Raw genomic sequence first — 63,574 nt, forward strand, 5'->3', positions numbered from 1 at the left:
GTGCTCAATGTCTTAGGGAGTCTGATGCATTTATGGTGAGGACTCAGCCTGTGGAAAACTCTTGTTTTGTCTTAGTTTTGGGTTGTGTCTAGAGTAGGAAAGGAGAGAAGAAAGGAAGTCGAAGAGCAAGGAGGCAGGGAAGCGGGAGAGGAGCATGTTCCTCACTTAATGTGTTGCTTTATCACACTAGCAAGTGAAGGACTAAATGATTTGCTTCTCAGGGGTGTTAGGAACTGTACAGCGCTTCCTTAGAGAAGGATGAGCTCTCAATCAATCACTTAATCAGTAAACAGCAGAGCAATGTTCTAAAAGACTCCTAAGGCAGGACTCCTAATGCACCTGAGGGGTTGCTAGTTCTGTGCAAAGGTGTGAAGGGGGGAAACTTAAAGCAGGAGAGAGAAGGGTAATTCATAGAATCCACAAAGAGTTTTCTAGAATAAGAAAAAAACAATATACTGAACACTTACCATGCACAATCCTCACGCAGTGAAATGTGCAGACTTCTGTTCATAACCTGCACCCCACTGCGTAACTCTAAATGGTTGCTTGGGGTTGGAGTTAGGGATGTTTGTCATGTATCAAAGATGTCAGGACACACATGAGTAACTTTCTGCTCGGGCTGATGCTGGAATCATGTCAGCCTGATCACTCCATCCCAAGCAAAACCTCATCAGTTGGTGGCAATTTTACCTACCCCTGAAAGATGTAAATAGACTCCACTGCAGTTTCCACTGAGGTCAATGGGACCTTCGGACTCCCTGCATTTGAATCCCCCAGGTATTTCATTGAGAAATCTTGCTTTTTTGTTTTCCTATTTCTTCTTTCTTATATGTTAAGCTGAAGTTTTGCAATGAAGTTTCATCTTTAGAAGTGCTGGCTGAAGTGGCAGATTAACACTGAGTGTCCTGGTTTTCACTATAGGTGAGTTGTGGACTCATTGTTGTTGCCTATAAGAACGGCTCCCCGGCACATCCACATTTCATGGATCCAGATCTGTGCTCTCAGTACTGGAATAAGTGGCTTCTGCGCCTTGAGGAATACATGGAAAGAAACTGATCCAAACTAAGCTGCACAGAAGCAAGCAGGTTGAGGACAGAGCCAAAGAACTTTGCTCTGATTTTATCTTTCATTTTAATACACATTATTTTTTTTGAACAACCTGGGCTAATTTATCGTATTTTTTCTCCTTTAAAAATATTTGGAACAGTGAATATTTATTTACCTGCTGTAAGTGACTTAGGCAGACCTGCAGGGCAACGTGGACTATACCAGCAATAGGAAACTTTCTATAAACTAAAGTCAAATTTAAATAAAACTGTTTAATAAAATCATCTGTCTTTGGTCATTTTTGAAGGAAAAAAAAAAAGATATCGCAGAACTGAGACTCTGGAAATTAAATTGCTGATGAACTAAAGCTAAAGAACATTTGTGGTGTCTGAGCTGAAAGATGAGAGAAATGAAAACATGAGACTGGGTTGTCTGGTTGGCTATTAAGCCAGTCTTGCTAACCTCAGAGGTACCTATTAACAGATCTTTACTGTTTGTGATTTTCTTTCAGCATGAACTGGAAAAACTGTGCTAAGAGCCATAACCAAAGCTCTTGTGAGTAACTGCTGAAAATACTAAGGCAGATTAGCCTTTGAGCAAAAGCAACTCAGCAAGAGACGGACGGGATCGTAGCGGATGTGGGAGAAACTGGCCGTGCGAGTGCGCGTGGGCCTTGGCACCTCGGCCTGGGTGTCACAGCCAGCTCTGGGCGGGCCAGTTCTGTGACCCTCTCGAGCGCCGCCGGCTTTGCTGGGCTCTGTGCAGAGCTTAGTGCCTAAAAACCAGCGGGCAGGCTTGCTGCCGAGAGACTTAGACCTTTGTAATGTTTAATCTTCAGCTTTTCTAGGGCTCTAAGTGGAAATCTGTGTGGTAAAACTCTGTTAGATGCAGCAGTATGTGCTTATTCAAACCCCGCTCTGGTGACGGTGTGATTATGCATAATTAAATAAGCCTTCTAACTAAAAGAACGACTCACATGCAAACTATGCAGCTATGCTGGGAGAGGACTAACCAGAATCAGGACCTTTGAGCACTCGGGCGTCCTACCTGTTTTGTGAGTAGGTCCCCACTACACCAGCTTTTAATAAGTGGGTTGTTCAAAGCCACCGAACGCTGTTGAAAGGTAACTCCATAGATAAATAAAGACAGCAGGCAGAAGCAGGAGATGGATGCCCTGAGCAGAAGCAGGAGGTGACAACATGTGATGAACGTGGGGCTCCTTGGCAGCTGGGTGCCCTCCAGACACTTTGTTCACAACAGGAACATGCCCAGCTCCATGCTGAGCTCCACAACCAGCGTCGTGCCTACAACCTCACTGCAAGGTGTTAGGGGATTCTCATGGGTAACACTTGTCCTTAGCCAATTCCATCCCAGCACGAGCAACCTTCACTTTACACCGGTTACAACAGCGCAGCCTCAGAAAACCTGAGTACTTGGATCTTCTCATTTACCTCAGACACCTTCTTTGCCCCATGGATTTGATATTTATTAAAGTATTCTGCAAACCCTCCTGTTACATAGGATGACAAGTTAAGTCTTTACCCAGTAGTATCACTTTATTATGAAGGTTTTCAAGGTCCCAAGCACCCACAGTTCCTTTGAATAAAATAGTAGTATCATTAGAAATGTTTTTTTTTAAAAAAACCCTAAAAGCTATTCCCCACCAGAGCCCAAGCAGATGGCTGTATAAGACAGAGGCAAATTGAAAAGATTTTTGATTCGGACAGACACCCCAAATCGATCGTTTTAAGGATGATTATGAAGACAGTGGCCATGGCTCTGAATGTCACACTGAGTTACTTTGCAACTTTGGTTTTACCATACACACAATGCAGCACATCTTCCCCAAATATACGGCTTTGTTTTGAGCACAAAATGCATCTGAGGGAATCTGTAAGTAAATCTATTCATTATTATGTACTTAAGTTAATTAGAAACCTGTGTAGCAGCTGTGTCCATTAAGAGACAGACAGACAACCTGCGCTTGGACTGGCATCACTTGGGCTTGTTGAGGACGTTGCCACCCTACCCTGTCTGTCCTGATGCAGCCAAGTGCCCAGGCAGGACTGCAGCAGCTCAGCAGCGCCTAAAGCACCCTCAAGTGCATCAGGAGGTCTCGGCCTCCCCCATTTTTAGTTTTTAATCAGTAAATCTGCTCTTCGTGATCCCCATCTCGGTGCTCCGCAGGAGCTGCAGCAGGATGCAGGCGAATCCTAAAAGCACAGAGCCATAGGACCACTCATCATCATCATCATCACCATCATCATCATCATCGCTGCCTTGTGGCACTGCTTGCACCGAAAGCTTCTGCCACCACGAGGCAATGAAACTTGGAGGCCAGAGTCACACATGCAGTGCTCACACACACACAGAGGCAGCCCAAAGCTCCCTCCACGCTGCTTTGTCATTTTGGTCAACAGGCACTTAACAGTTCATTAAAAAAGGGAAAAAAATCCCAAAACACACACACGCACACACACAAACACACTATAAAATACACTTAAAATTGCAAGTTGTCACGACAGGTGAAACATATATTCAAGTCATCAGACGTGTTTTCTTTGGGTTTCTGGCTTGATGTAGACTGAAAGAATGTGTCAGGAATTCCCAGAGCAAGTGTGACAAGCCCAGGAGAGTCAGAGTTAAGGTCACGTTTAAATCTAAACATGATAAAATATGTTCACAGCTTAAAATCCCTAAGAATATGACCAAAACTCTGCCCTCGAATAATGTCATTACCTGGAAGAGAAAGTGTAAGAGAAAAACTCTGCATCCTTAATTAAAAAACAAATCTGTTTCAGCTCACCTTGGGTTACATAAATCAAAACTTTACTGCCCAGGAGGATAGAGTTAGGATTCACTGTGCATTTAAACTTCATTTACTGATACTCTGTACTCCTCTCCCAGAGACCATTTTAGCAATTTTCTCATCCAAGAACAACATAGAAATAGTTGCTCCTACGTGGCACCTTCTACACAGAGCTCTGGGGTGATGCGTTGGGAAAAGGTGAAATTATTTGCCATGCAGCTGAGTGGTAGAGCTGAAACCAAAAAAAGTTTTCCTGAAGGCCAGTCCAACAAATTCTCCATGAAGTAGGTGACATGACCTCTTCCAAGCTTTCTGTTTCTTGATCAAAAAAAAAAGATGTTTGCATCACACGTGGGAATAGTTCTTTCAAGTGGAGGTTCTGTCAGCATCAACAGAGTTCTGTTAACAAAAAGCATCCCTGCTACTTCAGGGATTTCTGGCAAAAGTGTTTTTAAAAAAATAATATATAGATATATAGATATATATAGTTCCTACGTGTAAACTTCATTCCCTTGGACCATTATAATTCACTGCATTATTCATCTTTGTCGTCTTCTTTGGAGTTCCTCTGGAGGACCGGGCTCAGTTTGTTTTGCAAAACTGCCGCGAGTTTTTTGGAGGTTTTCTTCAGGAAAGCGCTGCCGGGGTGAACGTTACTAACGTGCAGATATAGGTCCTCCTGCGTGGGGCCCGTGTAGCCGCAGTCTTCGCACACGTACAGTTTGTCTCGCCTCTGTTTGTAGGCGTATTGCTGCTGCACGCCGTGGATCTTCTTGAGGTGGGACTCGAGGGAGCAGCGCTGGGTGAACGCTTTGTTGCAGACCTCGCATTTGTAAGGGCGAATTCCTGCAGGATGGAAAGGCAGAGATCGGCATTTGGGTTTAAACTCATTAAACTCGTTACAGCCCGCTAGGGAATCACCGGAGGACAAGGCTAAGTCAGAGCAGATATTGAACAAATGCCCAGCAGCAGGTGCTACAGCTTCCCCAAGGAACTGCCTGTCTACATAAAATAAATGGGTTCACATATTTAGGAACCTGGAAATATTGCAAACAGACTGCAGTAGATGCTGAATATAACAGATGCCCATTGAAGCATCAGTCCTGAACCAGTAGCAGCTCTTGCAAAACGGGATGCTCTAAAATCCTCGTGGAGTTCCCTGGTTGGGTCCATCCCAGCTCACCTTCCATCTGTCCTCTCCTAGTGACTGAACTCTGCTCTCTCTTCAACTTACCCTTGAGGTTACGTCTTCGAGAAGGGAATTGAGATGTAAAAAATACGTGTGTGTGTCTTCCAGGGGGCAGAAAGGGCTGGCTGCTGATTTGAAAGCCTGAGCTATTTCCTAGAGCAGAGCCAGCCAGCGCTATCAAACACACCAAGGAACAAGCAGCATCTGTTTCACCAGAAATCAGCACTGCATTAACAACAACAACAACCAACACCACCTCCTGGTACTTTGCTGGTAAATAGGTGAGGGGTTATTGCAATAGGAAGATTTTTGCCTGCATTTTGCAGGTCTTAAAAATAAATAAATAGATAGATAGATAAATAAATAAATAAATAAAAAGGAGTTCAATCCACTGCACCAGCTTAAACAATCACGCCGAAAAAAAATATTTTCCTTGAATTCTCTACTGTCAGACTGCTTCAGTGACTTAAATTAGCTGCAACTGTAATTTGGGAGCAATTCCAGAGCTCTGTTACAATTTGCACACAAAACTTGATCTTTTACCTGTAATATTTGGAGGAGGGCAGTTTTTTAAGTAAGTCCACTGAAATTGTCACCACCACAGGTTCACGCTGCCTGTTGTGCTTCCCCAGCACCGGGGCTGGCACAGGAGAGGGCTCTCCCATCACGTCAGGAAAGCTGCGTCTCCCCCTTTCCAAGGCTTGGATCCACATCAGCAATCCATGCCTTCCCATTACTTTGGGACCTTCCCATTACTTTGGGATTATCTAAAACTTTGATTTTGCTGCCTATATTACTTTCAAACACTTAACTCCGCTCACACCACGAAACGCATTGGGTATATTTGGCTTTCGCATTCTCTGATGGCTCCAACTACTCATCCCAGCTAACTGTTCCCTCCGGAATACCAAGAAGAACGTGGATGTACATGCGGATGCTTTCACAGGTTCCTTGTATCAGCCTGGAGAAGACACGTGCCCAAGCCAGAAGACTGTGCCCTGTGCATCTCTGCACCAAGGAAGATGCTCCCTGGATAACCTGTATCCGTCTGAACTACCCTGACCAGGAAAAGCACCGGACTGTCTCCAAAGGCGGTGAAAGCAGCGTGGAGTGAGGTCGGGCAGAGTGCTGTGGAACCATATCCGATGTGAAAGACAAAAGTGAGAAGGAAAAGCCAAGGCTTCGCTCAGGAAAACACGGCTGTATTACAGAGGAGGAAGAGGGAACTCCAATTTCTTTCAGTCAATTTTGGGCCTATTTAACCACAGAAGTCACATCTCCAAGGCCTCATTTCCACCCCTGTCCAGTATCTACAGCCAGAGCAGCTGAACCCTCTCTGGGAAGCTGGTTGATGCCATAAGCAGCGAGGGGAATACTGCAGAGCAAACCCAGTTCTTTCACAGGTTTTATAGGAAGCTGGAAATCTGGGAAGCTGGAGAACACCCTGCCTGGGTAATGGAGAACACCCGCACACAGGTCCAGAAACAGCCTCAGTGCCCCCTGCTCCTTCCCCAGGGGATTCAGCGTGAGGCGAATGGAAGCCGCACGGGATGTCTCGAGGCTCAGAAGAGACCACGCTCCGATGCCTTCAGAGGGGGCCAAAATGCAGCCCCAGATGAGCCCACAGCGAAGGGTTACCAAAAAAAAAATTTAAAAAAGGAAAGAAAACACCCTGCTCCTCATTTCCTCTAGAGGGCAAAGCATTTTCATCGCAGGACTCCCTGGTACACACTAAACCCTCGCTAATCCGTGGTGGATTATCCCCACGCCACGAGAGCTCCACCAGCCATCCCAGCTCTCCAGCCAGGCTGGCCAAGGCAGCACCCAGGCACGACTACACCGGATCTGGGCATAAGCTCCTATGGCTCCACATGGATTTCATTAGCTCTCCCCAGACTTCATTAATTCCGGGACTTTACCAGCTCGCAGGCTCACGACTCTTCCCCGTTGCCTCCTCATCACTTCTTGCAAACATTTCCCCACGTTGTCATTGCACTGGGTCACCCTCACCCCCCTGCCTTGGTCCCATCTCGCCCCTTCTCCCCGGTTAACTCCAAATAGCCCAAGGCCGTCAGCAAAACGCTTTGGCAAAGCATTCTCACCAGTATGGGTCCGGACATGCCTCTTCAGATCAAAGGTGTCGTTGAAGCCCTTGCCGCAGAAGGTGCACAAGTGTCTCTTCACCTGGCTGTGGCACTTGACGTGGCGGTTGAGCATGCGCTGCAGGCGGAAGCCCTTGCCGCACAGCTCGCAGCTGTGCACGGCCGCGTCGCTGCACGTGCCCGTGGTGAACTGGGAGACACAACGGCACCGCGTAAGGAGGCGGCTACGCGGCCCCAAGACCCGACGCCCCTGCCCTCCCGAGAAGAAATAGAGAGGAGGGCGGCTTGCTCTCTGCTTCCCGGGAAAAAATCCTTGGGATGAATTCAAAAGGAGAAGTGGAAATATTCAGGAGAGGATACTCTTCACACGCTCGTTGCAATGAGGCCATGGGGACGGACTTCAGCCCGACGCAGGGAGCCTCAAGGAGCAAGAGGCTGCGATGCCCAAGGAGCACCACCGGCAGCACGGTGTGCGCACAAGGCAGCCCAGCTAGGGAGTCTGTCTGCTACCCGTGTGGCCTTCCTGGGATGCCAGGGCTTGGCTGGTGGCATCGGGGGCACCTGTGCTCCAGACGCCTTCCAGAGACACGGACCCTAGTCTTGCTGCCTACCCAAGCACACGTGCTGAGGCTACGGTGAGCTGTCCTTAGGGCCACATCTGCTCCGCATGATGCATTCGGATCCTGCCTGGCTTGTGAAGGTTGCTCCAAGGCCAGGAAAAAAAATGGGAAAGTTCCCCTCGCAGTCAAAAAGCATTGGTGGCCACTGCCACCGCTGCTGCGGGGACCTCCATGAACACCAACAGCCCAACTGCAGAGGGTGACAACCGCAGCGTGGGCAGACAGCCCCTGCCACCCACCACCAGGGACACAAGCCCCACGGAAGGGAGGGCACCGTGACGGAGGGAGCCCGTGCAGAGCCGCAGTTTGCCCAGTGCCGGTGAGTCAGAGCCCGCAGCTCCGTGCCCAAAGCCCTCCCACGCGTGACCGCGTGCCGGGCCAGCTTCCCTCCAGGTTGGGGTAGCGTTTCCATGCGTCTAACTTCATGGTTTCCCAATGTTTGGAGGGAAAACACTGCTCTGCCTTCTTCCTCGTGCATGGAAAAGGACCTTTTTCCTACCTGCGTCCCTGATAAGTCAGGAAAGTGTAGAGATTAGGAGAAAAACCCACTGCAGCCCTCTCGCGCCAAGGCTTGGCCGAGCATTAGAAGGCTCTCCAAGGAGGCGTCGTGTCACGCAGGACTTGCCTCCTCGCTGCCCAAACGGGTCCGTCCTGCCTGGGCCGAGCTCTCCCGCAGGAGCTAAAGCAGCTCAGGGACAGCGCGGCTCCAGGCTCCGGAAGGGCAGCGGCTTTGGGCCCCGTCTCCGCCAGGACGCTCACCTTAATCTTGGAGCGGACCGCGGGGCGCTTGGTGGCCAAGTCCAGCAGCATCGCTCCGGCGGCGGCTGCAGGCTGGGCTCCCGGGGGGCCGCCGGGCTCCCCGTCCCTGGCGCTGCCGCCGCTCTCCCGGCCGTCTTGGTAGCCCAGCAGCACGCAGCCCAGGGCGCCTGCGGAGCGGGAGGAGGAGGAGGTGAGGGCAAGGGGGGAGGAAGAGCGGAGCGAGCGGGACAAGCCGCGGCTCGGCGCTGTTTGAGCTGCGGGCGGGCCCGGGGGCGGCTCCGCGGCTCCCGCCGCCGTCGGAAACTCAAACACGAGCCGGTCCCAAAGTTCAAACAGCTCCAGCGCCGCCGCCTTCCCGTTATACCCGGGGCAAGGGCAGGCCGGGAGGCGGGAGGGGGCAGCAAGAGGACCCCCCCCCCGCCGCTTTCTCGTCGCAAATCTTTTCCTTCTCCCCCCGCCCCCCGGCTTTTCTCATGCAAACGACGTTTCCCACCTTTGCGGCCCGGGGGGGACGGGGCTCGGGCGAGGGGGGGTGGCAGCGATCCCGCTAGGCGGGGGGTGCTGCGTGTGTCCCCAGCAGGACCCCGCCGTTGGGTGTCCCCCCCTCCGCCCCGCTTAGCACAAGCGCCGCGGCCGCGTGCGCTCCCTCGGGGCCGCCCCAAATTCCGGGGGGAAGGGGTGAGGGGAAAGGGCTGAGGAAAAAGGGCTTGGGATTGGGGGATTGCGGGGCTATGGGGGGTGCAGATCACCCCCCGTCCCGTCCCGTCCCGGGAGCCTCACCTGGGATGTAGGTGTCGGCTCGCTCCTCGTCGGGCAGCGCGTCCCAGCGGCGCTCGGCGGGCTGCGGGCTGCGGCGCTTCACGAGGAAGGCGCGGGGCATGGCGAGAGGCGCGGGGCGGCCGCTCGCCCGGGCACCGGCGCGGGGAGGCGGCGCGGAGGGGAGGCCGCGCGGGGGGTAGCGGTGCCTGGCGGGGCGGCCGGGCTGCCGTTGGGGGGGGAAGAGAGGAAAGTTTCCCTAGGTGGAATAGCGAAGCGCGGCGGGCGCGCGGGCGGAGCATGCGTGCTGCAAACATAACGGTGTCAACAAGGCTGCTACCTGTCCGACCGGTTGGAGCGGCTGCGCGCCGGCCCGGCCCTCCCCGCGCCAGGAGCGGTTGCGAAAGAATTTCACGTCTGAACATTAATATATATGTGTGTGTGTGTGTGTGCGCACATACGCACACGTATATTGCACATTGAGGGGGGTTATGCCCTGCTGCTGCCTGCGGGGTCCCCGCGTGCCCGGCATCGGGGCCGCGCGCCCTGGGGGCAGCCTGGGCCCTCCGGAGGGGCAGGCGCTTTCCTGACCCTCAGCCGAGCAGCCCGGGGCCCCCCAGCAACGCGAGTGACACTGGGCACCCCTGAGAGCAGCCGGCGGGAGGCAAAACTCCCCTCTGGCCCGTGCTCCAAGGGGGAAAAAATAAAGAACAAAAAAGTTTAGCAAAAACTTCTTCCTTTTTTTTTATTTCATTTTAGTCCTTCATTCAAAAAGAATGGCCTCAGAAGGGACTCTGAGGGCTCAGAGCGCAGCGAAGGCTGCGGACGGGGTGGCCTTGAGCATTTAACAACACTCGGGGGCTCTCGCTCCTGCTGCGCGTCTGTTCTTGCCTCCCCCAGGAGCCAGGCGCAGGTCGTGGGCTTCCCTATGCATCTTGTCAGGGTGAAGGTCTGTCTTGGGGTTCCCACTGGAGCTTGTGCCATGGGTGCATCTTCGACTCTCTTCATCTGCGTGCAAGAGGAATGCAGGCCCTCGGCTCCTGCAGCTGGGCTCTTTGGGGCAGGAGGGTTGGTTTAGGGTTGTTGGAGACTTTATCTGGAACAAATAGGTGATCATGAGAGGTGAGAGATCATCGCATGCAGCCTTGAGACCTTGGGCCATCAAAGGGGTGCTCAGGATGGCTGATCACCCAGTGCAGTGAGGCTGAAGGATGTGGCACATGCAGAAGGAGCCTGGGCCAAGCTCCTCGTCGGTGCTCTGCACTCCTGGGTGCCTCCTCTAGGCACAGGGTCTGTGCGTGGTTGGTATCTCCAGCCAGAAAGTCCTCGCTGGGACACCCAGCACTATTTAGCCTACGTGTTCTGAGGGGCTGCCAGAGGGGGGCACAGGCGCGGATGGCTGTGCTGGGACCTTCTTGGCACAAGACTTCCAGCTGCTCCTCCCCAGCCAGGCACCAGCGCCTAGAAGCCAAGAGGCTTTTGAGGAACTGGGCCTGGCTTTGCTCCCATCAGCGCTAAGGAGAAAACCAACCCAAGGGGCAGCGGAGCGCGCCTGGCGCTTGGGGAAAGGTCAGGAGGACTTCTACAACCTGGAGCTCTGGCTCCTTGGAGCAACCACGACAGCAGAGGGGGGTGACCTGTTCTGGTGAACGAGGCTCCCTCCACTCTCCCGGAGGGTTTGGGGGAGATGCAGGTAGTGGAGCCTCATGGAGCGTCTCACCGGTACCACACATGCAGCCTTCTGCCTGCCTTCCCTGCCTTCCTTCCTCTTTAAGGCTATGTAATTGCTCCGTCTGAGACTTTGCTCCAGGTCAAACTATAACTACCTGGGTTTTAATTGATTTCTATGAGGCTTTTCAACCTGAGTTTGCTTTCGTTTTAACCACTCCTCACCTTTTACGCCAAAAGAGGCAGCAAATGCCGTTCACCGCACAGCTCTTGGAGCAAGGGTTTCCCTGGATGGCTTTAATAGCGCACCCTTAGCTCTCTTGGCTCCTGTTTTGAGATTCCCGTTTGGCGAGGGCCGCTCCAAGGCAGACATGTGCGCGACTGCACTGGGGACACAACCTGCTCATGCCAAAGCAGCACCCTTGGGTGGGCTGCTCCGTCCTCGGCGAGGCCACCAGCCCATGGCCACATCCTTCTCCACGCGCCGCCGGAGGAGCATTGCACACGCGCTCCGCACGCTGTAATTACTCAGTAGGTAACGAGGTTAATGAGCTAATGGCACACAAGCCTTTCCGTAGACTCTTGCTTCACCGTGAGTCTCTCCTGGGCGTGGAAGAAAACCCAGTAGGTTAAATTACCGTTTTGGGCGTAAGTCAAATTAAACGTTCCAAACACCCCTTAGGGTCAAATGGGGCCCACCCTTACTTATTTGACGACCAAAATGTTCTTCATTCGACTCAAAATTGTTTGCGAGGGAGAGAGATGGGATCAAGACAACTGACTGGAGTTAAAAAGGGACGTTTCTCCCTCCTGCGTGGGTTATTTTTGCCCTCAGTGAGCAGGGTGGTGAGAGGAACACACCAGCACGGCAAGAGGCCACAGCCCGCGTGGCGATGAGGCGGTCGCGGGGCCGCCCAGCCGCGCGGCTCCCGCTACGTGCGGCGCGGACCTTCCTCAGGCAGCGCCGCGGTGACTCGGCGCGGGGCGAGGCGCTCGGCCGCGCCGCGGGGACGCGGCCCTCGCGAGGAGGGCGCCGCTGCCCTCGCGCGAGGAGGCGCCGCCCCGCCGCGAGCTCCGGCCTGGCGTGGCCCGCGTGTCCCGGACCTTTGCCTGGGGCCGCGCTGGCGCCGCGCGGCTCCTCCAAGGCGACGCGCCGGGACGCCCGCAGCTCCGGGCGCTCCTCGGCGTGAGGTGCTGCGGGCGGACGCAGCGGTGGGGTGAGGGCCCCGCGGAGCAGCTTCTCCTGCGGGCTCGTGAACGTGGAGAGAGACCAGGGAGCGAGCTCCACTGCCACGCGGGTTCCCATCGCCTCCGAGGGCGCCTTCTCCAGGGGCTGCCCGCTCCACCACTGCCTCGGTGTCCATGAGCTGCTCTCTGCCCCCGGCTCTCCGGTCTCAAGGTGGTGGCTCCATAAGTCTCCCCGCTTGGGACCTGCTCTCCTTAGCTGGACAGCAAGGAAGGGCTGGAGACAGTGCCAGTTGGGGGAAAAAGGCTCCTGGGGCGGCAGCAGAACCTGAACAGCGGCGTGCGCTTCCCCAGCGGGTTTCAAAGCACCCACCGCGCTGACTCACCGGGCGCCCGTCTCCTGCCTCCCACATCCCCTGCCACTCCCAGCGTCTCCCTGTCTTTCCTCACTGATACCTCCAGTTCCTTCCCACTCCCCGTCCCGGCTTGGCGCTGTCTCCCGGGCCGCCCACTCGCTGCGGCTCCGCTCCCTGGGGCTCCCCTGCAGCTCCTCCGAGCCCCGCTTTCCCATCGCCTGGTGGGAACAACCGCCTCCGGGTTGTCCCCGAGACGCCGCCACCGCGGCCGATGCGTGAGCCCCGCTCAGCACCGAGCGAGAAGCAGCCCGGTCCTGCCGTGGGAGACCCGCCGTTGGCCGCGTTTCTAAGCAGGAGACGAGCTCTGCGCCGGAGCGGCTGCATGTGACGGCAGGCTCCTGTTGTAACAGGGATCTGTGCCGAGGAAGGACGGGGTGAACCGGTTCACAAAGCTGTCTCGAGCCGGGTCTGCAGCGGGGGCTGCTCTGTAAGGGCTGCAGTGTCCGGAGAGACAGGACTCACTCAGCATGGAAACCGCAGGAGCTTAATGCGGATTGGTAGCTACAGAAAGCTCCTCCACATTAATGTTGCCACCGTGCTTAAAAATGCATCACGCACACAACCTTTTCCAGGCATCAGCCGCCCCATGTGCTGCCTGAGCCTTGAAAGCCAAACACCCGTGAGGGCCTCAGCAGCTCCTCGAGCGACCGCTTTGGGTTCTCCTCCTGGCCAACGACTGGCCGCTCTGCAAAGACGTGACCTTCGTCATGCTCCATCCATGTGGCTCTCTGGGTAACTTGGGGTGGGATCCTGGCTCTTCCCTCATCTTATTTGGCTGACAGTTGCACTGTTTGAGCCTATGGACTGGTGGCAGAGCTGGTCTCATTGGCAACCTGTTTCAAAGGGGGATAATCCAAGGGAAAAGGCGATGTGCTGGAACACGACACGCTTCCTTCACCGTTAGCATGTGCCGCTCCAAGCTCTTGTGCAGGCTGTGGGGCCAAGCACGAAGTGCAAATCAGTGCCGCAGAACAGGCTGGCGATGCATCACTCCCGCCTGTCCCAACAGCCGACTGCGGCCGCACTATTTTATCCAGGATTGGGAAACTAACTCGCCAGGGGGCTGGCAGCTCCCCCGCCTGCTTGGGAAACATCTTTCTGAAAAGGCTGGTGTTGGCTGCATGAGCTGGAGCTGGGATCTGACCCAGCCAGTCCCATCCTATGTTCCTAAAAATCTAATTTCCAAAATGCATTTAGTAGCCCCATTTCCTGCAGCTTGCATGCACTAGGGGCCATGTGAGACTGATCTTTCTTAAACAGCAGCTTTTAACCTCTCCTGCAAGCTCAGGCATCCCCCTTCGAACTCCGACTTTGTCTGATAGAAAATCCTCCCCTCCGAAGGACAAACAGCATCTCTGCAGCTCCGAGGAGACTTCCTCATTCCTCCTAGAGGACCTATGGCCATAAAAGCTATTGTGTGCATATGGGCCGGCCACGTTTCCTCACCGCTCCAGATAGCTAGGAGTCAGCTTCCAAAAGCAGGGCAAATGGGTGGTGGGCGCTGCCTATGCCACTTGTTTCATGTGGGGTAGGCGTGAAGCTAATAGTGGCCGAGCGGTGGCAGAGGCTGAGGGATGGTGCTGAGCTGCAGCTCAGCTCCCTGCTGACGTCTCCATCGCTTCCAGATGGAGACCCCTCTGCTCCTCAGCCTGGTCTGCAGGGAAGGGGACGAGTGTCAGGGCCAGGAGAGCCTCCGTGGTCAGTCACATCGTCAACCACCCGGCGAGACGTGGAGCTGCAGCCTGCGTGGGGGATGGCTCCAAGTGGCCCCGCGGCCCCAAAGCAGCTTGTCCTCCTTGTGACGGGCGCAGCGTTACCTCTGGCGAGCAGGGCAAAGCTGGCTAATTGCTCTCAGAATGACTTCACCACCGTTTTGGCACCGGGGGTTTTTATCGCCGTTGCCTTTTACGATGTTTACCAGATAAAAGGCGCCTTTCAGTGGCTCTGGCTGCGATTCCCAACAATACAGCTGCGATATCTACCCCGATTTCTGTCCTGGACAAGGTTCTGTGGAATTGCCACCAATATAATTATAAAGCGCTGTTTTTACATCCTCCTCTCGCTACTCTACTGCTAGACTTTGGCCGGAGCGGCGTTTCCAGCTCCAGGGGAGTACGTTCAGGCAAGAGCCAAGTGGTAGCTCCCAGAGCTCAAATCCAGACTTTGGCATGGGATAGGGAAGAGCGAGGAGCAAAGTGGGGCGAGACGGAAAAAAAAAGCAGAGCACCCCCCTTGCTGGAGCCATCCCTGGGGGCAGCCAAGCGGGCGCCAGGATGGGAACGTCCTGTGGGATGGGACGGGACAGGACCGGATGGGAGGGCCGCTGGGTGCTCCCAGAGGTGAGCCTGCTCCTCAGTTTTCCCCGGAGGTGATGGGCTGGCCCAGGCAGCCGCGGGACTCGCTGGCTAACGTGTAACCAGACGTGGCCGGGCCGCGACGCTGGCGAGGATTTGGCAGCTGCTGCCCAGGGTTTCCGCCCTCCCCGTGACGGAGGGGCTGCGCGGGCAAAGGGAAATGCAAAGGAACTGTTTTACAAGCCGCTCTGCCCTGGAGGGGAACGGCTCGGGAACCGCGCGCTCCCTGCTCTTTCAGGAGCCGGGGTTTCCGCAGCCTCAGCCTTGCTTCCCTCAGGTTTCCTTGGGACAACTGCCAGAGGTCTCGTGGCTCACCCACCTGGGACAGGCGGCAAAATTCACCCGGGGTTTGATTGTGAGAGCGAGCGAGAGGCTCACGAAGCCCCGCATGCAACTGCTAGGGCAGCTGCAGGGGGAGAAACGAGCCGTCCTTTTTACATGGAAAAAGCCCTGTTGTGAGGGGGGGAAAAAAAAAACACATAGACAGCAATTACTGTTTTTCTCCTCTTATTTGTGCTCACACTCCAATAAGACAAAAAAAAAAAAAAAACAGTGATGATAACAGCAGGAACGGCAAGCTCCTCTCCTCAATAGTTGCTATTTTTTTTTCCCTGATTTGGTCCACAGCTCAGTTGCCTATTGGAACTGCCCAATGCCAGAGGAGAGGGAAGAGGTTAACACCTTAGGCCAGAACCGCTGCTGGTGAAACCCCAGCCTGACCCAGTGCTGCCCACCTGGGATGTTGGCCCCTCGGGTTCCTAATCCCAGGCTCCGGAAAAGGCGCCCAGCTCCCAGCTGGGGCAAACCGTGTCCTTGCCGGCTGCCACGGGAACTCGGCTGGCTCCGGGCGCACGGCCCCATTAGCGTTGTCCATGCTCCTGCATCCCTGCCTTTCCTAAGCAGTATCCGGAGGCATTCCCAAAGACCTTCTACCTGGGAACAGCTCGTTTTAGAGATAGGGGCTGCGATGCCCATGAGGCTTCAGCCCTTCTCACCAGCCAGCAACCAGCAGCACATGCTTGGAGGGAAAGCAGATGGTACCTCTCAGACAAGACCTCCCTCCTTCCTGTTAATTTGTGGCTTAGAGAATTCACGAGGTGCCTCTCGCTTCCTTACTTGAGTCACCAAGGGACCGCCCAAATGTCCCCAGCTTGGGGGATCCAGGCCTGAACCTCTGCCAGCTCCGCCATGCCCGGTGGGAGCTTTTAAGCATCTGGAGGATAAAAACACCCTGAAAAGCACAAGACCAGGTCTCCCAGACCGATTACCCAACACGGTGCAGCAAAGTCCTTCCCAATACCCATCTGCTGCTCTTGCATGGGAACAATGGGAACATAAATTCCTCCAATGCTCCGGCAAGGAGCCTCTGGGGAGAGGGATGAGGCGGCTCCGGGAGCGCACAGAGCTGCCAAGCACGAGGCCGACGGCCCCGCACGGAACAGTGAGGACCAGGGAGCCGGGAGCTGCTGTCTGCAGCATCTGCCCCGCGCTCTCCGCACAGGGGAAGCGCCCAGCTGGAGGCCTTCCTGCCAGAAGAGCCAGGGATCCTTCTGGAATGCTGGAGAGATCTCCTTTTGTTGGCTTCCCGCTTTGGAAACATAAGGCCCCTTAGAACGTCGCCTCCTAGGGACAGAGGCACCAGGCTCTCCACGTTGGCAGCGTTAATGGAGCAAATGCCCAAATTCATCACGGAGTGACCGGCCGAGGCGTCTGCCGCAGCCTGGGTGGCACCTGGGCACCTCCCGGCCTCGCACCTCGCGCCATTCCCGGCGTTCCCGGGGGAGAGGCGGCCCCGGGGACTGGAGGAGGGAGGCGGGACGGAGCCGCCGCACGGCGCCTCCCCGCGCCGCTCCCCCGTCGGCCGTCCGCTGCTCTCGCCTGGGGCGGCGGCTCGATGCGCTCTGCGCGCGGCTGGCGGAGCCTGCCCGCGCCGCGCCGTGCTCTCAGCGGCGCGCAGGGCGGGCGGGCAGGAGGCTGCGGCGGGCGCTGCCGGCGGCCGCCCGCGACCGGCGCGAGGGGCGGCCATGTCGAGGGCCTCCCGCGCGGCGCTGGCTGCCTCCCTGCTGCTCTCGGCCGCCACCGTGGCCGCCGTGCACGTCCAGCAGCGGCTGGAGCGCGAGGTGAGTGCGGCCCGCGCGGCGGCGTGGGGGGAGGGGGCTCCGCCCCGCCCAACGGCCGCCAACGGCCCCGTCTCTCGGGCCACGCCCCCTGTCAGTGGCGGCGAGCTCCGCCCCCACCCTGGAGCCCCGCCCCTCTCCCGTTGCCCTGACCCGCTATCTCAGGCCAGGCTGCCCTATAGCCCCGCCCCCGTGCCCGGTAGCCCCGCCCCTCTGCTGGAGCCCCGCCCCCCGTGCTCCCGTGCAGGCTGCCCAGGTCCCGCTTTGGCCTCGCGTCTTTCCTTGGCCTTAGTCTCCTGGCCTGTTTGGTCCCTTTCCACGCGCAAAACGTAACCTGTCCGTTCCTGTCCGCCCTAGCGCAGCCTTTGAGAAGGACTAAGGCGCTGCAGGAAAACCACCCTGTGCAAGCAAGGATGCAGGCATCTATCTTCCCTCCTGGCAACCCCTTCTGCTCTTAAAATGTGTATCCAGCACAGGGGTTCAGACCATGGCAGTGACCAGTCCATATGGGGCTTAGCAAAATGCTTCTTTAGATTATGAAAGATACCTCCAAAAGATGAGCTTGACATAGGTTTTATATGTTGATGTAATGTCAACTTATCCTAATACCCCGGTAACATAAACAGAATCTGAAATTTTAGCTTTATAATTCTTGATGTTCGAGGGGGAATAAGAACTTCAGGTCCAAGAGACCCAATTACTTAGAAAGAGAAATGAAAATAAGTAATGTGTACACCTTCGGACCTGGTGTAGGGATTATTTCACCTTCAGCTTCATTCAGATTAGCAATGTTTTTTGACTCTTATAATTTGATATTCCAGGTGTTAATTGATTTGAGCTTGCATAAATTTATTTAAATTGATTCAGAAGACAAACACTCCTAACATTTGAGAATAGAAGGAGAGAATGACTTTTTTGTAGCTTTTTGTCATGCTTGAGGCAAAAACAATGAAGGTGTCTTTTACAAACTCTGCCTTTGAGGAGGAAATGTATTTTTTCAGCATCTGGAGGATTGCCAAAGAGCTGTATTTTATGAATGAAAAAGATGAACATACTTGATGCCCTGATTGTTCAGTGACACAGTATCTTTTTGTATGTTTATTGTTATTAAAGAGCACTAATGAAGTAATTAGTTCATGACCTGTGTTTTTAGTGATTTGTAATTTGTAACCGGAATTCAGCGTTTTGAAGCCGACAGGAAGGAACTCCTTTTATTAATTTCCAGTGAGGCTTTTGATTGCAGGCTGACATACGTGTCTGTACTCTTTGAGCAAGATAAAGTATTTCTTGAGCAAAACATTCCTACCTTGAATCTTAATCAGAGCAAATTGTGCACTTACTGGTATTCTAGATGAAAGCCAAAAATCCTGTGAGAACTTGTCAAATAATAATCACAGGCATCTTTGAAAATAACTTTAGGGTCAGTTTTCAAATAAATTACTCACAGGTGCGTTTTGGCAGCATGAAAATAGATCAAATCCATCCTTCAAATTTTGTCATTAGGCTTTTTATTGGCATCATCATTAGGCAACGTGTTGCCATGTTCTGCTTTGTGCTGGTGCTTACCTGCTGGTGAGCTGGTCCAGGGAGGGAAATCAGCAAAGTGTGACAGTGTGTGACTTCTTTATGGCAGGGAAAAAAAGAAAAAAAAAAAGAAAAGATGAGCTGCTTTCTGCTGTTTTCTCTGCCTGGATTGAGATGAGGTGAGCACTACTGCGAGTGCAGAGGAGAGGATGGGAATGGAGGGACAACATCCCTTTGCTCTTCCATGGCCGCCCCTCTGTTTTCCCCAGCCAGATCTAAATCAGTGCCTTTGGTGTCACTTGTTTTTAAATTCCCTGTTCCTGTGGGTAAGAAATTAAGGTTAAGCATTTCTCTTGATTATCAGAGTGAAGAAAACTTCTGAGTAGCTTGGGGGAGGGAAAAAAAAAGGGGGAAGGAAGAAACAAAATAGCTGGGATTTCCTTGGGCCTGCAGATTTGCTTTCCCTCCTGAGCACTGTCGGAGGGACTGATTCATAGCATTTCTTTGTCCTCTAGCTTTCCCCCACAGTGAGGGCACCCAACTGAAGGAAACACAAAGGAAGTATTTTTGCCCTGCTGCTATCAGCTTATGGACATCAGATGTCAATTATTATAGTCTTTTAAATTCAATCAGGAAAGTGGCTATGGCTAAAGGCAGCAGAGAACTGAAGATCTGCAAAGGTAACACGATTAACAGCGCTGCCGGAGGGATTAGAGCCCAGGTGGAGATCAGTCGTATTCGATATCAAATAGGCTGTGATGAACCCGTCTCTTGTATTTCCAGAGGCTGCACAAAGGAGTTCTCAGAGACCTGGAGCGACTCAGTCAGAAAGAGGAAAATATTCGTCGTTTAGAAGAGCAGATCTCTTTGACAAAGCAGCTCAAAGAAGACAGAGACAAGATGCTGCTGGAGAAAGGCTCCCAGCACTCCTAGGCACAGTCCTGACCCCTCCCCGTTTGGAGGTTGGCATTTGGCAAGGTTTGCTCTCTTGCAGCTCCCAAGTAAGCGGAGATAATCCGTGAAAGACAATTTCTTTCAGATACATTATAACACTGTACAAAAAACTGTAGAGCCTCTATCTTCAGCACTTCCCCGTGTGGAGACCCGACCAGCGCGTGCAGTGGGTTGTGTGAGCGGCCGTGTCCTGCCGACGCTGCGTTCCTTCCCGAGCTGGAGGATGGCTAATAACGTTCACATGAGCGGGCTGCTGAGTCGCCACGATGACGAAGCGACACGGACATCGACCTCGGAAGGTCTGGAGGAGGGCGAGGTGGAAGGGGAGACCCTCTTGATCGTCGAGTCCGAGGATCAGGCCTCCGTGGATTTATCGCACGATCAGAGCGGAGACTCTCTGAACAGTGACGAAGGAGATGCATCCTGGATGGAGGAGATGTCCTATTACTGTGAGAAGTGTCAGAAGTGGATACCAGCCAGTAAGGATGCTGTTTTTCTTGTTTCTTGTAGTGCTTCCCGTTTCCAGTTTGCTCTGGGTACCCTCAAAATAGCATGTGTGGGGCTCACATGGCTTCAAAATGAGGCAAGCTGGTTTTGCTCTCCATTTTAAAGGATAGCTCTATTTAGCCTTATTTTGTTATAGGGAAGAAATGCTCTTTGGGCACCATGCAGAGCCTGGTAACCTAAGGCCCCTTGTTGTGTTTGTGCACATTAGGGGCCTACACCCATCAGCCATATGGGTGTCCAGACCTGGCATTCCCCAAGGATAAAATGGGACCATGTGTAAACTGAAAGCCAGCAAGTTAGTAAACTGGAAGCCAGGGCAGGGCTTGGGGAGCATGAGCACACGCTTCCCAGTCCTGCTCTTGGCACGTTGGGTGACTTCAGCCAAGGGACTTTGCATCTCACTCATCAGTGACTTCAAGGTAATGGCTGTTTCTGTAAAGGTCTGCAGGTGAAAATGGTTCTGTAGGTGGTGTTACTTCTTCTTTCTGTCTTTCTGTCACTTCTTTGGAATATATGACTAAACCTCAACCTTAATGGCTTCCCGATAATATGAACTTAATTTAGGTTTCACAGGAGCATGTCAAGCCATTAGCAGCTTTTGGAGGCATTTGGGGTGGTTTGGATCACTTGATCTCTGCTACTGCTATTTGATGCAAAATACATGTTCTTCACTAGGTAACAGACTAGACGTGCTTTTCTCTAATCTAAATGATTGAATTTATTATTAGGTCTAAAACTTACATATTATTAAGTGCTGCCTTTGGCTGGAAACGGTGAGCTCTTCAGGTGGCACCTACCTTGCAGAGACCCATTTTGCCTTTGTCAAATTCACCAAAAGTTACAGGGTGGAAATCTCTCAAAGCCAGGTCAGCAAGTGTAATCGAGCTACCATAGTACTAATGAGATACAGTAAGAATCTGCTAAAGAGACACATCTACTTGAAAATTAGGAATTTCTCTTTCTCAAAAAAAGGCAACCGAGTCCAAGTAGCATGAGATATTGCATTGGAGAACACTTAATTTTACACTCAATTTGTCCTGTTTTACCGCGATGTTCCTCTCTTGTTGCTGCGTAACAAATCCAAAGAGCAGAGAAAGCTGATCAGGGAGCAACAGTAACTAGATACAAATGTGTAAAGTAAACAAAGTGGGAAAAAAAAAAAAGGAAATCCAGTTCTCTTTACTATTGTTCAGTTAAACTGATCTCAGTTGTTGCTTGTGGAAGTTGCCAGCAGCCTCAGACAAATAGCCTCTTTCTGTGTTGAATTGCCCTCTAGAAATTCTGCAGTTCTAACAACTGTGGGTTTTCGCACCAAAGACCCAGGTGCAGCTTTAATAGCCACATTTTGCAGTTCTCTACAGAAGTGGAGCAGCCTCCTAGCATTGGGAGAGGCTTGATCTGGTGACACAGCCTACTAAGAGAGGTGAAATGCTGTCAAGAAACAGCCTTTCGTAGGTGCAGTTTCAGAAAGGCTGCAGTCATAAGTGTTCCTGTGGTTTGTGATTTTTTTGTTTCTTTTTATATATATATATACTCATTTGTGTAAATTAACCCTGGTGAATTTAGAATTTCAGATTCATCTGCTTCTTCTTTTCATTTTGCTTCATTTCTTTTTTTCTTTCTTTTTTTTTCCACCCCATGCTCTGCAAGTGAACCAAGGAATTAAAACATTTAACTTTTGGATGCATGGGCATTTACAGTTGGCTCCGTCCCAGCAGACCACTCTTGTTCAGATAAACTTGCATTCAGGGCTGGCTTTCTGCTGCAAAGCACACACTGAAATGCTTTGCTGATTTGGGACCTAATGCATGAACAGTAGACAAAAAACCAACCTGTTTCGTGATAATATTGTTCCCTATTGTCCACTGAGGCCATTCCTTTGGCTCGCAGTCTCAAGGAAAGAAGATTAACCACTGAAAGGAGTCATAAATACCTTAAAGCTCCACACGATGTCTAACACGCATGATGCTGTAAGCAGGGATTGACAGCCCTGGTAGGTTAGTGATACGTGTACAGGGAAATGGAAAAAGCAAGCTGTAAAATCACATAATTAGTGGAAAGGTGGCAAGAAAGAGAAAGCCTGTATATTCTAATGGCCTTTGCAGCTACATATCTTTTTTACAGGTTGGCTTTTCTTTAAATAGAATGCAAAACTAGTTATTTACTGAGGTATATTTTTTAGCCTAGGGAGGCAAGAGGGAGTGAAAAATGCAGAACAAACAAGCAACCCCTTTGTCTTTTCACCTGTCCAGATGTTAAGCAGGGCGCCTCTTCTGAACAGCTGTGTATTTCAGTTGGTCACCACTGATCTCTGCAGCAGGAAAATTGCTCTGTACCTTAGTCATCACTGTGAAGTAGGAAATTTGTTTAGGAGCTGTCTCGATCACTACTCCAAGAAAAGTCAAAATTACTTTTCTGCCTGATCTTGTGGGGAATCTAAATATACTTAACATACTTTGCATCTTTTTTTTTTTTTCCTACCAAACACATATAACTTGCTTTTTTGCCTATTTGTTGCAGGTCAACTGAGAGAACAGCTCAGCTACCTCAAAGGTGATAACTTTTTTAGGTTTACTTGCTCCGATTGCTCAGAAGATGGGAAGGAGCAATATGAACGGCTGAGATTAACATGGCAACAAGTAAGTAGAAATAATTGTGCCAGCTGGGTAACCACAATAGTTTATAAAATTGTTGTTTATTGTGCATATGTTACCTGAAAAATGAGGATTGGGTATAGATAACAAAGACGGACATCCATGAACTTCAGAAATGAATTAGCTAAGGATTGCCTGCACATTAGAACTTGAGCACTTGGCAAGTAGATTGGGAGGTAATCATACAAACCACGTTCCTCTCTTTTTTGTTGTTGTTGTTTTGTTTGATTTTATTTTTTCATTCATGTTGCTGCTGAATTCATGGCCTCAGGCAAGTTCAGAAAAAGCAAAGTGCATGCAGTTTGGCTGCTAGGCATGAGCAGTTGTTTGTATGCGAGCAAATGCAAAGCTAGTGAGGTGGCAATATATAAACAGAAGTTTGCCAGCTGCCTAAACAGAAAGCTGTTTCTGCTCTCTGTGATCTGAATAAGTTATCTTTTGGCAGCCTCCTTGTTCGCAGTAGTCCTTGCTGGTATTTACTGCTGAAGCTTCCTAATGCAACGTGCTTCCTTCGTCCCAAGGAAGCTGGTAATGTTACTGAGAGCACTGGGACCTGGGAATCTTCAGGTGCAAGGGCTATTTCGTAGTGCTCTTGTTATCTGGACCCACCATTAGCATGGCACTCTGTGGCTAGCAGAACAGAAGAATTTATTGGCCAAGTTACAAAGCAAAGGCCATTAGCATCACACTCCAATTTTTCCACTAGAGTGGGAGGAGAATGATACGAGGAACAGAAAGACAAATTCAAAAGAATGTCTGAAGAGGAAGCTGGCAAGTGATTAATTTATCTTCCTATGCTTCCAGCAGCCAGAGATGCTACTGCTGGGGTAAGCCAATTTGGTGGAAGTGGTCGAATCACTTTATTTTGAAACAGTTGTTATTTCTAGACTTCTCAGGATATGTGGCCCCAACAACCCCCACCCTTTTTTTTTTTTTTTTTAGCCTATTGAAAATACAAGTGTTTGTGACATTCTGAGACACTGTTTCACCTGGGTTTAAAGGTATATATTATGTAGAGAAATAGTTTTCAAACCAAGGAGAAGGCAGGAAGAGGATAGATGGAACATTTAAGATGCCTGTATTTCTTCATTTTGGCGTCTTCAGAGATATATTCTATGAAGCTACCGCCCATTGCGAGGAGAACATCTCCCCAAAACTGTATTTGAAACCTCTAGGAAAGGGAAGAACATGTCCGCCCGGGAAGTGGTATCCAGCTGAGGCTGTGTGATTACTGGGAGGTGATTTAAGCCCAGCTGCACTATTTTAACTGTATTGAGTGAACTGATTAAATGTAATTAACAGTTTCTGCTCTTGGATTTACTCATAATGAGGTGTGATTTTTTTTTTGTCCAATTTGTCTTTTTGTTTAGGCATATAGTAGCTCCAGCTGAATTTGGTTGTGGATGAGCATGTGAATAAGCTGTAAATGGCTTCTGTTTAATGAAGAGCATGGGGAGGAAGGTGTAATTCGTGGGTGCTCAGAACTATAGATAGATAGTATGTATTTTTTCAAAAAGTTTAACTTGTATCATGTTTGAAATGTAGCAGTGAGTATGTAGAAAGATTTCTGTCCCTACATTTCTGGTGAATTACCAAGTAGGATGACTTACAGCCCTTTTATTATTATTATTTTTGGATAGGCTTTTCCCTGCCTTCACACTAGTCATATCCCAGCCACGATATAGTTCTTCTATATTGCTCTCATGCAAAGGCTTGTATCTCATTATAAATCTATGTAACTAAGCAGCTTATTACCTCCACGATGAATTGGAAAATGTGTGGCTAACAAGAGAGAAGAGTATGAAAGCAGAAAGATGGATGACAGAAATTGCCTACGAGATTATGCCAAAACAAAACAAAGGACATTTAAGAGGATGGAAAGGTTTTCTTTTTTTTTTTTTTCTCCACCATGAGATGATATAAATGGGTATTTTTTTAACCTCTAGCATTTCTTTTCCAGGTCGTCATGCTGGCAATGTACAATTTGTCCCTGGAAGGAACTGGCCGCCAAGGGTACTTTAGGTGGAAAGAAGATATTTGTGCTTTTATTGAGAAACACTGGACTTTCTTGTTAGGGAACAGGTAAAGATATTAATGACATCTCTTAACTATGCTTTGCTCTTCAGAAAATGAGAGAAATTATTATTAAGAACCTGAATTTAGATGTTAGGGGTCATTTTGGAAACTAATAAATATTTTTCAACAAGAGAAAAAAACAAGAATGTTGCACAAAAGCAACACAGATGCATGTATTTTTGGCATATTACCTACCATAGGTAGTATATGGACCTGCAAAGTTGGAGCATTTTGGTCTTTTATACATTGTTACGAGTTCTGCTACCGTATATATATACATGTATATGTATATATATGCTGTATAAGACAGTACCACAGGAAGCACAGTGAAGCTGTCAAAAAACAGAACTCGCTTTTTAATGCATTTGCATGAAAAGGAATGGAGCAAACAAACTGTGGGTTAGATTGATTTCCCCGGCCTCTCCCCCATCTCTGGAATTTCTGTGTTGTAAGATCTATTTTGCCTCCCTAGGTGTGTCCTTTAGCATCTCTCATTGCTTCTCTGGCCCTGCTTGCTCTGTTCTGGGTAACATTAGTGGTTGTCTCCCCTGCAAGCAGCAGGATCCCGACTGAAGGTGGCTGATGGCCCATTCTGCCTCACGCAGGGAGCTGTCACCGCCCCGTGTTCCCTGCTGCCTTTGAGACCTGCCCCATGGGGCTGAGCCTCCTCCTGGCCCTGGTGAAATCCAGGTGAAGCAATGACTGCCTGGGCTGTGAGCTCCCCTCCTTGCCTGCATCTGTCCAGTGCTGGAGCACAGGGAGCTGAACCGTGTGTGTAGCAATTGTAGAACTGCTTCTCTCTCCTCCTTAACATATTAAACTGCCACTGATCTAGACTTACACTCCATGCTGCAAACTGGGGTATTCGTCTTTAATCCTAGCCCACTGGAGAGTCGATGCCCTCAGATGTCCAATTGCAGTATTCAGGCAGCAGCAAATACCTGCTCAGCTCTGCCTAGCCCCTGAATAATTGCGTCTTTGGCAGTGGAGACGTGCAAAAGTGAGGAGAAATCCCAACAGTTTGTGCAAAAGGAGGCTTTAAACCTGATTATCCGTTGTCCAGGGGTGTATCTCGGTTACTGGCTATAGGATCCGTTTTTTGACACTTTCTCACTCATTCTCCCCTAAGGGACCTTTAAATTAGCCCTGTGGCCAGATCTAAGAGGAAGGAGCTGTGCCTCCAGTGTGTAACCGATACGCTGCCCCACAAAGCAAACGGCTTCAGTGCTCCCGAGGCTTCAGAAACAGTTCAGTGAGTGCACCCGGCTCACGTTTGTTGGCCACTACAGATCCTGTTCCCCATGGAGCAGGAGAAGCTCTGTAACAGAGCACCCTGAGCAGAGACAGGGCTGCAGAGCTGAGCTCCTGACACGCGTGTGCTGTCCTCTTACCTTGCTGTTCCCTGCTGCTCACTCGTTGTCCTCAGTGTTTTGTTTCTCCTACTGCTGCCTCTCCTCTGCAGTGTCCGATGTTGCTGCAGCTATGGATTCAAGCAAGTAAAGACCAGTTAAAAGTGAAGTCACCTGATCCCAACCCTCTTTGTGAACTCAACCCTTGGGTCCCATCCTACAGCTTTGGGGACATGTTTTGCTAACTGGACTGAAATCACAAAATTGTTAGGGCAGGTGTTTACATTATAATTCTCGTTTCCTTCTGCGTGAAGTGACCCCTTCATCCCTCTATCTTCCCCTTGCCTCTCCCATCCTGTACAGCCTGAGTCCTGTTTGCCGTCTTCAGGAATGGAATATGTAACACTGAGTCAACACAGCTATCTCTGGGCTCCTGCTCTTTTGTCTTTGTAGAGCTGTTAGGTGAGTGAGTTAAACGAATATGTGAGTACTTGAAATAGCAGGGCTCCAGTGGCAAGGCAGACCTGTCCTTTGTAGGCTCAGCGTGTCCTGACTCAGTGACAACAAGGACAAATTGGGTCCCGCACTGCTGTAGTTGCAGGGCAGTGGCAGGACTTGGCTTCACAGCGCTCCGTAGATCAGAGCCCATGGATATGTTGCAGAGTGGCCTTCAGAGCGGTGCTCTGAGAGGGAATTCATGAGTCCCTCATCTCTCTGAGCCTGGGGGATACGTGAGGACATGAGCAAACACTGGTGTCAATGGCAAAAGCGCCCGGCCCTCGCAATCTGCATCAGGAGGCTCCGTGATAAAAACACAGCTAGCAAAGGGTGACTTAACATTCTTTTTTTCTTTTTTTTTTCCTCTGTTCCTCTATAGGAAAAAGACCTCGACGTGGTGGAGCACAGTGGCTGGCTGCCTTTCTGTAGGAAGCCCCTTGTTCTTCCGCTCAGGAGCACAGGAATTTGGAGAACCAGGGTGGTGGAAGCTTGTTCATAATAAACCCCCAACAATGAAACCTGAAGGAGAGAAGCTGCCTTCATCTGCGCTGAAGGCAAAAGGTAACTATTTCCAGGATGACAGTTAGATTCCTGCCTGGGCCTGGTGCTGGAAGACATGAAAAAAGGTTTCTTTAAAACAATGCAGTTGTGTGTGTGGATAACAACAAAGCACAGTGCTTTTTTCTTAGTTCTGCTCTTCTGGCATGGGTGATTTTAGAGGACTATACTGCATTATGAGAAGGAGCAGTCAATTTTATATTAGTCTGTCTTTGCATTTGTATGAACTGTGATTTGAAGCCTTCTGAGCTTTGTGCACCTGAATCTATAATTTCTGTGCTATTCTTTATCCTGGGATTTTTTTTTTTTTTTGTCCAAACTAGATGCAAATTCCCTTCTGTGTAGAGGAGCAAGACTGGGGCTTAAAAGGAGATTTTAGTGGTGCACAGACTTTGTTACAAGCCTCAGAGTGAATTTCTTCTATATTTTCAGAATATGTTCTTTAAGGTTTTTAGCTGACCAGTTCTTACGACTGTATGGTGTGTATATAGTGACTGCAGGGACTCGGTGTCCTTTAGAATAACCGAACTATTTTTCAGCAGCTTCCAAGCCGCCTCTGGATCCCATCATTACTGTGGAAGGGCTCCGGAAACGGGTGAGCCGCAATCCAGTTGAGTCGGCCATGGAGCTGAAGGAGAAGAGGTCTCGCACTCAGGAAGCCAAGGATATTCGGAGAGCCCAGAAGGAGGCAGCCAGCTTCCTGGACCGCAGCACTTCCTCCACGCCTGTGAAATTCAGCAGCCGAGGCCGTCGCCCTGACATGGTCCTTGAGAAAGGAGAGGTGATTGATTTTTCCTCCTTGAGTTCCTCGGATCGCACCCCTCTGACAAGCCCATCTCCTTCTCCGTCTCTGGACTTCTCTGCTCCTGGAACTCCAGCCTCGCACTCAGCTACTCCCAGCCTTCTCTCAGAAGCAGATCTCATCCCAGATGTCATGCCACCACAGGCCCTGTTTCATGGTGAGAGATGCTGTGTTTTCCTTTTGTTTGTTGTTTGTTTAACAGGAAGCTTAGGTTTCAAGCAAGACGTTTTAAAAAATGGAAGCTCCCAATGACCTGCAAGATTTTTTCAAGACTGCGTGGAAACTAACTGAGAAAATTCTGTTTTGTCTTAATGCATATAAATCTTAAATTAGATTTTCATAGTTGTAATCACAACTTCTATCCTCTTCTTGAGCATCCTGGATGCCTCAGAAGAACAGTGGGCAGAGGGTTTCACCTAGCAATTGCGGCAGCATTCAACACAAGTGTTTTATTGCAGCCTGAAATATACTGCTAAATAACTCTTAATTTTGCCTTCCTTGCTTCTAAAATGACTGGACTTTTATTTTCACAGCAGTGTTTCTGCAGTTCGGTAAGTTTAAACATGGACAATTAACAAGCCCATCTAATAGGCGTTAAATTTGTGTCAAGTCACAATACCCTTGTTCAGGCTGAAAGCTGATAGTTCCTTGAGGGGCCAGATCTCATTGTAATGGAGAAAGGAGAGAATAAAGCTCTTCTTGTTGCAAGGAAAGAAAAAAATAATGTCGTTCTGTAGGCGGATCGATCCTGTGCCTATGTAACTCCTAATTATTCCCTCAGATTAAACAGAATTTATCCTGGGTACACTAGCTGAAGACTTAATTTACCACCTTGGTCATTTGATCCCAAGTCTTCAGGAATTTCCAACCAACAATTACATGAAAACACATTTTAAAATTTGTCAAGGAATGTGAGCCTTACAACTCAGGTGCAGGAAGTTTTTGGATACCAAACTGGAAGACAGCTTAAGAGGGGCGTTGATTCCGTGTCCTGAAATTGGATCCCTAAGGTATGTCCTTTCCAGCATCCAAAATCAGGAGGACCAAACGTTAAATAGAAAATGGAGTATTGGGGTAAATCCACTTTATTTTCCTTTAGCAGAAAAGTCTTGTGAAAACCTTTTTTGAAATGGGGCTCTGATACTTACATTTTCTTCCTGGATTATTTTGATCTATTGAACAGATGATGAAGAGATGGAAGGAGACGGAGTCATAGACCCAGGAATAGAGTATGTGCCCCCTCCAAGTGGAACAGCTGGGCCTGGGATAACAGGTAGAAAAAAGGTGAAGACAGCTGAGCAGATCAAGCAAGAGGTGGAGAGTGAAGAAGAAAAAGCAGAGAGGATGGAAGGTGACAGTGAAGATCCCGAGGAGTCCAATGCATCCCTACAGGCAAGGGGGCGAGACAAAAGGAAAGCCCAGCTGGAGAAGGATGCTAAAGCCAGAGCCCCCAAGCATGCCTCCGTGAGTATCTATGAGGAAAAGCTGCTGCTGAAGAGACTGGAAGCCTGTCCCAATGCCATAAGCATGACCCCAGAGGCACGGAGACTGAGGCGCAAGCTGCTTGTCAGGCAGGCCAAGAGGGAAAGAGGGCTGCCCCTCTTCGACTTGGACCAGGTTGTGAACGCTGCCCTGCTGCTGGTCGACGGCATTTATGGAGCCAAAGAAGGAGGTGGTCCCCGGCCCCAGGTAGCACAAGCAACATACAGAACTACCAGCCAGGACTTCAGGATCTTGGACAGATACCAGGTGAGTGTTTTTGGATCTAAGTAGGCTTTGGGCACTTGTCGTTTTAGAGCTTTGGTGCAGAGCAAGGTGTGCAGCTCGTAAGCTCAGGGGCTCGAATCTGAGAGTGCCCTACAGGCTGCTTCTGGGTGCGACCACTATGCTGTAGGCCCACAGTATCCTGTCATAGAAGGAAACCCTTATTACAAAAGCCCTTTTTTTTTCCTCTCTGTTGTTACAATTTCTCCATGTTAAGTCATTGACTAATCTTCCTGATGTGTTTTAGATTTTATTTATTTATGTTTGTGTATGCAGACAGTGCTGCCTGCCTTGAAGGGATATCGACAGCAGACGACAAAATTTCTGTACCGACTGGTAGGCTCAGAAGACCTGGTGACAGACCACAGTATTGTCAGTCCTTACACATCTCGGGTTCTGAAGCCTTACATCAGGTAGGGGCGGTCAGAGACTGTCTTTGAGGCAGTGATACTTATCCCTCCCTGCAGTTTTTATGGTAACCCTGCAGGCACAGTGATTTACTTAGCTGAACAGCTAAATTGCCCTGCATCAGGAAGGGCCTGAGAGGTCAATGCCCAGGAGAGGACAAGTCAGGGAGGGAGTCACCATAGAGCACCATTCAGTGCAAGCTGCAGCTCTTCTTGGGTCAGAACCGTAATTTTCCTGGCCTTCCTGTAGAGATGGACTGGCTGAATGTGCTCTGCACCTGGGAAGCATCTTGACATCCTGTGCAGTGGGTTTTTTTTTTTTGTTGTTGTTGCTTTTGAGTTGGGTGCTGCTTTCCCACGTGAAGAAAAGGCTGTTCGTATGTTGCAAGCTGAGCATGTCAAGAAATACTTTGTGGGCAGCACCCATTCAGCTGCAGCAGCAGTTACTGTTCCTGACTGGCCTCTTGTGTTTGCTGTTCATGTTATGGGCAGGCGTGACTATGAGACAAAGCCCCCAAAACTCAGACTGCTGGCAGAAATCCGGGCATATCCGCACAGGACTGATCCCAACTGGAAGGCTGAGCCAGAAGCACCCATTGATTACTGCTATGTTCGCCCTAATCACATACCCACTATAAACTCCATGTGCCATGAATTCTTCTGGCCTGGTAAGATTTCTTTAGTGCTTGTTTTTATTTATTCATTTATTTTTAAGAAGTAACTAGTTTTCTCCTAAAAACAAATGTTATTGGGCCAAAGTTTTCTTCAGTTGGTATCTGGTTCAGTACTTAGAAAACCACTATCTGGTGCCTGTAGGAATGTAGCCAGAATGGACACATTTGGTGTCTTTGTCTTTTGAGATAGTATAGAACTGGGCAATTAGCACTAATTAACACAGTGCTTAAAGAAATTGGTCATTTGGGGTGATATGACTGATGTCAGCAGGAGTTGACACCTTCTAGCATCAAGTTATATGTTCTGCAGAATCGGGCCTTGAAGTAAGAAACAGTTTTATCCGTAATGTTTATTGGGTTCGTAAGAAAGTTTCTTCCTAGTAGCCATAGCTTTGATGGGCTGAAGCGAAATCTGGGAGTTGCACTGACTGCTGCTTACTTCCCCGTGGTGTTCCTTATTTCTCAGCATTTGCAAGGTATGGGAGAGCTTTGGTCTTGATTCTTCTGTATCATCTCTTGAATGGTGAGCTCCTTGGGACAGTGTCTGTTCCAGACTGGAGGCCTGCAGCTGTGCAGCTCTAGTCTCTATCTCTTCTGGAATAATAATAGTAGTAATCCTACTGCGTAGATCAGCTTGTGCAGCACTGCGGACTGATGTGGAAAAGCCAAGTGCAAACAGGACGCACCTTTATTCAAAGTAACCATTTGCTTTACGTTTTGATTTGCAGGTAGTGATTCAGCTTGTTTGTAGTTCGGCAGCGCCCACAAGCTGCAGCTGGGGTCAGAGCTCTCTGTGCTCTTCCTTGTCCAAATGGCACATTTCAGAGGGGCAAGCTTGGCCTGGCTTCCTCTTTGCCAGAAATGCACAAAATGCTGCAGTTGTAACAAAAGCTGGATTCCTTTGTCAAAGTCTCTCCCTTCTGGTTGTGCATTTGAAGTTCAGGCTAGATCAGGTGGCACCTTGGGGACTCACCCTATGCTGTTCACGCTGGGAATCACGGTGTTTACAGCAGCCCAAAGGCTGTTTGAACACAGAGGCTTTGGCTTTGCAGGCACTGCTTCTGAGCAGAAAATACTGATGGAAGCAGTTCCCCCCGCCTTGTTTCCCTAGACCCACCATTGCTATACCAGTACAGTGATATGTGATGAACCAACTGGTGAACTTGTTAATAATCCACTGTTATTCGCTGGGTTAATTTTAACCCGGAACAGTTTTCTGAGCCCGTTAATCATGTGGCTGCACAAAGAGGTGGGCTGGCACTGCTGAGGGGACAGTGCTTGGGACGGGGCGTGCGGCCGAGGGGGCCTGGGAGAGGTAGCACTGTGCCTTGGAGAAAGAGCCGGGAAAATTACAGCTTGATCCCACCTGAGTTTCAGCATTTGAGACACCCATGATGTGTGGCTGCTATAGCGGAATCTGAAAAGATGCTACTAGAGGCAGTTTGTATCTTAGATGCACCCTGTTGTTTTCTAATAATTATGTTCTCTCATTGATTGAGTTCTTTGAAGTTTAGGCACTCAGCAGGTGAATCCAGCCCTCAGTTCTTAACACTTTTCCCCCCGAATCTTCAGAGCTTTTCACTGACACTAGTGTGCTCAGGGCAAGGGAGGGCTCCTGTACAGACCTGCTCTGAGGCATTTTGCAGTCAACTGCTCCCTACTGCCAATCAGTTCCTCCCACGTCTTACTCACTCCACCCAGTTCGCTCTCGAGCAAGAGTGAATTCAGCTGCTTACTTTGGCCGGGCTCTTTGCTTTGGGCAGTCTGGCATCTCGGGGGAGTGGTAAAGGTTCCTGGAAAAACTGTTACTTTGTCATCTCACCTTCCAAATACATCAGTGATTGCCACTTTGAGGCTGAAAAGAGAAGATCCTTCACACCCCAGATGAAGGAACAGACTATGAGCAAATGGCTTTTGATGGCTGTGAATTTCCTGCCCAGGTTCATAATGCAGCTGCACAAACAGCACAGAGGAGGAAGGAGCTCCAGAGCAGGTGGAGAAGAGGGGTAGGATCACCCTGGGCAGCTCATGCTGCTGATAGTGAAGCCGAGCCTCGTGTCTGCTGGGCTTGGAGAGGTTCCGCTGCGGGAGCGGGATGGGTACGCTCCAAATTATGCCCCCTCCGTCTGCCTCTCCTCAGGAAGGTCCTTCAGCGTTTGCAGACTGGAAGAGGAAAGGTGGAGGCCAGGTGGAATGGGGCACAAACCTGCACGTTTACACCTGCAATTGTCTTTGTCAATTCGGATATTTAAAACTGGGTCCTTAACAGAGTCATTGGGGATGGCTCAAGAATACAAACTAGGGAAAGACTAGCTGCATGCTGAGACTGTGCAATTATTATTATTGAACCCTTCCTTGGAATCAGCTTCTTGTGTTATAGTTTCATCCTGAGATCATTTGGGAGGAAATTAGCTTTGTCCCCATTTTCAGGCAGGCTTCTCTCCTTTGCCAAATCCAGCACCTATGACATCAGTTGCAGAAGTCTTGTTTTGACTATGTGTTTGGTTGAAGCATCTCAGAATGACAGAGCTTTAAAGTAAAGGCAGAAGGAAAGAATTAAATAACTGTTTCCAGACAGGGCTTTCAACTCTGAATTTCCACACAGGCAGAGTGTAGCTCCACTTTCTGTTTGTGATGCTTTCAACTGCTGTTTATCTTTCTCGCTGCAGGGATTGATTTGTCTGAGTGCCTGCAGTATCCAGACTTCAGCGTTGTTGTTCTTTACAAAAAAGTTATTATTGCCTTTGGCTTTATGGTACCAGACGTGAAATACAACGAAGCCTACATCTCTTTTCTGCTCGTTCACCCCGAGTGGAGAAGAGCTGGAATTGCAACCTTCATGATCTACCATCTTATCCAGGTAACGGAAAAGATCCCGTTTCTCTGCTAAATAAAGAACTAGCTTTCCCTTCTTCCTTGTTTGCACACATGCAGATGGCACAGTGCAAATTGTGCTGTCTCGCTCCTTCCTTTCTCCTTTCCCTTTTTTTACTTATTCACCCAGTTGCACAGGCTGTCCACACCACCATTTACATGAACATTTACAACGTGAATTCACTTAAAAACCTTACTGGTCAGGGATTCAGCGTAAATAGATTTTTGACTGTTTTGGGATTCAATTTTCAGTGGTCCAAAGCTCATAAACTTGGGGTATAGAGAAAAAATATATATATAATTGGTTAGGTATTAGTGTCTATTGCAGCTTCTGCTACCGAGACCTGGAGGTTTGTTTTGTGACCAGTGTACTGCATTAAATCACTTACTGATCTTAATCATTTTTTCCACTTCTACTGTGCTGGTTCAGGTCCAGCTGAACTGAAGATAAAGAAGAAATGTGTGCAACCTCATTCAAATTTGGTCAAACGCGCTTGCAATGGGCTTTGTTCCACAGGGACACTTGGGAAAATTAATCTGAGCTAACTGAAGGGGTGGTATTAAAGCAGTTAAACTTCATTAAACCCCTGAATGAATACTGCTGTTCAGGCATCAAGTGGCCTTAATTCCATTCATTAATTCAACTGCATGAAACCCAGCTTAATTTTAAGCAGGGATGCACACAGACAGATGTCCTTTCCGGAACCCAACGGTGCCTCTTCAGGGCCCACGGTTTTACCACTCCCTGAAATCTCTTGGCAGCGCTGCAGATGTAAAACATTCCTTAACGTGTTTTAGTCAAGAGGAGCTGCACTAGCAAAAACTCACTATAGAAGTTGCTTTTACTCCAACTCGTTTGGCTGGAGATAGGTAAGGAGTGCTTGGCAGGGCCTTGGGAACAGTGATTTCTGCCTTGGAAGAACAGTTTTCACTGAGGGTAGCTCCTCAAAGACACCTGAGGGTAACTCTCCTACCAGGAAAGCTCTTTGCAGTGCCCATCTCTCTTCCTTCTACATGGTGATAGAGGCACTAGGTAGATAGTTCACTAAGCCATTGATTTTAAATTCATTCCTTCATGTTTTCTGAGCATGTTGGTGTAGATGAAGTGGCCTTAACTACAGTCAGCTAGTGTGAGGCATCAACACCTAGTAAGAACAGGCCTTAGAGATGAGCCAAGATGTGAAGGGTCCAAGATTTGAAGAGCTGCCCTCATCCCTCTCTGTCAAGATTGGCAAGTGTTGGCAAATCTGCCATTGAGTCCTCTCAATTTTAAATCCCTGCGAGGGCAAGAATTGCTTTTCCTCGGAATCATTGTGGTCATTTCCTAAGGGATGTTGCTTAGTGTTTCCATTTAGAGTTAAACAATGTTCATTACACACACAATTCTCCTAAATCACTAGGAGAAAGCATGAAAAATTACTGTAGTGGCATCTTTCTCAGAGAACTGCCAGGTAAATAATGCAGGATCTCTAAGGTAACAGTAGCAATGTCTTTTTCTGACTGAACTGAACTGAATTCCCTGCCTTCTGAGGAGGTGAGTGTGGTGCCCTGCAGGCTGGGCGAGGAGATGGGTGGGATAGATGGGAATTCCAGCACCACAGCCTTGGGGTTCTTGGGTGCTGCTGGCACAGCTGCAGAGAGTTCAGCTTTGTTTGCAGGCGGGGAGGAGCAGGGTGCCTGATCCTCTGGCACCCGCTGCCTTTTCTCCAGGCATTGTTGTTAAGCATTTGAGATTAGCGCTATACACTGAGATTAGTTTTAATTAACAATTATTTAGCAATTGGCAAGGGAAAGATGACAAATTATAATCCCAAAGCCGCTTCTATTGTCAGCCCCCTTTCTCAGAAATGAAAGCTCTGAGAAATGGGAGAGTTCCCTTCACATTTCAGCTGTTGCTATGTGTGGTAACCTCTGTGGGTTTTTCTTTTTTTTTTTTTTTCCTCCTTGCATTTTCTTGGTAACTTAAACACCAGACTGTATGAAACTCTTCACCTCCACATTGCCCTAGAGGCTTTCTCATTCCCGTGTGTGTGTGTGTGTTTTAATACTATTTTTCCCCTTCCACTTGGCAGACCTGCATGGGCAAAGATGTAACCCTTCACGTCTCTGCAAGCAACCCCGCTATGCTGCTCTACCAGAAATTTGGATTTAAGACTGAAGAATACATTTTGGACTTTTATGACAAGTACTATCCCTTAGACAGCAAGGAGTGCAAGCACGCGTTCTTCCTCCGCCTGCGCCGCTGAGAAAAGCCCCACGGGTTGCCCTGGATTTTGGCCGAGGATGTTGAGAGGGCTGAAATGCCTCTGTCTCAACCCCCGGGACCGCTGGCACCCACAGTGCCACCCGGTCTGCTGACCGTGCAAACTGAGGGCACTGCTCTGTGTCCTCCGAGGCCACCCGGGACACGCGGAAACCACTGGAAGACTGAAAATATTTATGGGGTGTCTTTCTGCACCTACTGCTTTGGAGAGCCCCATGCACAGAGCTCGCCATGTCAGAGGGGCCCCAGAAATGTCATGTTTTAAAACCTGTCCAAGAAAAGCGTCAGTTTTTGTTGTTGGTGGTTTTTGGTTTATGGAAAATTAAGAACTTCTAGACTTAAATCATGTAAAGTGTATCTGTGAGCTGATGGCTGTGTTAGGAACCATATTTTGAATCTCTGAAGGGAAATATGATAGTGTTATGTATAGCTGGACGCTAACTTTAGGAAAGTTCTGCACAAGTCAGCACAGCAACACCGGGACCATTTTAGGAATAACGGAGAGCGTGTTACGTGATTCCCAATGAAAGGCTCAGAGATGTCCTTGTCCTGCTCCCTCCCTGCTGCCTTCCCTTGTTGAACGTGTGCTCAACATGAAGTTCTCGTAGTTCGTGGTATTTTGCCTTCAGGAATGTCCAGCGCGTTCGTAGCCAGGGGAGGTAGAAACCGCAGCTGCCGCATTTCTTTTTTGGAAATGGTGCCGTCTGTCCCCCAGTTTTCGATGCTGAGACTCGTCCCCGGGTGCCACCGACGCAGCCAGGGCCAAGTCGGGTAGGGTTGGAGACACCAACTGCGCCCGGAGGAGCCGAGGGGGCTGCCCTGGCGGGGCGCAGAGCCCTGAGGCGACCGGGAAGCGACGGGGCCTCCACGTCATGGCTGTAGGGCGAGGAGCGCGAAAAACAGAGAAGAATAACCAGGAATGCTAAATAAACGTGTTTCCCTGATCGTGGAGTGCCGTCCGCCTGCGCAGTTTCTGAAACAGCTTTTTTCATCTGTGAGGGAAGTGGCGGCATGTCCTGCAACCAGCTGAACTCCAGAGCAGCGACACAGATGCAAAGTGTGTGTTTTTTGTGTAATCCCTGCACATCTTCACCGAAACAAAAACCCTTAGTAGTGTGCGGAAAAATCTCGCTGTCAAGAACTGAATGTCCAAAAGGAGACAGAGGAGTCCTAAAACTTTATTCGAATAAAGGGAGAGTCCACCGGGCATATCCCTGTGGGGGTCTCTCAAATTGCTGGGGGACGCAGCCCCCCTTTTATCCTAATTTCCCGACCGAGGGACGCCCTCTCCTTTTCCCCCTTGGCCAAGGTACTCAGAAGTTACAGCCTTCCCGGCCGCCTACACCGAACTCCGGCCTCCCGCCATCTGTTCTCACCTGAGCTCACCAACTCCTTTGTCCCCCTTGCTGAACAATATGGGGGAATTCCCCTATTTCCCTCCTTTGTAAAGGCCCCATCTCCTTGCAGATGGCTCTTTTTGTCCTTCTCGGCTCATGGCTCCACTCAGTCTCTCCTCCCTTTGTCCTGTTCTTCAGCCAAACTGTGGAGAAACCCCCTTATTGATGAATACAGAAACTTGAGCATTCCGCTCAGTAGGAGGGGAGGAAAAAAGGGCGTGTGGAAGCGGGACTTGCCCTCGAAGCCTCGTGCCTCTGCCGGCTTTCGGGCAGAAACTTTCGGTACTGCGGGTGTCACGGGTGAGCTGTGCAGGGGGACGAGCGGAGCGAGCGCGGCCACGAGTGACAGCGGAGGCCCCGGGGCGGCCCCGTCCCGTCATGGCCGCCGCTCCCGCGGAGCCGCGCGCGCGCGGCCGGCCCGCCCGGCGCTCCCGTGGTGCCCCGCGCGGTTGGCGCCATGGCGGCGGCGGGCGCGGAGCTGCTGCCGCAGGCGCCGCCCGAGTGGCGGCTCTACCTGCTCCCCGCGCGCCTCGCCACCTTCCACGGCTGGCCCTTCACCGAGGGCTGCCTCTGCACGCCCCACAAGGTGAGTGCGCGGCCTCCCCGCGCCGCGCCGCCCGCCGCGCCGCGACCCGCTCCCCACGCTCTGTCCCCCCGAAGATGGCGGCGGCGGGCTTCGTGCACTGCCCCAGCGAGAACTCCCCGGACTTGGCGCAGTGCTTCTTCTGCTTCAAGGAGCTGGAGGGCTGGGAGCCCGAGGACGACCCCGTGTGAGTAGCGGGAGCCCCCGCGGGCCCCTTTGGCGCTGGCCGCGGTGAGAGGCGCCCTCCTTGGCGCGCGTTACCCGCGGCGCTGCCCGCTGCCCCCCGCAGGCAGGAGCACGGGAAGCACTCGGCCGGCTGCGCCTTCCTCGCGCTGCAGAAGGACGTGTCCGAGCTCACCCTGCAGGACTTCCTGAAGCTGGACAAGGAGCGCATGAAGAACATGATCGTAAGCACCCCACAAACACGGGCCGAAAAGCCCTTTCGGTGCCTGGACCCGGCGTTGTGCAGCCGGCTGCTCGGTTCCGCCTTGCCGTGCTGAGAAACGGGGCTGTTTCCTCTGTCTCGCACAGGGCCCGCTGCTGTGAGCTTCCCGGCTCTCCCGCCTTTGCCTTAGGGGAGGTAGCTTAGCAATCGGGTTTTATTTTTTATTCCTTGCAGCAAAAGAAAATTTCCGAGAAGGTGGCTGAGATTGAAGAAGCAGCCAAGTGTGTCCGTCGTGAAATCGAGCATCACGTCCACTAGGCACCTACCGCCTATCACTTGCTGCTGGCATCTGTCCTAATTTATCCCCCAATGTTGCCCCCTTTGAATCGGTGTTTTTGCCTTGAGAACGCTTCCATGCTGGCCCTGAATTCTCCATCAGTCACCTGGTTCTGGCAAGGAAGAATCAAGGCAAATAACTTTTTAAAAAGTTAAGGAAAAGCTTATTGTGCCTGTTATGTGTACACTTCTATTTGTTGTTGGCTGCTGCCTCGCGTTCATAATTTTTGAATAAAAGTTGAAAACAGAGACTTGATTTCATTTTTTTACTCAATTTTCTGAAGGCATGAAATGATTTAGTGCAAGAAACTGCACTGAAGGCTGCTTTAAGTTTGAAAGTGGAAAATCAGCTAATTTGAGTACAGCTTAGAGTGTTATTGGCTAAAATACGAGCCTGCTTTAAGAAATCTGAAGAGACATAAAGCCAGGAACCTTTGGTCACTCATGACCTGGCTGCTGCCTGATATTGGCACCTCTGTGCGAGGACAGGGAAGGTGGCAGGTCCACGTGCCTGGCAGGGGCAGCTCCTGCTGGAACAGGTCTGTCCTCGTTGTCCATGCGCCTGGGATCGACTCCCTAGGACAGCTGGGAGAGCGAAGGTGAGTGGGTAGAAGATGCATGGTATGAAGATTCCCCAGCTTCCACTTTGCTTTAATGTAACGCCCGCTCGAGTTAGCAAATGGTCTTCACACAGGAAAATGTTCACACAGGGGTAGTGATTCTAGATGGTTCTCCTGGAAATGCCGACGTTTTCCCTTAGCTCCAAGCGAAACACATTTAACAAGGGTAATCAAAGTAGATCCCACAGTCAGGATGTGCCTTATTACACAACAAAAAGGGAGAGGTTAGACTTTCATATACAGAGGACAGGAGGATAAATGATAGAACTTGTCTGTTTTTCTTTCTGCTTGGCATTGCCAACCCAAGGGGAGGCTGCCTTAAGCACTTTGAACCTCCTGTCAGTCAGTGGTAGCCTCTTAAATGAGCAATGCAATCAACGCTCACCGGGCCAGAAAGTGAAGCATAAGTGAGCAGTAACTTCATTGAGCAGGAACTTACTTCATGGAGCAGTTGTTCCACCAGAGCACTTCTTCATTCCCCATTCGCACCCGGTTCTTCCTGTAGTTGCCTGGACTCAGACTGTGGAAACAGAAATAACCGGTAGCAGCTCAGATGGCCATACTTCCACTATGTATGTGGACCACATTTTGCTTTTGAGTAAAGGTGGACAATGCACAGACACAGCTGCTTGAAGTGGCCAGGAGAAGGCTGCAGGAAAACCCCGGTATTACTAACCCCCGATTCTAACCCATGAGAATTTCTGCACTGCCAAGTTTTGCTGTACTGCCAGAAGATACGTACGGGGAGCTTGTCCTCCTTTTCTGTAAAGTCTTTTAACTTTGTTTGCTTTATTTTGCTTCTCAAATGTGAAAGATTATGATCCTCTTCGCCTGCTAGAGAAAAGGAAAGCAATGTTAATTCAAAGCAATGCCAGTATCCTAAAAAGAACTCAGGCATAGAGATCTGGAAATAATTCATCCCTCGTCCTCCCTTTCCCTTCCAAAATCTATTATTTTGCATTGAAAAGAAAGCAGTATTTATTATTTTTTTTTACAAGAGAGAAAGTGATGAAATATTTGTTGCAGATCAGACTGGTTTTAACAAAGGTTTACATTCAGGCAGACTTCAAAACCTGCTATTTTGAAATGAAGATTCATTGAAGTACGGACTTTGGGGAGTTTGAGTCCTTTTTTTCCTTTTTTTTTTTTTTTTAACTGATTGCTGCTATTCAATTGTGACTCAGATTCATGGATTGTGTTGACCAAAATCCCAGCAATGTTTTCAAAGCTGTTTGCTTCACAAATACTCATGACCACGACTAGATGGCCTTGAATAGATACATATGTTCATTATTTGCATGAGATAGGATTTACCAGCCTGTAGGAGGGTTGAAAAGCAAATCATTGCAGCACATAGCGAACCTTTGAGCTGGTACTGCTAGAGTGCTTAGGATCATGGTCACATCATGGATACTCTAAAAAAAAACAGCTTCTAGTGCTGTGGCTGCCATTTACAAAGCTTCAGAGCAGAAGGATAAACTAGCAGGAATTTTTATATTAACTGGAGTATGTCAAAGGATTTAGGAATTGCTGAGTTCTCATGTTGACTTTACATCTTAACAGTTTCAAACTAAAAGATTCAAACTAAAGACTAAAAACACTGCAGTGAGCTATGGCTGCAGTTTACTGGCCTTCTTGGCTATCCTCTAGGGATGAAACACGCCTGGGACCTTTTGACAGACTCTGTTTATTCTTAAATCTAAACTCAGCCACATTTTGAGACTTTTGGAATGAATTTAAGTGGGTACAGAATGTGCCCCTATGATAGTCTTGCCTGTCCCAGTGTGTAATTTTTAACCTTCCAAGCTCTACCTCCCTATTCTTGACTACTAAATTTATGGTTGACCATAAAGACGAAAACCAGATTCACCACAACTAGCGGGACTGCCATCCAGTCCATCTCTGCCTTCTGCTGCAGTGCCCAGGTCACAGCTGCTGAACCTCACTGCTTTACTGGCAAGAGAATCCTGTAGAATCAAAGGCAGGCATTTAATCCGATTATCAGATAATGTTGGAATAATCTCAGTAGCATAAAACAGAAGTGTTTATCTTAAAAACCTATGTATTTTTTAAATCAGTCTCCAGTTAGCAGAAAACAAATGACTACTTGTAACTAAGTACTTTTTGTTTTGAGGCAAGATAATGCAGGAGATTTTTTCCTAAAGTACATGTTTCCTTTGATTTAAAAAATGACACAAGCTTACTTTTATGAAATCAATCTCCAAATGAAAGCATCTCTTTTGTCTGAGAGATCTGATTAGGTTCTCGATTGTCAAATGAAGTGATAAACCTGTTCAGGCACTGTTTGGCAAGGTAGCCTTTTTCAGAGGCTACACAAAAGATACAGTCTGAATTCTGGGTCTTTGAAATGAGAGGTTTCAAAGTGGGTGTTTATGTGGGTGTTTTTTGTAACACACTAATGCTGGAGGTAGGTATTTTGAATGTTTGAATATCGTTAGCGGGAGCTCTAGCAATTATCTCCAAACTATTCCAAATTTCTAAGCTTGAGCACACATGCAAAATGAAGAAGAGTAGGACCAAAGATCAGGAGGTTTTGTGATGCTAGGATGATCAAACATCAGTTAAAAGAAGAATTTTAATAATAATGATAGCAAACTAGTGAAATGCAAGATAGCAACACAACCCATGAGGCCTGGCTTAATCAGATAATGATTCCCCCTCAACTACCTCTAGCAGAAAAAGCTTCTTTTCATTGAAGTGACAAGTTAGCACCCTCTGAACAACAAGTTCTTGTGTAGTCCTGAACTTAAAAATATATCAAGTGCTATGCAGATATATCTATTGACAACTTTAGACAACCTTTCTAACAACGGGGCCTCATCCTCCCCAAAACTAACCTTGTTAAGGGCGAGAGCATAATTTAATGTAATAGTGACTTCACAGTCACCCTCATGAACTGTCGCAGACGTAATCTAGAGGGAAAGAGAACCATTAGTACAACTTACAAAAATACACTGATACAGTTTTAGGCATAACTACCATCAGCCCTTAAGTGAGGGGCATCAACAAGCAAATAATAACAATAATAAATCCTGTGTGTCAACCTTTGTGTGCTCAGGATAAGAAACCACCACTCCTCATCTCACTGGAAAAGGCGCACGTGGCATTTTCAGTGATTGGGATATCAGAATGCCAGAAATGCCCAGTTATGCCAACACTATAAGCTATGGCTTTGCTTCAAACAACTGCAGGTTTTTCCCATCCAGACTTTGTGAAAGGCTACGTAGTCCTTAGGATTCCCTACTCCAGAAGGGCTTCTTATCTGCTGTAGTTGCATCAAGCTGTAGAAGCACAGTCTGTAGTAAAACATGGGCACCCTTCTGGGTCAATTCATTTAGATAGCAATGTTGGCAGGAAAGGAATTGAGGTAATTTACAAAAAAAAAAAAAAAAAAAAAAAAAAAAAAGCATGTGGGGGATTTTAAAAGCAATATGAAGCTGACAAGGTTACACTGTAGCAGATTGAGATTTTGATAATGTCGATTATATTTCTAATCTGTGTGAAAACACCCAAAGAAGCATTAAATCCAGAGTGCTGGCATCCACTTTGAATTGTTTCTGTTGCTTTTGGGAGTGATGTTTCCAGACAATAGGGTGAGCACAGGCCAAGAAGCAGCAGGGCTATAGTCTCTCTCTAAGCAATTTAACATCTTCCAGGCATATCCTTTTGCATCCTCCAGCAGAGCAAACATGTTGCATGGGACGTGTATCTCAGCTCCACCAAGCAGTTGTCTCCTGTATTTATATTTGTGCTACAGTTTCTCAACGTACTGGTGGACACAGTAGGTCTGAATGGACCTAAAATTCACATGCAAAATATCGGATGGGATGTCATACCTCCCAAAAGGGACATTTGCCAAACACCAAGCAGATTCCTGACCCCCACCCCGGGGTTCCTGTGTACAGCAGCTTTTCTATAGCTGTTTCCAAGGTGGTTTCTCCGCGGCAATGCCAACGGATGGCATTCCCAGCGCTGCTTCCACCTCCCTCCTGCCGCCAGCCTTCTCCAGTGCCCACGGCGATGCCCTTCCCAGGCTCCCTGGGCTGGTTTTAGCCTGGGCCAGCTCCCTGATCCCATTTGTGGCAGGACAGGGCCACGAGCGGCTGGGAACCGCGCGGGGGATGCGGCTCCTCGAGCCCATGGGGCTGCCGAGGGAAAAGCACGATGCTGCAGCTGAACCTCAGGGATAACTGAGGGCACAAACACACCGATTGTGAAATCCCTGTGGCTGGGGAGTTTTCCAAGCTTCCAGACAAACATCTGTCAGCAACAGTTCGGGCAGAGCGGGGTCTCCGTTGCGACAGGGACCAAGTGATCTCTCAGTCGTTCCCCCCTATCTCTGAGGGCTCTTAGGAAGAGCCTTCAATTTTCACGTTCTCCTTTCACCTTCTCACTATCAACACTTTAATTATGTTAATGTGTTTTGGTGGCCTAAGGAGACCACATCTCCAGCTTGAAAAGCCAACTGCCTTAAACACGCTCTTCCCGGGCTAGTTTACAACAGGAATGGGCTATATGGACCAGAGGGAATTGCTGCTATCTGCTGGTGTAAAACAGCCATGGGCAGAGACAAACAGCATCTAAATGTGCAGGGCACATTTAACTAACTGGCTGCCCAGATGTCAAGGTCCTCTCTTCTCCTCTCAGTTGCCTGCTGTGAACACGGCAAAGGCAGCTGAACGAGGGCTTTTTGGCTTCTGACATTCTTCTCATCACTATGAGGTGAGAGGAGAATAGAAACTAGTGCCAGAATATTTTATCTTGAGGTTTTTTTGTTTGTTTGTTTGTTTGTTTTTTCTGTCACACCAAATGGGGAGACACTACTCATAAATTCCTACCTTTCCCATGCGAGGTTCTCCGATCAGTGCTCTGAACTCACGGTTGTTCTGTGCGTAGCTTCTAAGGTGAGCGCAGACGTGATCCAGCTGTTTTCTCCAGTAACCTGAACAGAGGGAGTTAAGCAGGAGAAAATTCCCTGAAAATGTTATCCGTATTTTTTTCCACTTATATGATAGAGGATTAAAAAATAGTATATTTTCACTGAGACAAAAAACACTTGATCTTTTTTTCCAAAAGGTTCAACTGATCAAGAAAATGACAAGCAAGCTACGCTTAAAATATATATATATATATACACACACACACTCAAATACTCTTATTCGTGTGTTGTAATTCATTCCTAGAGCACCTCTGTTCACAACAAAGCCATGTCTCAGTTTTCTGTTTGAATCAAAATTGGCCTCAGGGGAAGGAGAATCTCAGACTACTCCAGGCAGAAATCAGTGCAATGTTTCAAAAATCACTTGCATTTTTTAACGTTTTCTTAATCTTTAAAAGTAGTATCCAATATCTGGCACTATCTGAAATCAAGAAATAGGTATATATGCAGCATATTCCTCAGTTCCTCAGAGGGTCCAATGGGGAGTGTATGACACCAGTGTGATCAAAGCTGCCTCTCCTACAGCGATGTCTCTTAAGAGAAGACTCCCCATTTCAGAGCAAGGGAGAAGGAAAGATTGCCCCAGTCATCACTGAAAAAATAAAAATCTTCATCTGGATATGCGCTCACAGAGTCAAACCAGGACATTTTAACATTCATTAGTGCCTTTTCTACACACCATAAAAATAACCATAGAAAAGACCCAGGGATGGGAAAGCCAATCTGGAAAAGTAATTGTCCCTCCCAACTACAATTTGATGCTGTAGCGCTTTAAAATAAACATATATTCTGGACTCTACAACTGGACTGCCCTGTGACATTGAAGACAATCTGGCAAAATAGGCCATTTATTATGTCCTTAGTTAATAACAACAGTCTGCCTTCAAGGGTTTGGAGGCTGGAATTGTAGTTTTCTCAGGAGAATAAGACTAAAATCTCTAAAAACTGTGTGCTTTTTTAATGATAGCAGAGAGACGAGATTCAACAAACTGACTGATGAAACCAACAAGTGCAAAACAAATTATTCTGCAGCAGCCTCTGCACGAGGCTACAGTCTTGCTCTGCAAGGAGTGATGCAGATGGGTGGGGAAAATGGGGACTACAAGAGCTAGGAAGGTTTCCACCAACCTCTTTTCTGTTTTAATTCTATTAAGAATCCCTTTCCCCAGTTCAATTTGCTTTACTTCCAAAACTTTCATCATACATTCCCCAATGCTGTTCCAAAACTTTCATCATGTATTCCCCAATGCTGCTCCAAAGAAGGGCTTCATGGAGACAAAGTCCATCATACTCAGGAGCTGTGATCCCCAGTATCTCTAAGAGAGGAAGTTTTGCTCAGCAGTTCTCCCAACGAGCTCTATAGCTGTCCTAACTGAACCCCACTCCCTTGGCTGCCGTGTGGGGATGTTTCTCAGAGGTTTCCATATCTATGCTCAACTAGTAAAGCTGTACAGGAGTCATTAACCCTAATTTAGATTATTGCCAGTATGCTTTTTTAGCCATTGATCTAGATCAGTGATCTGACTTTTGCATTTATGAGTGTCTGGTGGGGAGACAGACTATAATCTTTTCAAAGCCAGTGTTTAATTTTGTATTTTCTTGAAAACTAAAAACTGCTCTTTTTTTTTTTTTTGATTACATAAAATTAATAACTTTTTCTAACCCCTTCCAGGACTGATGGCTGTTAGGAGAGGCTTATGATCACTCATCTTTTCCAGCTTTTCTTTTTGCAAAACCATCTCAAGCTCCTTCTTCTCCAGCAGTTTGCTAGATGGGTAAAAAAGTCCAGTGGTTTGGGTTCCTTTATCTTGTCTTTGATTTAGATCCACTCTTGGTCTGGACGAGGAAATTGGAAGGGGCTGCCAGGCACCTTCAGCCTGGAATCCTTTAGCCTGCAGGGGAGACAGGAAAGGAAGAGTATGACTATTACCATTAAATGACTTACAAGCAGAAAATAACCATAACAGTACTAAAAAAAAAAAAAAAAAAAAGAAGACAGAAGAATGAAAATGCTAGAAGGGAGAGATAATAACATTTTTTATTTTATTATTTTTGATTCAAGAAACCCAAACAACAATGTGAAGAAAGCAAAGATGAAGAAACCAAAACTGATGCATGTTTTGGTACAGCAAGCTATCTACATGCTGACCTTGCTAAGGATCATGCTCTTTTCTTAAAGCAGAGTTTTGAAAGCAACGTTACAGTTGCATGAAAGAATACCTTGCATTAGCAGGACACAAATAATTGTGACTAATCAGATGAAGGTACTTAAAGAGCTAAGACTTTGCAAAGCTGTTTGTTTCTCACTGCTATTTAGAACGAGGCTGGATTAAGGCCTTCAGCTAAGGCTGAATTCATTTCTGTAGAAAAGAATTCTCAGGATAAACACAGCCTTTGTTTTGCCCACAAATCGCTCACAGTACACCTCACTGTCTCAAAAAGGAAATTAATGGAGTTGCATCAATTTATACCCTTGGTGGACTAGCCTATCCTTTAAATGTGGCCAAAGCCCTGCTTGTAGTAGCATGTGTCTTACCTCGGAGGGGACCAGCGAGTCCCCAGCACCCGTCAATGTGCTGCTGTGAGCAATGCCCCTCTCCTGGGGCTCTATGTAAACACCACAGGAGCCACAGAACCGAGCGTATGGTTGGTTGGTGGTCCCACACTTGAAGCAAGCGAAGTAGGACAGAGTGGGGCTGAACTGGAAAGTTGAAGGAAACACCCGTCACCGCAGCACCGTCTGATGCACGACTCAGGAGAGGTAAAAGCAACGTCACGAACTAAAAGGAACTAAAACAACTGCACCTAAAGGTATTAGGTTAGAAACAGCAACCAGGACACCAGTCTGCCCACACGCTGGCAGATGCAAGAGAGTAAAACTTCAGTTATCTCAGCTCTATGCCACAGAGGCTTTTTTTTTTTTCTTTTTTTTCCTCAGAGAGATCTAGCATTTTGGCAGCTTTTTTCTTCAGCAATGCTCTGTCATTATTAATCTGGTGCTCTGATACTGAGTCTTGATCAAAATCCAGGTCAATTCTAATCCCTCTAGAGTCCTCCCGACAAAATGCAGGCCCAATTGCTATGTGCACATACAGGGGAGAGTTTCAAATTTATGTAGACTCAGTTCATTAAAAAAAGTCCCGAATGTCATTTTAGCCAAAATACTATGTCTTTTAAGTGTATTCCAGAAGGAAGTTTAGGAAGTTTTTTTCAGTGACTGCACTCAGCAGAGCACGGGCTCTATGTTGCACCTACCTTGGCTCCACACCAGTCACAGAACCTGCTATCACAGTGGTTCACACGAGTGCATTTTGAGCAGGCAATCGTCTTCCCTTGCTGCCCGGGGAGAAGTTGCGGGGTGTCTCCTCCAAACGGAGGCTAATGAAACAAAACAAACGTCAGGAAGAAAATACTCCTTCTAAAGAAAAGTTTCCCAGCTAAGCAAGGGGAAGGAGCACACAAGCTACTCTGATAACACTAAGTAAAACTCATCCTAAAAGAATTCGTCCAACAAATAAGCAGGCTGACTTTGCTGCTGTAGCCTGTAACCTCCTCATTACAAAACCACAGTAAAATATAATATTAATTCAATTGCTTTTCTTTTTAATTAACTCTTATCAACTGTGTCACCTTCCGATGAGTACTTATTAAGATGGCCCCATATAAAAGGAAACTAAGATGGGGCTTCTCTCCTGATAAACTTATATTTTTCAAGACCCAAACCCCAATGGTTATTTTCTTTTCTACCTTTTAAAGTCTGTGCAGTAATTTGGCAATGAAGGTGGGTTCAGAGACAACGAGATTCTTTCAGTTTGATATTTTATTTGCTACATACATAATTCTGGCACTCTTGCTCATATCGTTACATATTAGCTAGATTTCCTTACTGCAAAGGAGTTTTTTTTTTCAGTTGAGACTTCCAGAGGGGTGATTATGGATCCTAGTTAGTATGAATATGTCTTCCTAGCTTTTGTATCAAGGCTTATGCTGTTTATTTCCTCTGCAAGTCAGAACTATGGAAAAGGAGCAGAGTCTGAGGAATTTTTAAGATATATCACAACAGCAAGTTGAAAAAACAGTGAACAGCCCTCTTTTCATCTGCAGCCTTGATGACAATTTGAACAATGTTTTTCATTATTTCACATTTGGAAGATAAAATTTACAAGTTCACAAGTCTACATACCTACATTTAGTGAGCATTTAAATATGTGCTTATCTCCCAGGAATCTTGCAGATTCCTACCAAAATTCACTCTGAAATGACACCTCAGTGCCTATGCAAAAGACCTTTCCAACTAGCTATTGATGGTCTTAAAAACTGAGGATGTTGCCATTATAATGAGAACATTTTAACTCGCAAATCATTTTTCTTCTTCCCTTTCTATATTTATCACAACCTGGTGAAGAAAAATGTATCACAAGGCTTTACAAAACTTTTCCAGGAGTGAACATATATGTTTACTTTTTCAAGGAACCAATCCAGCAAGCTAAACCAGGAGCTGAAAAATAGCAATTTTAGGGATATCGATCATTGTCATTTCTCTCACCTCTGTACACAGTCACTGTCAAATACAAGCATTGCAGCTGCATGCTGGCAGGGAGAGCAGCAAATGGAGATAACAAAAATAACGGAAAAGATTTATTTCCACAAAATAATTGAAATTAATGAGAATCACATTCCTGATGTATACACTAGAGTTCTCTACTGCAGTTAAAAATAATCTGAACACAAAGACAACTTCCTGCAACACTCAGTCAGGACTATCTGTTTTCTGGACTTTGAAAATGGCACTTGTATTCCTGACTTCCACAAGAGAAACCTGAAGGTGTAGGATGCACTTACTTTATCTGCAGTTGGACATCTGAGATGGAGCATGGGTGGGAATTCTGAGCTAGAATATAGGAGGGGAAAGATTCTCTGCTTTTGCAACATAGGTGCAAAAAGATATGGCTTCAGTTTTCCAGAGGGAAAATATATATATATATATATATATATATATATATATATGTAAAATTTCTGCCTTGACGTAATAAGCCCCAGTGTGATCAGTGCAGGAAACCTTACCAGCTGTGCTTCAGGCAGTTTGCTTTCACAAGTCACACAGTGTTTATGGTGAAGAGGATTTCCAGTGCCACAGGCCCGACAAATTACTTTGCCCTTTCAAACAGGAAAGAATGCATTACACGTGGTATTTTAAAACTGTCAGTAATAACAAGATAAACTCTCCAGTCACTTGAGTGCTGAAGATAGAAGAGATCCTTCAAGTCAGTGCTATGGGCTTCAGACTTTAGTTAAGCCACATTGCCTCATCCTCACAAACTCACCATTGGTGCCAAGTTTGTTTAAACTACAGTTAAAAAAAAAAAATAGTAGTATTACACTATTAGGCCCTAAGGTTCAAGTTTAACTTTGTACCCACCTCGAGGCTGCCCTAAAACATTAAATTTGGGCCAATGCCTATAATATTCTTTGACATCAGGCTGATAGCTGCCTCAGACTGTGAATTTTCTTTATTTTCTGAGACTGTTCAGTCAGTAGCTTCCTTTCACTACCCTCTCCTTCCCCTATTTATATTTATTTTTAATCGTACCAACACTTAAAGCTGCCGTAATTAGACAAACCCAAATTAGATCAAAATAATTGTAATGAAAGTCACCAGTTACAAAAATGAAGGTAGGAGGTAAATGGTTAATGTGTTGTTGTTATTCTCAAATACCTTTAAGCAGATGGCGGTTTGGGGCTGCAGCTGTGGAGCTATAGGTGCTTCACATATAATGCAGGTGGGTGTATTCATTGGCACCAGACATCTGCATTCAACACATGGTGCCATCTGAAGGAAAAGCCACATCACGTCTTATTAAGGACCATAATGAGATAATTACGATTATCATGATATTCTCAGTATTTTGCTGGTTAGTCTACATCAGCAGCAAAATCACTGGAAGCAGCAACTGCCAACAACAGGTGTTGGAATTGAACCTTAAAGATCAGAGGCTATCAAAAAATAGGAAGACAATTGGAGAGAGAAAGCTTTACTATTAAAAATGTTTCAGAAAGGCTCTGACTTAGTTTCCATAGTTTAAAATGCTATAACAGTATGTGTGCACATAGCTCAAATCCTCTTAATGATCCTCCACCATCATTTCACACTACAGTGTTGGCCCAGACAAAACATCCTTCTGAGGATACAGGACAAAAAAAAAAAAAACAGAGCACTGGTGCATTAGAATGGGTTATTAACTCTTGGGAAGATATTGAGAAGACAGTTAAAGCCATCACTACATAAAGGCAGTTAAAAAGGGTGCTCTAACATATGCCCACGCATGGCACCATGTAGGTCTTGAGGCACGTTAGATGGTATTCTACAGTGATGACATATCAGGATTGGCCATTAATGTCTGATAATAATTATGCTAATTGCAGTGAAGGCTAGGGTCATGTGATTGCATTTGGGGATGTTTCCTGGCACAAAATAATCAAAACTAAATTATTTTTGCAAAGTTATCCCTATTAAAACATGTGGCACTTGAAGCAATTAATGGCGAATTTCCCAAGAGAGAACAGAAGAGAAAGTGTCCAACCACTTAAAAATCACCTTGGTTCAAATGCTAAGATTAGTGAACAAAATGGAGCAATCAGAACTTTCCAGATGAAAGTATGACTAAATAGAGGCATCCACGGCAACAACTGGGTAATTTACTGAGGAAGCTAGTTTATCTGAAGAGGATTTGTTGTTTTTTCTGAGGTTTTGCTGACCTGTGTTCCTTCAGGGGCTGGGAAGCGCCGTACTGGCACGGGTGGGACAGGAGATCCACATTCCTGACAGAAGTGAGCCAGGGGGTCGCACGGGCGAGGTGTGGAACAACAAGCACATCTGAAAACACACACAGAAGTGTGGTGTTACACACTAGTGTAGTGTTACACTGCTGCAGAATGACGAGTAACCTGGGACATAGCCTAGCCCAGCAACTTCCACCTTCTGGTTTCCAGGCTGTGGTGGTCCACCAGGCCACGTCCCGATGTCTGTGATGAGAGGCCTTGAGCTCTAAGCAGCCTTGCAGGGTATAAAATGTAATAGCTGCTGCTATTCGTTATTCTTCCTCACCATATGAGGAAACATGCTCCCTGCCATGAGATCTGTGCCAGGCCTTGCTGCTGCAATACAAGGTACCAATGATAAACTCCTTCAGGACTAGCGAGCAATGAAGGCTGCACTCTGCAGTTTGGAAATAGTTTTTCTTTTGATCCTGCAGATAATAGTATTTTTTTTTTTTAAGGATGAGGAAATAGATAATGGCTTTGTACAATGATAAGTAAATATAACCATTAGCAAGAGAAATCAGAATTTTCAAATCCATAACTGGATTACATTCTTTTGTTACAAGTCGGAGTCGATCTTTGCTTTCTTTGTTTTTGTGAAACCTCACAGTATTATCAACTTGGTTGTGAAAGGCAATTGTTTTGTTACTTCCCACAGACAAAAATGTTATAAGAAAAAGGTCACTGACTTGAGGAAATCCGTCTCCTTCTGGATTCTTGCAGTCTGTGTGCTTGCCAGGCTCTTCCGGCTGGTCACTGCAGAAGAACTAGCAAACTGAAATAAAGGCAATTCTTTGGCATTAATTAGCTGACATTTGCAAATGCATGCAAGGTTAGCAAAATCAACTGCAGACACATTGAGATAAAGTGCATTGAAACGCAGTGCTTTAAGGAATACCCCCTACACCTTGATTGCTCTATTAGCTCTAATAACAACATACGAGTTCTTCCCATAAAAATAAATGAATCTTTCTAATTATTTCTGAGAAAGAATGACTGAATCTTAAGTCTTAAATATCAGCTGACTGTCCTATGGGAATAACTATTTGTTATTTACAGCTCAGTAACATATAAGAACGGAATTGTTAGGAATGCAAGCTCTGGTAGCCAGCTCTGCCTAGTTTTCCTTCTATGGATGTACATCTCCGGATATTCCTATTCCAGTGTGGCATTACCAGCAAGTCCCAATCAATTCTATATAGTATAGTATAGCCAGAGGCATTCCTCTTTGACAGATCATGTGAGAATGTTCACATTTTTTCACATTTTTATTGTTTTATAGCTCAGTTCTGGTGACAGCCCTTTGCAGTCTTCCTCCATAGCTCCCTTCTTACCTGCAGAGACTCTGTGGGTGGCACTGAGCTGGATTCCTCTCTGCATCCTGCTGTTTCCATACGAATGGTCAGGAGCTGTGGTCCTTTCAGGGACCTGTGAGCAGCTTTCCCTTCTGCCTCCAGCTCTACAATTATAACCATATTTCATCCCATTATTCCACTCTCATTCATTTCATGCATTTAACATATAGATTAACATGACTATCATGTACTCTCATGTTTTAAATTCCAATGGCAAATGTATTTCCACCTATTCTAACAGGTTATTTGACATCTAGATCTTGGGTTAATATAATTTACATGGAATTATAGAAAATTAAGACAGAAGAATATTTATTTCTCTCTGAAATAGCTTACTTTTGTATTTTTCTTCTTCCTTCTCACACCCCACAAAAAACAAAAACAATAAAACACAGCTCCTAAGATTACTGAGTAAATATTAATATTACTCTTTGCTCTTAAAAAGTCCCATTGCCATAACCATGAAGTAACAGCTTCTATTAAAAGAGAAAATTGAGTCAAGCTTTCATTTCTGTTTTGTGTATTTATCTCGGAATTCTTCTGCAAGGCACACTCAAACAGCAAAGAACTCTCTAAAGAACTTGAAATCCCATCAGCTTAATAGGATATTCAGGAACAAAGGGAAACATAGATTGGGTCTTGTTAATGTTGCTCACAACTGAATGACATTTTAAAGTGTTATTAAAAATGCAGTGTGAAATGTATGGATTTTTTTCCCCTATATTCTCCCTATTCTCGGTGTTAAGAAATCTAAACTAGAATTCCCAGTCTAAAATCTAAACTGGAACGTCCTCTTAGGGTATGAAATTATCTATATTTTACCAGTGATAACAAAGAAAATCCTTACACTATCTTTGCATCTAAGGTAGAAATCTCTTTCAGTTATTATGAAGTAAAACCAAACCTTGAAAATCTTGGCGTGCTTCACTCCAGGCAGACTTGATTTCCACATTCACTCCGTTCTTCTTTGGTTTTGTAGTAAACGCATCATTTTCACTTTCCTACAAAATAATCCATTTTAATTCCAAAAAAATAGTCATCTTTGTTCTATTTCTCTCTTGTTATAGTTACTTGTTATGATTCAAAAAGTATATGGTAAGGTATTAATTCTCAATATAAGCATTTAATATGCTTAAATTATAAATGTATTTTTAAAAATATCTGACCTGAACTGGTCATGCAAGACCAAACAAGAAAACAAAAAAGAAGAAAAGCCACATTCCCTTGAAATTTTAGTGTCATGAAAATGCCTGAAGCAGGAAATATGGGCAAACAGAGAAAATATAACATATAAACAGTACATGTAACCAAAGTTTGATCTCAAAGTAAAACAATGCAACATTTTATGCTCAGATAATGCGTTACAATTGCTACAACTTGCCTGCATGAAGAGATCCTTTAGGAAATTCTTATCATTCTCTTCACCAGAGAAGGGGATGTTTGGTGGTTTGTATTCTACCAGAAACACCTTTGTTACGATGGCACTTTCCCTGCAGTCCCTGAAAGGCAATTTTCACAGAACTGCATACATGCCATACACAGCTGTGCAGCAAAATGTAAATCCCTGATGAAAAGAGTTCATCTGCTGGAACATCACCTCCAAGCTTGCAGGGCATTATTTTAGTTATTATTTTAGTTATTTTTTAGTTATTTTTAGTTATTTTAGTTATTATTATTTAATACCAGTCCTAGGCAATACCCCCTGTAACCATCACTTTGTTTTCTCCCCTCTCCACTTTTTTTTTCTTATATTAATAATTCACCCACTAAGAAGTTACCAAAAAAGCATATGGATGCTTTAATTCCTCACTGGCTTTTACATATGAGACTGCTGCTAATCCTTAAGATTAGTGTCTAAAGTGTCTAATTATTGGGGTAATTTGTGCTTTGCCAGCATCACGGAAACAGAGAACAAGATTTTTCCTCCATTCAAAACACCCTATGGAAGCACTCATTTTCCCTACGAAGTAGCATTTAGTATGATATTCATTTCAGGTAACAACTGTCATTCTTTACCATGTATGAAGTGACAGCAGGAACACTAAAATGCCTTTAAGTGTTCAAAGCATTAATTTAGGATTTTATTAAATGTCATTCTAGAGCATATCGTTATCCTACCTAAAAGTGTCTCACTAGAAACATACTGTTGGATCACTGGGTGTTTTCCAGCCTCAGAAAGTGCCATCCTAGTTCCTCGAGCATTTCTGATGATTCTATTCAAATGGATGAACTCTGTGGAGTGTATTTTAAGAGCCACTAACCCATGACCTCCATGGATCATCCGGCCCTTCATCCACGGCCTGGGAGAAAAACATCCTAGAGATAATCCAGATCAAATGAGCTGCCCCTCACTCACCAGGTACTGATTGCTCAGAAAAAAACACAGCTCTAAGCTGTGATTGGGATATCTGGTCCTTATCAGGGTACTACTAAAATAAAACAAGATACCTACTTGGTAACTGCCAGTGCCTTCACTGTTATTTTCCCAACTGGTAACACGATAGGTTCCTTATACTTCAAAGTACTATGTTCTCCATAGCCACGTTTCCTAGTGAGTTCTGGTTTGCTTCCATCTAAAGTGTAATAAATAGTGACTTCGGGGGTATCTGAAAGACACAGAGAAAGTAATTATCCAAACCATATTGGAGCTGCACAAAATAACCTCTACACCTGGAAATACTCATGCTGTGTTTGGTTTTTCTCATGTAAACAAAACAAGTTGCACAAATGATGGAAAGTTCAGCACCAAAACTATTTCTCCCATGAAAAGCTGGTGGCTAAACAAATACAATGTCATGACAAGCGAGATTTCTTTCCATAAAGTAGCTGTTGCACTGGTTTGGGATGAAAACAAAGCAACCACTTGTCTGTTCTGAAGACAGCAAAAAATAATTTCTTCCATAATGAAAGGCAGCATTTCAAAAAAAAAAAAAAAAATGTAAGGATGACTTTCTGAGCGAGTTTGGCATGTGATATTTTCAAGCAGCATTTTTGCAGCCACAGTAAATTATTACAACTTAAGAGCTTGGCTTTGGAAGCAAGTAAGAACACTATCATGCATGAACTCATGTAATACGACAATATTTCTTGAATGTATAAATCTAAGGGCAAGTATATAAGGGCAAATTTAAGGGCAAAACACCTAGGTCCGTTCTGTGAATTACTTCAGGAAGTAAACACATACTATTATAATTATCATAATTTAAAAAAAAAAAGAGGCTAATAAGAAGAGTTTCAAATGATCACATAAGGAGGAGTTTTACATAAGAGTCAAAACTGTTATTTGTACCTGACTTTATTTCTACAGGAGTATTTGTGTCTATTTCATGCTTAGTCTTCCCAGGAAGAGGGATTTGGAGAGGTATGAGCTGAGGCACTGAGACAGAACCCGCTGTCATTTTTTCCTCAATGGGGATCTTTAAAAAAGAACAAAGCAAGAAAAAAGCAGAAAATTATTTTTCATAATAGAAGAATGCAGTAAGAAATGTTGCATTTCAATGAGATTCCTCGTCCAGATTTGTTTGTCTTGAAAGAGAATACCAGATTCCTTCAAATGCTAATTCTCATCAATATTTCTATGGTTTTCACGCTGAAAAAGAGTAACATCTTGTAGAACTTTTGCATTATTCTGCACTGCACAGCTCGGAGGTGAGCACTGTTGCTTCGATTTCACCTGGGCCTTTAGCATCTTACACCATGCCAGAAGAAAAGACCTGCTGCATACATTAAATTTATACCCACGAGGCAGGTGCCAGCCGTGATTTATTGTAGCCGTGATTTATTGCCAGTGGGCGAAAACGAAGTGAGTGAAAAATTGCGTTTGGAGGTGCATTTTGGAATACAAAGAGACATATGACGAGTCTTGGGAGCTTTGGTTCTCCCGAGACGACAGAGGCAGCGACGACGGAGCGCGGAGGGAGCTCAGGGCCCTCCGTGCGCGGACGCGCCGTCCATCGGCCCGCGCGCCCGCCCCGGTGTCATGAGCACCGGCAGGTCTCAGCCAGGCGCAGAAGGACCGTGCGGGGAGCGGCTTTCACCGGACCCGAGCGGCGCGGGCGCTCGTTTTCCCCCCGCTGATGCTCGCAACGGCCTCCCCCATCTCCTTCCCCCGCTCCCTGCCGCTATAGGGCCCCGCCATGGCGCCCTGCCCGCCCCGCCATGTCGCCCCGTACCCCGGGCGCCCCGCGCGCGCCGCTGCCCCCCTCGCTCCCGCCCTGGCCGCCCATTGGCCCCGCGTCCCCGGCAACCGGCGCCTGCCTCTGACGTCACCTCCGCGCGCCCCGGCCCGGTGAGGCGGCGGGCGCCGGTTACAGCGGAGCCGCCATGGCGGAGGTGAAGGTGAAGCCGGAGGTCCCCGACCCCGCGGACATCGAGAGCAGGTGGGGCCGGAGCCGCCGCCGCCGCCGCCGCCGCCGCCGCTGCGGCCGGTGCCGGTGCCGGTGCCTGAGCGCGGCCCTTGTCCCGCAGGATCCTCGAGCTGTGCCACCAGTTCCCGCACGGCATCACGGACCAGGTCATCCAGAACGACATGCCGCACATGGAGGCGCAGCAGCGCGCCGTGGCCATCAACCGGCTGCTCTCCATGGTACGGCCGCCGCTGGGAGCAGCGCTTCGAGGCGAGGCCCGCGGGCTCGGCAGGGCGCAGGGGCCCGCGGGTCTCCGTTCCCAGCGGGGTGAAGCCGAGTATCAGCTGAATTGCCGGGGGTTGGAAGCCCGGGGATCCCAAGGCCTCCCCAGGCAGCTCCTTCTAGGCCTGTGGTGGCTCCAAAGGAAACAGCCTGTGTGGAGCGAGTGGTGCAGCAGAGAGAGCAACTTTGGGGGGAAAAAACCAGTATCCCGTGCTTTGTGTCAGTGAAAGAAGGGGCTAAGTCCTTGGAAAGAGGAGTGCTAGAAAGTATCCAAACTGAGCAAATTTCTCCATTTTTAAACTATTATTTATTATTAATAAGCAAAACTTCTTGAGCTGGAGCACAGCGCGTGGTCCTGGGGCTGATCCTTGGTGAAAGCTGGGAAATGCATAGACACTGTGGGGAGAGGCTGCAGTAAATGGGTGCTTGCAGGGGAAAACATCCTCAAGGGGAATTTCTAGTGATTGGAAGTGTTGGTTTTCCTCTGCTTCATGCAGTTGACATTAAATAAGGCTTCAGAAATAGTTTAGGAGATTCTTGCCATATTCTGAAATGTGCTACCTGAAGGAAACTAACTGCCGTGCGCCTTTCTCTCCCCTAGGGGCAACTGGACCTTCTCAGGAGCAATGCAGGTCTCCTGTACAGGATCAAAGAGTCTCAAAACGCCAGGTAGCCTCGTGCTTCTCGGGTGACTGTCCGGAGCGGAGACGCTCCCGCCGCCTTTGGGCTGCAGGCAGCTGCAGGAGGTGGCCCCTCGTGCCAGGAAGGAACCCTTAAGTGCCCTGGGCTAATCCTGAAAGCTGTGTTAGGTGTCACGCTGTCTGCTGAGCAGAGGTTGTTACGGAGCTAGAGCTCTATTTGCTAGAGGAGCTCCTCATGTGGCAGTGTGACCTCTGCGAACATCTGTGTGCTCAGATGAGGTCCAGCTGAAGCACAGTTTGCAAGCTGTGGTTATGCTAGGATGTGGCTCCCAATTTTCCATTTTTATGACAAAAAACAACTGAAGAGATTCTTGCTAATTAATCCCTTTCCTTTCATGGTGTGTGCTTTTCATAGTGCTTTTTTTTCTACCATGGGTTTTCACTGTCCAGCTTGCCTTGATCCAGACAATTTCGCACTTACCTGTTGTAATTGCCAGTAGGTGGCTCATTGTGTAGGTCTTTATTTATTTTCATTTGTGCATTGTATTTTTTTCCACAGTATTTGTTTTCAATTTAAAGCAAATCCAGATTCTTTCAGTCTTTGTGTACTTTTCAAAAACCCTCACGTCTGTCCTATTTTTTTACAGTAAAATGAAAGGCTCTGACAATCAAGAGAAGCTGGTTTACCAAATAATAGAAGATGCAGGCAACAAAGGTAGTTTATTTAGACTGTATTTGTGATTGTCACCAACTCTGTTTCTTTATGGAATCATTTCTGTCATAACAGCCCAAGCAATACAAATATAAAGACTAGAATTTCCTCAGCAGGGCTGAGTGTTTCTCCACAGAACAACAACCTGTCAACAACAACTTTTTCAGAATATTTGGAACAGGAATTATGAGGTTTACACATGGGACTGTCACCTGAAGACTCTGCAAAATACTCTGATTTCATAGGTCTCCTGCTAGCAGAAACCACTAGTAACTAGGCTATTACAGCTGGCATTTGCACACTGTGCTTGAGAGAGGGTAGATAGAACTAATTGTAAAGTTTCTCTTGAAGCAAAAACTTGTTATGTAAAAGTGCAAGAACTTTTTCTGTGCTGTATTTCTGTTAGCAGGGAAATGAGGTCCCCCACAGAGGAGGGGTAAAGGGCGGTTCCTTTTTTTTTTTTTGGCTTGCAAAATGAATTACTGAAATGAACAGTTTCTGCTTCTATTCATTTCCATTCACTTCTCTGTTCCTAAACAGGTATTTGGAGCAGGGACATTAGATACAAAAGTAATCTACCTTTAACGGAGATCAACAAGATACTGAAAAACCTGGAAAGTAAAAAACTAATTAAAGCAGTTAAATCTGTTGCGGTGAGTGTTTTTTTTGTTCGTTTGTTTTTTGTTTTTAAACCACTTGAAATGTTTTTTTCGTGCTGCATGTTTGGGTAGGGTACTGGGGGCAGAGAAACTTGGGTTCTGCATCTGCCTTTGTGCCCCGAGGTTTGACTCTCAGCTTTGCAATGCAGGCTTAAGTTGCAACAGACAAGAAACTGTAATGTTTATTAAATAATCAACATGCTGCTAATAAACTGATTAACTGAGTAATGAATTGATTTAATTAAATCAACACGTCACTATTTATATATAGTTCTGTCACTCTTCACACTGTTGGTCATTACACACCCTTTATCAAATTGTAGTTCTAGAATTCTTCATTACACTATTATTACATTATTCACTAGCCTCTCACATCACTTAATAATAAGTTGCAATTCCATCACCCTTTAATCTCCTCTCCCATACCCAGTCTTTAGGACTCGGATCTAGTTTCAAGGGTTGCCTAAAGGGTTTCCCCCTGCCATCTCCAGGGACTTGGGTTTGCAGGGCAGCCTCTACGCATCTGTGCACGTTCGTGCTCCTCTTGTTGGCACATCCCACCCTCTGTTGTTACTTGACTGAATTTTACACCTTTATTCTCCTTTTCTTTTTTGTTTCTGGAACTTCCTTTTCACCAACCCTGTAGCTTTCTCACCCAGGCTAGGACAGATAAATTTTCTCTTCTACAGCTCTTTTTCTTAAATGTTTCTCTCTTATAGCCCCTTTTTCCCCCAACTATATGTGCAGTTTTCTTTTGCAGGCATCTAAGAAGAAGGTGTATATGCTATATAACCTGCAGCCTGATCGGTCAGTGACTGGTGGGGCTTGGTACAGTGACCAAGACTTTGAATCTGAATTTGTTGAAGTGTTAAATCAACAGTGCTTTAAATTTTTACAGAGTAAGGTAAGAATCTCTATTAAATTCATCTTCCATTTGTTTTGCCCAAATAATAACTTTCCTTTAAAAATTCTTGCCAGAAAAGATTTTCCAGGGTGTTTTCTGTAAGTGGTGACTGTTGTTATAACTGGATCAGCAAATCTCTACTGCATTTTTACTTGCTTGACACAGTAAGTGGGGATGATGTTGCATTTTAATAAATATACATATTTAGCACCCTGTACAGGGCATGAAGCATTTCAATGCCAAGGCTCAAAGATAAGTTAGGGAGTGACAAACACAGGACCAAAAACTAACTAGCAAAAGCCATTATGTTCCCCTCATAGCTCCACATATATGAGAAGGTAGATGGTCCTAACCAGTCAGCTCACTCAAGGCAATTCTTGCTAGGCCTAGCTGCCAGCAGGAAGGCAGAAGTCTGGTCCCCATGAGCTGAGTCCTCATCAAGCTGCATAATTTCTCTGTTCAATTAAAATGCATTTTACTTGGCCATAGGTACAGCAGAGATTACTTTAAAAAATGAAAAAAAGGAAGAAAACTCAAAATAATGGTATTCCTTCACATGAGTCTAAATTATTGCACCATATTTGGTGCATAATCTTCTTTGGCTATGCCTTGCATTATCTCACGGACATCAGTCCTTAAGGAGATAGTTTTAAATGTTAAATAAAAACATGTCCCTGCAATAGCTTGGAATTCAGCTTTGATACTTCAGTCAGCCTGAAACTGGACCATGTGTACGTAGGAAGAGGCTCTTGGTGAGTACTGACCTTATTCTGGCCTTTTTGCAGGCAGAAGCAGCTCGAGAAAGCAAACAGAACCCCATGATCCAGAGGAACAGCTCATTTGCCTCTTCCCACGAGGTGTGGAAATACATCTGTGAACTGGGTATCAGCAAGGTCAGAATAGATTCATCCTGCTACTCTCAAAATCACGAGTGCATGACTGACTACAGGAGCTGGGTCCTTCAAATACTAATTTACTAAGAACTGTAAAGTATAAATATTGTGACGTATAATGTAAATACTGTCAGTGTAGGGGAGATTGGGTTTGCTGCTTTATTGCTTTTTGAGGGGAGTGTGTAGTATTGTATGGGGTTCCAGGATACATGTATACATGGGTTGTCAAAAGTTTTTTCTTTTTTTTAAGAGAATTGGCATCTACAGCCTTGCTGATGAGAGCTGGAACCAGTTTCACTTTAATAATCTTGAGTAGAATTATACCTCATAATTTCTCTCAAGTTTGCCTATTTACTTCCAGCAGTTTTAGAAAAGCAAAATGTCTGTTGTTGGTCACCGTCAAACTGATACATCTTCAGTGATCTCTCTTTTCTTCTTCTGCCATGTTTTTTCCCTTTAAAATGCATCATGTTAGGATGTTGCAAACGCATGAGGAGCACCAGGAATATTTGATGGGAAAACAGGACTAGTGTTATCCAAAAGGCATTTGTTTTTTTCCTCTCTTCTGCACAGACCCATAAAGTACCCAAGGGAAACTGTACCTGTGAATCTGGGATTTGTAGTGCTTGCTTTTGGTTCTTCCTTGCAGCTCACTGACTTTTTTTTTTTTTTCTTCTGTATTTGTCTTTCAAATTGATTCTTAGGTAGAATTGTCAATGGAGGACATTGAAACCATTTTAAATACACTAATATATGATGGAAAAGTGGAAATGACGATTATTGCTGCAAAGGAAGGCACAGTAGGTAGTGTGGATGGACAGATGAAGTTGTACAGAGCTGTCAGTCCTCTCATACAACCCCCTGGATTAGTCAGGACACCCTGTGGACTCTGCCCTGTAAGTTGCTAGCTTTGTGTATGAAACTGCTGCTATTCTAAATAGAAAATGTCAAGAGCACTTTGCTTCCAGATGAACTGGGCTTGCTGCAAAGAATTACACTACTGACCAGGACTTTCTTTTTCTTAGGTTTTTGATGATTGCCATGAAGGTGGTGAGATTTCTCCATCAAACTGTATTTATATGACAGAGTGGCTGGAGTTTTAAAGTGGAACAAAAAAGAACTGTAAACTGGATCAATTTCTTATTGTCAAGATGGCAAAGCAGCTTGGTTTTTTATCAGTGGACTTTTCAATTTGTGAGTGACTTCAGGACATGGGGTTACTTTGTTTTTTAGTATATGTAAAGCAGCAATACATCAATTGTGTGAGCAATCCTGACAGTGGACTGGAAAACAAGTCAGCACTGAAGACCAGAGCTTAAGTGGAAATATCGATCCGCTCTTGCACAAACATGCTGGCTTGTTGACCTAAAAAGTGCCACAGAAGAGCAGGGTTGTGTTGGATCACTTCCAAGGATTGTGTTTGTGCTCTGCAAACAGTTATTCTGAATGAGAAGAAGTAAGCTCCTGCCAGGAGTAGAGCCTGAAAGCAAAGTTTGGCATCTCATTCTTGTCAACTCTTGTTTGCCCCTTTTGCCAGTCAGCTGATGACTTAAGTCTTAAAATTGACATTTTCTTTGTGCAACCATCTACTTGGAAACAAAAAAAGCCTGATGTGATAAAGATCCTAAATACATCAAATAACACTAATTCTTTACTATCTTTCTTAACTGCTAATTTATCCTGAAAACACCCTTTTATTATTCTCATGTACATCTCCTTCATATTGAATGTTGCTGTTGCTGAGTCTGTTAATGATTCCTTCATCTGAGGATCATGACGTGATGGATGTGCTCTGGCAACCTCACTGTATGAGAAGATATGTCAGCTGCAATTCTAACTAGAAGTATTTTGGAAAGGTGCATATTCAAAATAGAAGAGCACTTGCTGTGGCCTGGTACTACAGGTACAAGGCAAATGTTCTCAGCATTGTAGAAGTTGCCAGTGACAGTTACTCATATGTAAGTATGGTCTGTGGTACGTGCTGCTGTATCACCAAAAGGGCTATCTTTTTTTCCTGTGCTATAGAACCCATTCTTACTTTTAAACACAACACGACAGAGTTTTTTTTAGCTTACTAGAACTGTGGACATCCATCTGGGTGGTGTCAAGGTGTTCCTTTGAAATATAAAGTCAAATCCTACTTGGGAAGTTTTTGTTTTGTTTTGTTTTCCCTGTGTTAGGCTATTTCACATCTTCCTTAACCTACAATCAAGGAGATGCTTGGAAAAAGCCAGCTCCTTTCTCATATATGGAAATACTGTGCATATAGGGCATGGTCAGCTTTCCACCATCCAGAAGAGGAGGGCTGGGGTGAGGTATTAGCAGCTGGAACAGTGCAGATGTGTGAACTTTGCAGAGCCAACTTCATTCCAGGATAGCTGTGGCTCAGCTCAAGCTTGCTGAATCCACGTTGACTCTGTGTGCAGCTACTCCTGTGTTCGTAATGCCCTCACAGTGCTGGGAAATGTTCACTGGATCAAGCACATTGCACCTTTTGTACCTTGCTATTTGCAAAATTCCCTGTCTGGAAGCAAGCTCTCCTGGACACGAGCCAGCTCCTGTGCTAGAAGGGGCAATGGTCGAACACCTCTGCAACTGAGTTAACAGCCAGCGTGCTGGGCAGTCTCGCTGTGAATAGTAAACAGTTGGCTAGCAGATTTTGGAGGACAGTTTACCTAGCTGGGTTGGAAAAGTTGGTATCAGTTATTTCAATATTGGCCAGGAATGAGATTTACCTCCTTGTTTGGCAGCAGCTA

At 46.9% G+C, this 63,574-nt stretch overlaps 7 protein-coding genes across 10 annotated transcripts in view; 5 read left to right on the forward strand and 2 right to left on the reverse strand.

The window, feature by feature from the left end:
- MGME1 (mitochondrial genome maintenance exonuclease 1) overlaps positions 1–1,328 on the forward strand; it is a 6,419-nt gene extending 5,091 nt beyond the window's left edge. For all 3 annotated transcript variants that reach the window (XM_088530346.1, XM_088530345.1, XM_010227432.2), the window contains one exon: positions 922–1,328. In XM_088530346.1, coding sequence (XP_088386472.1) covers positions 922–1,056 — 135 coding nt within the window. In that variant the 3' untranslated portion in view covers positions 1,057–1,328. The remainder of the gene's footprint in view (positions 1–921) is intronic.
- A 2,878-nt stretch (positions 1,329–4,206) lies between these two features.
- On the reverse strand, positions 4,207–9,406 carry OVOL2 (ovo like zinc finger 2). The gene is made up of 4 exons (XM_088530330.1): positions 9,307–9,406; positions 8,527–8,693; positions 7,148–7,337; positions 4,207–4,702 (listed from the first exon to the last, which is right to left on the reverse strand). Exons 1-4 carry the CDS (start codon positions 9,404–9,406, stop codon positions 4,392–4,394), a joined length of 768 nt encoding a protein of 255 aa, XP_088386456.1. The 3' UTR covers positions 4,207–4,391.
- A 7,463-nt stretch (positions 9,407–16,869) lies between these two features.
- Positions 16,870–19,520, forward strand: PET117 (PET117 cytochrome c oxidase chaperone). The gene is made up of 2 exons (XM_088530351.1): positions 16,870–17,025; positions 19,330–19,520. Exons 1-2 carry the CDS (start codon positions 16,930–16,932, stop codon positions 19,477–19,479), a joined length of 246 nt encoding a protein of 81 aa, XP_088386477.1. The 5' UTR covers positions 16,870–16,929; the 3' UTR covers positions 19,480–19,520.
- Positions 19,521–19,689: 169 nt separating this feature from the next.
- Positions 19,690–35,909, forward strand: KAT14 (lysine acetyltransferase 14). Of its 2 annotated transcripts, none has more exons than XM_010227434.2 (10): positions 19,690–19,979; positions 22,528–22,646; positions 24,622–24,743; positions 26,964–27,145; positions 27,682–28,101; positions 29,128–29,693; positions 29,985–30,121; positions 30,608–30,783; positions 33,459–33,649; positions 35,736–35,909. In XM_010227434.2, the coding sequence occupies exons 1-10, from the start codon at positions 19,724–19,726 to the stop codon at positions 35,907–35,909; spliced, it is 2,343 nt and encodes a 780-aa protein (XP_010225736.2). In that variant the 5' UTR covers positions 19,690–19,723. The 2 variants fall into 2 exon arrangements, with proteins under 2 accessions (XP_010225736.2, XP_088386479.1); XM_088530353.1 differs by having other exon boundaries at positions 27,685–28,101.
- Positions 35,910–37,746: 1,837 nt separating this feature from the next.
- On the forward strand, positions 37,747–38,807 carry BIRC5 (baculoviral IAP repeat containing 5). Its single transcript, XM_088530331.1, has 4 exons — positions 37,747–37,909; positions 37,984–38,093; positions 38,196–38,313; positions 38,526–38,807. The coding sequence occupies exons 1-4, from the start codon at positions 37,781–37,783 to the stop codon at positions 38,607–38,609; spliced, it is 441 nt and encodes a 146-aa protein (XP_088386457.1). The 5' UTR covers positions 37,747–37,780; the 3' UTR covers positions 38,610–38,807.
- A 258-nt stretch (positions 38,808–39,065) lies between these two features.
- DZANK1 (double zinc ribbon and ankyrin repeat domains 1) lies at positions 39,066–55,793 on the reverse strand. The gene is given in 18 exon segments (XM_088530336.1): positions 39,066–39,203; positions 39,687–39,767; positions 39,990–40,081; positions 41,118–41,214; positions 42,106–42,180; positions 44,107–44,210; positions 45,871–46,099; positions 46,744–46,908; positions 47,463–47,585; positions 49,272–49,364; positions 49,924–50,037; positions 50,964–51,081; positions 51,716–51,801; positions 52,361–52,485; positions 53,286–53,382; positions 53,763–53,880; positions 54,834–54,987; positions 55,671–55,793. Coding segments are annotated over 18 exon segments (2,118 nt in total). The 5' UTR covers positions 55,780–55,793.
- Positions 55,794–56,700: 907 nt separating this feature from the next.
- Positions 56,701–62,339, forward strand: POLR3F (RNA polymerase III subunit F). Its single transcript, XM_088530347.1, has 9 exons — positions 56,701–56,760; positions 56,849–56,966; positions 57,611–57,678; positions 58,298–58,365; positions 58,903–59,015; positions 59,782–59,925; positions 60,711–60,818; positions 61,523–61,714; positions 61,844–62,339. Exons 1-9 carry the CDS (start codon positions 56,705–56,707, stop codon positions 61,919–61,921), a joined length of 945 nt encoding a protein of 314 aa, XP_088386473.1. The 5' UTR covers positions 56,701–56,704; the 3' UTR covers positions 61,922–62,339.
- The last annotated feature ends 1,235 nt before the right edge of the window (positions 62,340–63,574 follow it).

This window comes from Tinamus guttatus, unplaced genomic scaffold (assembly GCF_059628265.1).
Source record: "Tinamus guttatus ecotype Peru unplaced genomic scaffold, ASM5962826v1 Tinamus_guttatus_pri_ptg000367l, whole genome shotgun sequence".
NCBI lineage: Eukaryota > Metazoa > Chordata > Aves > Tinamiformes > Tinamidae > Tinamus > Tinamus guttatus.

Excerpts from the sequence above, each read along its gene's own strand:
- POLR3F (XM_088530347.1), top strand. The coding sequence starts at position 56,705 with ATGGCGGAGGTGAAGGTGAAGCCGGAGGTCCCCGACCCCGCGGACATC. Across the intron at positions 58,366-58,902 it reads AGAAGATGCAGGCAACAAAG|GTATTTGGAGCAGGGACATT; the intron begins GTAGTTTATTTA and ends GTTCCTAAACAG. Across the intron at positions 61,715-61,843 it reads CACCCTGTGGACTCTGCCCT|GTTTTTGATGATTGCCATGA; the intron begins GTAAGTTGCTAG and ends TCTTTTTCTTAG.
- KAT14 (XM_010227434.2), top strand. The coding sequence starts at position 19,724 with ATGGCTAATAACGTTCACATGAGCGGGCTGCTGAGTCGCCACGATGAC. Across the intron at positions 24,744-26,963 it reads ACTTTCTTGTTAGGGAACAG|GAAAAAGACCTCGACGTGGT; the intron begins GTAAAGATATTA and ends GTTCCTCTATAG. Across the intron at positions 30,122-30,607 it reads GTTCTGAAGCCTTACATCAG|GCGTGACTATGAGACAAAGC; the intron begins GTAGGGGCGGTC and ends TGTTATGGGCAG.
- BIRC5 (XM_088530331.1), top strand. The coding sequence starts at position 37,781 with ATGGCGGCGGCGGGCGCGGAGCTGCTGCCGCAGGCGCCGCCCGAGTGG. Across the intron at positions 38,094-38,195 it reads GAGCCCGAGGACGACCCCGT|GCAGGAGCACGGGAAGCACT; the intron begins GTGAGTAGCGGG and ends TGCCCCCCGCAG. Across the intron at positions 38,314-38,525 it reads AGCGCATGAAGAACATGATC|CAAAAGAAAATTTCCGAGAA; the intron begins GTAAGCACCCCA and ends TATTCCTTGCAG.
- PET117 (XM_088530351.1), top strand. The coding sequence starts at position 16,930 with ATGTCGAGGGCCTCCCGCGCGGCGCTGGCTGCCTCCCTGCTGCTCTCG. Across the intron at positions 17,026-19,329 it reads AGCAGCGGCTGGAGCGCGAG|AGGCTGCACAAAGGAGTTCT; the intron begins GTGAGTGCGGCC and ends TTGTATTTCCAG.
- OVOL2 (XM_088530330.1), bottom strand. The coding sequence starts at position 9,406 with ATGCCCCGCGCCTTCCTCGTGAAGCGCCGCAGCCCGCAGCCCGCCGAG. Across the intron at positions 7,338-8,526 it reads CGGTCCGCTCCAAGATTAAG|TTCACCACGGGCACGTGCAG; the intron begins GTGAGCGTCCTG and ends TGTGTCTCCCAG. Across the intron at positions 4,703-7,147 it reads GCATGTCCGGACCCATACTG|GAATTCGCCCTTACAAATGC; the intron begins GTGAGAATGCTT and ends TCCATCCTGCAG.